Here is a 71,808-nt window from a genome sequence, read left to right as displayed (position 1 = left end):
CCTCCCCTGAAGGTACTGACTCTGGCTGGGTTCAGTTCTACACTCACTGGTTCCCCTCCCCTGAAGGTACTGACTGTGGCTGGGTTCAGTTTTACACTCACTGGTTCCCCTCCCCTGAAGGTACTGACTCTGGCTGGGTTCAGTTCTACACTCACTGTTCCCCTCCCCTGAAAGCACTGACTGTGGCTGGGTTCAGTTCTACACTCACTGGTTCCCCTGCCCTGAAGGTACTGATGCTGGCTGGGTTCAGTTCTACACTCACTGGTTCCCCTCCCCTGAAGGTACTGACTCTGGCTTTGTTCAGTTCGACACTCACTGGTTCCCCTCCCCTGAAAGCACTGGCTCTGGCTGGGTTCAGTTCTACACTCACTGGTTCCCCTCCCCTGAAAGCACTGATTCTGGCTGGGTTCAGTTCTACACTCACTGGTTCCCCTCCCCTGAAGGTACTGACTCTGGCTGGGTTCAGTTCTACACTCACTGGTTCCCCTCCCCTGAAGGTACTGACTCTGGCTTTGTTCAGTTCTACACTCACTGGTTCCCCTCCCCTGAAAGCAGAGACTCTGGCTGGGTTCAGTTCTACACTCACTGGTTCCCCTCTCCTGAAAGCACTGACTGTGGCTGGGTTCAGTTCTACACTCACTGGTTCCCCTCCCCTGAAAGCACTGACTCTGTCTGGTTTCAGTTCTGCACTCACTGGTTCCCCTCCCCTGAAGGTACTGACTGTGTCTGGGTTCAGTTCTACACTCACTGGTTCCCCTCCCCTGAAGGTACTGACTCTGGCTTTGTTCAGTTCGACACTCACTGGTTCCCCTCCCCTGAAAGCAGAGACTCTGGCTGGGTTCAGTTCTACACTCACTGGTTCCCCTCTCCTGAAAGCACTGACTGTGGCTGGGTTCAGTTCTACACTCACTGGTTCCCCTCCCCTGAAAGCACTGACTCTGTCTGGTTTCAGTTCTACACTCACTGGTTCCCCTCCCCTGAAAGCAGAGACTCTGGCTGGTTTCAGTTCTGCACTCACTGGTTCCCCTCTCCTGAAAGCACTGACTCTGGCTGGTTTCAGTTCTGCACTCACTGGTTCCCCTCCCCTGAAGGTACTGACTCTGTCTGGTTTCAGTTCTGCACTCACTGGTTCCCCTCCCCTGAAGGTACTGACTCTGTCTGGTTTCAGTTCTACACTCACTGGTTCCCCTCCCCTGAAGGTACTGACTCTGTCTGGTTTCAGTTCTACACTCACTGGTTCCCCTCCCCTGAAGGTACTGACTCTGTCTGGTTTCAGTTCTACACTCACTGGTTCCCCTCCCCTGAAGGTACTGACTCTGGCTGGTTTCAGTTCTGCACTCACTGGTTCCCCTCCCCTGAAGGTACTGACTCTGTCTGGTTTCAGTTCTGCACTCACTGGTTAACATACGATATCAGAGCAGCAGTCGGCCATGCGGCCCCTCGAACCTGCTCCGCCATTTAATACGATCGTGGCTGATCCGATCATGGACTCAAATCCCATTCCCTGCCCGCTCCCCATAACCCCTTATCGTTTGAGAAAGTGTCTATTTCTGTCTTAAATTTATACAATGTCCCAGCTTCCACAGCTCTCTGAGGCAGTGAATTCCACACATCCACAACCCTCAGAAGAATTTTCTCCTCATCTGAGTTTTAAATGGGGGCTGCTTATTCTAAGATTATGCCCTCTAGTTCTAGTCTCCCCCATCAGTGAAACATCCTCTCTGCATCCACCTTGTCACGCCCCCTCATAATCTTATATATTTCGATAAGATCACTTTTCTATCTTCTGAATTCCAATGAGTAGAGGCCCAACATATTCAACCCCCTCATCTCCGGAATAAACTTTGTGAACCTTTTCTGAACTGCTTCCAAAGCAAGTATATCCTTTCGTAAATACAGAAACCAAAACTGTACGCAGTATTCCAAGTGTGGCCTCAACAATACCCTGTACAACTGTAGCAAGACTTCCCAGCTTTTATACTCCATCCCCTTTGTAATAAAGGCCAAGATTCCATTGGCCTTCCTGATCACTTGCTGTACCTGCATACTGATCTTTTGTGTTTCATGCACAAGTCCCCCCAGGTCCCGCTGTACAGAAGCACTTGGTAATCTTTCTCCATTTAAATAATAACTTCTTCTGTGATTTTTTTTCTGCCAAAGTGCATGACCTCACACTTTCCAACATTATACTCCATCTGCCAAATTTTTGCCAACTCACGTAGCCTGTCAATGTCGTTTTGCATATTTTGTGTGTCCTCCTCACACATTGCATTTCCTCCCATCTTTGTATCATCAGCAAACTTGGCTACACTACACTCGGTCCCTTCTTCCAAGTCGCTAATATAGATTGTAAATAGTTGGGGTCCCAGCACTGAACCCTGCGGGAACCCACTAGTTACTGATTGCCAAACTGAGAATGAACCATTTATCCCGACTCAATATTTCCTTATAAGTCAACCCTCTCATCTCCGGAATCACCCTCATGAACCTTCTCTCAACTGTCTCTCCTTTCCTCCCCTGAAGATGCTGAATCTGTCTGGTTTCAGTTCTGCACTCACTGGTTCCCCTCTGTCCCCGCCCCTGAAGGTGCTGTCTCGGGCTGGAATCAGTTCTACACTCACTGGTTCCCCTCTCATCCCTTGAAGATGCTGACACTGGCTGGGTCCAGTTCTACACTCACTGGTTCCCCTCCATCTCCTCCCCTGATGGTACTGACTCTGGCTGGGTTCAGTTCTACACTCACTGGTTCCCCTCCCCTGAAGGTATTGACTCTGCCTGGGATCAGTTCTACATTCACTGGTTCCCCTCCCTCTCCTCACCTGATGGTGCTGACTCTGGCTGGGTTCAGTTCTACACTCACTGGTTCCCCTCCCCTGAAGGTATTGACTCTGGCATTTTCAGTTCTGCACTCACTGGTTCCCCTCCCCTGAAGGTACTGACTCTGGCTGGGTTCAGTTCTGCACTCACTGATTCCCCTCCCCTGAAGGTGCTGACTCTGCCTGGGTTCAGTTGTCTACTCAGTGGTTCCCCTCCCTCCCATCTGCCCCGTCCCTTAAGGCGCTAACTCTGGCTGTGTTCAATTCCACACTCACTGTTTCCCCTCCCTCCCCTCTCCAGCACGCAGATTTCAGGGAGTGAGGAGAGAGATTAAAAAGCAGGACCTCAAAGGTAGTAATCTCCGGATTCCTCCCAATGTCACGAGCTAGTGAGTACAGAAACAGGAGGATAGAGCAGATGAATGCCTGGCTGGAGAGATGGTGCAGGCGGGAGGGCGTTAGTTTCCTGAGGCACTGGGACCGCTTCTGGGGGAGGTGGGACATGGACAATCCGGACAGAGCTGGGACCAATATCCTCGTGGCGGGGGGGTTTGCTAGTGCTGTTGTGGAGAGTTTAAAACTAGCTTGGCAGGGGGATGGGAACCTGAAAATAGAGTCAGTAGGGAGGGGAGTAAAGCTGGAATTAGGAAGCAAAAAGAAAGAAAGTGAGTTTGGAGGAGAGAGGAAACAAGCAGGAAAAAAGTGTAAAAAAACAAGGCACTTTGTCTAAATGCACGTAGCATTTGTAACAAAATAGATGAGTTGACGGCACAAAGATACAAATGGGTATGATCTGATAGGCATTAGAGAGACGTGGTTGCAAGGTGAGCAATTAGGGAATTAAATATTCAGCGGTACTGGACAATCCGGAACACAGACAGAAAGGAAAAGGAGGTGGAGTAGCTCTATTGATAAAGGATGGAATCACTGCAATAGTACGAAACGATATTGGCTCAAATGATCAGGATGTTGAAACGGTTTGGGTGGAGATAAGGAACAATAAGAGGAAAAAGTCACTGGTGGGTGTAGTCTATAGGCCCCCTAACAATAGCTACTCTGTTGGTCAGCGCATAAACCAGGAAATAGTGGGGGCTTGTAAAAAGGGAACAGCAATAATCATGGGTGATTTTAACCTCCATATTGATTGGACAAACCAAATTGGTCAGGGTAGCCTTGAGGAGGAGTTCATAGAGTGCATAAGGGATGGGTTCCTTCAGCAGTATGTAACGGAACCAACCAGGGGGCAGGCTATCTTAGATCTGGTCCTGTGTAATGAGACAGGATTAATAAACAATCTCCTAGTAAAGGATCTCTTGGAATGAGTGATCATAGCATGATCTGAATTTGAAATTCAGATGGTGGGTGAGAAAGTTGGATCTCTAACCAGCGTACTAATCTTAAATAAAGGAGACTATGTAGGTATGAGGGCAGAGTTGGGTAAAGTGGACTGGGAAAATAGATTAAAGTGCAGGACGGTTGATGAACAGTGGTGTACATTTAAGGAGATATTGATTGCACAACTCTCAAGAAAAATATATTCCAGTGAGGAGGAAAGGGTGTAAAAGAAAAGATAGCCAGCCGTGGCTAACTAAAGAAATAAAGGACGGTATCCAATTAAAAACAAGGGCATACAAAGTGGCCAAAACTAGTGGGAGGACAGAAGACTGGGAAGCTTTTAAAAGCCAGCAAAGAATGACTAAAAAAAATTATTAAGAAAGGGAAGATAGACTATGAAAGTAAACTAGCACAAAATATAAAAACAGATAGCAAGAGTTTCTATAGGTACATAAAAAGGAAAAGAGTGGCTAAAGTAAATGTTGGTCCCTTATAGGACGAGATCAGGGAATTAGTAATGGGGAACATGGAGGTGGCAGAAACACTGAACAAATATATTCTATCAGTCTTTACGGCCGAGGACACTAACAATATCCCAACAGTGGACAGTCAAGGGGCTACAGGGAGGAGGAACTTAACACAATCACGAAGAAGGTGGTACTCAGTAAGATAATGCGACTAAAGGTGGATAAATCCCCTGGAGCTGATGGCTTGCATCCTCGGGTCTTAAGAGAAGTCGCAGCAGGGACAGTGGATGCATTGGTTGTAATTTACCAAAATTCCCTGGATTCTGGGGAGGTCCCAGCGATTGGAAAACTGCAAATGTAACGTCCTTATTTAACAAAGGAGGCAGAAAAAAAGCAGGAAACTCTGGACCAGTTAGCCTCACTTCTGTGGTTGGGAAAATGTTGGAGTCCATTATTAAAGAAGCAGTAGCAGGATATTTGGAAAAGCAAAATTCGGTCAGGCAGAGTCACCATGGGTTTATGAAGGGGAAGGCATGTCTGACAAATTTGCTGGAATTCTTTGAGGATGTAACAAACAGGGTGGATAAAGGGGAACCAGTGAGTGTGGTGTATTTGGACTTCCAGAAGGCATTTGACAAGGTGCCACGTAAAAGGTTACTGCACAAGATAAAAGTTCACAGGGTTGGTGGTAATATATCAGCAAGGATAGAGGATTGGCTAACTAACAGAAAACAGAGAGTCGGATAAATGGTTCATTCTCTGGTTGGCAACCAGTAACTAGTGGGTTGCTGCAGGGATCAGTGCTGGGACCCCAACTATTTACATTCTATATTAAAGAACTTGGAAGAAGGGACTGAATGTATGTTGCCGAGTTTGCTGACGATACAAAGGATGAGAGGAAAAGCAATGTGTGAGTACACATAAAATCTGCAAAAGGACATAGACAGGCTAAGTAAATGGGAAAAAAATTGGCAGATGGAGTATAATATTAGAAAGTGTGAGGTCATGCACTTTGACAGAAAAAAAATTAAAGAGCAAGTTATTATTTAAATGGAGAAAGATTGCAAAGTGCTGCAGTACAGCGGGACCTGGGGGTACTTGTGCATGAAACACAAAAGCACAGTATACAGGTACAGCAAGTGATCAGGAAGGCGAACGGAATCTTGGCCTTCCTGATCCATGTTTATGAAAGGATATACTTGCTTTGGAGGCAGTTCAGAGAAGGTTTCGGAGATGAGGGGGATGACTTATGAGGAAAGGTTGAGTAGTTTGGGCCTCTTCCCAGTGGAATTCAGAAGAATGAGAGGTGATCTTATCGAAACGTATAAGATTATGAGGGGGCGGGAAAAGGTGGATGCAGTGAGGATGTTCCCACTGATGGGGAGACTCGAACTAGAGGGCATAATCTTAGAATAAGGGGCCACCCATTTAAAATTGAGATGAGGAGGAATGTCTTCTCTCAAAGGGTTGTAAATCTGTGGAATTTGCTGCCTCAGGGAGCTGTGGAAGTTGGGTCATAGAAACATAGAAAATAGTTGCAGGAGTGGACCATTCAGTGTTTTTGTGACTGGAAGGCTGTTTCCAGTGGGGTTCTGCAGGGCTCAGTGCTGGGTCCCTTGTTTTTTGTGGTATATATCAATGACTTGGACTTCAATGTTGTTGGTATGATTAAGAAGTTTGAAGGTGACACTAAAATAGGCTGCGTGGTTGAGAATTAAGAAGAAAACTGCGGACTGCAGGAAGATATCAATGTACTGGTCAGGTGGGCAGTAAAGTGGCAAATGGAATTTAATCCGGATAAGTGTGAGGTAATACATTTGGGGAGGTCTAACAAGGCAAGGGATTACACATTAAATGCTACAACACTGAAAATTGTAGAGGAACAAAGGGACCTTGGAGTGTAGGTCCACAGATCCCTGAAAGTGGCAGGCCAGGTATATAAAGTGGTTAAGAAGGCATATGGAATACTTACCTTTATTAGTCGAGGCATGGAATACAAGAGCTAGGAGGTTATGCTTGAACTGGTTAGGCCGCAGTTGGAATACTGTGTGCAGTTCTGGTCACCACATTACAGGAAAGATGTGATTGTACTGGAAAGGGTACAGAGGAGATTTACAAGAATGTTACCTGGACTGGAGAATTTTGGCTATGAGGAAAGATTGGAGATGCAGAGTCCATTTTCTTTGGATCAGAGGACACTGAGGGGAGACCTGATGAAAGTGTATTAAATTATGAGGGGCCTGGATAGAGTGGATAGGAAGGACCTATTTCCCTTGGCAGAGGGATCAACAACAAGGAGGCACAGATTTAAAGTAATTGGTTTAGAGGAGATATGCAGGGAATTTTCTTCACCTGGAGGTTTGTGGGGGTCTGGACCTCACTGCCTGAAAGGGTGGTAGAGGCAGAAACACTCAGCACATTTGAAAAATACTCGGATGTGCACTTCAAGTGTCATCACCGACAGGGCTACGGACCGAGAGCTGGAGAGTGGGATTAGGCTGGATAGCTGTTTGTTGGCCGGCACGGACACGGTGGGCTGAAATGGTCTCCTGCCATGCTGTAAATTTCGATGATTTTATGATTAATGACCGAGATGAAGGGACCGAGTGTAATGTATCCAAATTTGTTTAGGATACAAAACTAGGTGGGACAGTAAGCTGTGAGAACACAAGAGTCTGCAAGATATACATAGATAGACTCTGTGAGTGGGCAGTAAGGTGGCAGATGGAGTATAATGTAGGGAAATGTGAGGTTATTCACTTTGGTAGGAACAACAGAAGAACAGAGTATCTTTTAAATTACGAGAAACTTTTAAACATTGGTGTTTAGAGAGATTCGGGGTGTCCTTGTGCAAGACACACAGAAAGTGAGCATGCAGATATGCAAGCAATAAGGAAGGGAAATGGTTTGTCCTTTATTGCAAGGGTTTGGAGTATAAGAGTAAGGAGGTCTTGCTACAATTGCACAGGGCCTTGGTGAGACCACACCTGGAGTATTGGGCACAGTTTTGTTTTCTTATCTCAGGACGGAAACACTTGCCTTGGAGACGGTGCAACAAAGGTTCACAAGATTCCTGGGATGAGAGGGCTGTCTTATGATGAGATAGTGTGTAGAATGGGCCTATACACTCTCGAGTTTAGAATAATGAGAGGTGATCTCATTGAAGCATACAAGGTTCTGAAGGGGACTGACAGGTTAGATGCTGAGAGGTTGATTCCCCTGGCTGGACTGTCAAGAACTAGGGGCACAGTCTCAGGATAAGGGGTAGGCCATTTAAGACAGAGATGAGGAGGAATTTCTTCACTCAGAGAGTTGTGAATCTTTGGCATTCTCTCCCCCAGAGGGCTGTGGATGCTCAGTCTATTCAAGGTTGAGATAGATAGATTTTTGTATATTAAGGGAATCAAGGGATCTGGAGATCAGGCGGGAAAGTGGAGTTGAGGGCGATGATCAGCCATGATCTCATTGAATGGCGGAGCAGGCTCGAGGGACATTATCGCCTCCTCCTGCCGCTATTTCTTATGTTGATATCCAGGGGACTCTAGATTTATTAGTCCCACCCTTTTTCTTTAAGGTAACATACTTCCTCTGAACCCTCATTATCTTCTCCTTGAATACCTCCCACTGCTCTGAGACTGATTTAACTTCAACATAAGAACATAAGATTTCAGAGCAGGAGTAAGCCATTCGGCCCCTCGAGCCTGCTCTGCCATTCAATGAGATCATGGCTGATCTTCTACCTCAACTTCACTTTCCTGCACTATTCCATATCCCTTGATTACCTTAATTTACAAAAATCTATCGATCTCTGTCTTAAATATGCTCAAAGACAGAGCCTCCACAGCCCTCTGGGGTAGAGAATTACAAAGATTAATGAGTGAATAAGTTTCTGCTCATCTCAGTCCTAAATGGCCAACCCCTTATTTTGAGACTGTGACCCCTGGTTCTAGACTCCTCAGCCAGAGGAAACATCCTCCCTGCATCTATCCTGTCACGCCTTGTAAGCACTTTTTATGTTTCAATGAGATCATCTCTCATTCTTCTAAACTCTAGAGAATACATGCCTAGTCTACTCAATCTCTCCTCATAGGACAATCCTCCCATCCCAGGAATTCAGTTTGGTGAACCTTCGTTGCCATCCTCAACAGCAAGTACATCCTTCCTTAGGTAAGCAGCCAAAACTGTACACAATACTCCAGCTGCAGTCTCACCAGGAACCTATATAATTGCAGTAAGACGTCTTTACTCTTGTACTCAAATCCTCTTGTAATAAAGGCCAACATACCATTTGCTTTCTTCATTGCTTGCTGTACCTACATATTAACTTTCAGTGATTCGTGTACAAGGACACCAAGGTCCCTCTGAACACCAACGTTTCCCAATCTCTCACCAATTCAAATAGCTGTTTCCAGTCCACTTTGGCTAAACCACATCTCAGCTTAGTAAAATTGGCTTTTCCCCAATTGAGAACTTTTATTCATGGTCTGTCTTTGTCCTTTTCCATAACTACCCTAAATAAAACTGAATTATGATCACTAGCACCAAAATGCTGTCCCATCGATACCCCTTCCACCTACCCCTTTTTGGGCTTGCTGCGTACTGGCTAAAAAGTTCTGCTGGTTGCTGACCACTCTGTGAAGGGAAATAGGTCCTTCCTCTCCACTCTATCTAGGCCGCTCATAATATTATACACCTCATTAAGATCTCCCTTCAGCCTCCTTTGTTCCAAAGAGGGTTGGTGGGCTGGAGGAGGTTACAGAGATAGGGAAGGGTGAGACCCTGGAGAGATTTGAACAAGAGAATGCGTATTTTAAAGGCTGATACCACCAGCCATCTCGCCCAGCACAGAATGTAATTCACTACCAACAGGAAGGATGTTACTTTAAATACTACAAATGCATAATGCGGGGAAATCAATCTCTGTCCCTTTAACTAACAGCGTCATGGAAAGAGGAAAATGAATGACATTTAAACACCTGATTAACTTGGCACTGAAGTGTCTGAAACTCATAATAGGAGCTCCAGGAAAACAAAAAACTGAGCAATGTTACATTGTTTTGTTAACAAAAGAAATCTTGATTTAACTTTTAAAAGATAAATTGTTTAACAGGGATTCACACAGACTCACCCGACAGGCCGACTCAGGATCCACCCCTCAAGCACCGCGATTGGTTGCAGAACTCGCTGCTCCCTGGGCACTCCGGCCTCTGACCTCTCTTCCTGTTGGTTTCCAGGGCAATCAATCACTACTCGCCAACATTACACTGCCAGATTAAGTTGAGGGGCTTGGAGGAAGAAATAAAACAAGACCGTGAACCTGAGTGAAGAAATAAAATTAGAGAAGCATGATGAAATAAACAAGGATAGACAATATAAACTGAAGGGTACAATCCGAAAGGGGGTGCATGAACAGTGAGACCTGCGGGTATATGTGCACAAATCACTGAAGGTGGCAGGACAGGTTGGGAAAGCAGTTAAAAAAGCTTACAGGTAGCTGGGCATCACAGAGTACAAAAGCAAGGAGGTTATGATGAACCTTTGTAAAACACTGGTTCGGCCTCAACTGGAGCATTGTGTCCTATTCTGGGCATCGCACATTAGGATGTAAAGGCCTGAGAGAGGGTGCAGAAAAGATTGACAAGAATGATTCACGAGATGAGGGACTTCAGTTCCGTGGATTGACTGGAGAAGCTGGGGTTGTTCTCCTTAGAGCAGAGAAGGTTGAGAGGAGAATTGATAGAAGTGTTCAAAATCATGAGGGGTGTGGACAGAGTAGATAGAGAGATACTGTTCCCACTGGCAGAAGGGTAGAGAATCAGAGGAGATGGATTTAAGGTGAATGGCAAAAGAACCAAAGGTGACATCAGAAAATCTATTTTACGCAGCGAGTGGTTAGGATCCGGAAAGCACGGCCTGAAAGGGTGGTGGAGGAAGACTCAATCACAGCTTTCAAAAAAAAAAGTTGGATAAGTATCTGAAAGAAAACATTTGCAGGACTGGGGGAAGGGCGGGTCAGTGGGACTAGCTGGGAGCAGGCAAGGGTTCGATGGGCCGAACGGCCTTCCGTGCTGTAACCATTCTCTGATTGTGTGAGCAGAACCACTCTGTTCCCTGACTCAATCTAAAGCCTTCCTGATTGTGAGCACCTGTTAAACCTGCCCTGCACCTTCACTGCTCCAAGGAGAACCACCCCAGATGCTGCAGCCATCATCTTATTGAATGGCGGCAGGCTCGAGGGGCCAAAGGGCCGACTCATCTCCTATTTCTGATGTTCTCATGTGTTCATGTCACTGGTCCCCATCCTGCACCTGCTCCCTGCAGTAAGATGGCCGCCGTGCATGCTCCCTGCCCTGCAGCGGGACAATGGAAAGTATTGTGACGTCGAGGAAGCCCCGCCCCCCGTGGTGAGCGGCCCCGTGCTGCCCAAAGATGGCGGCCGAACTCCCGGCAAACCCCGACAGTAACCAAGGCCCGTCCCCGCCCGAAGGTGCCCCACAGCCGCCACCCGCCGACTCGGCGGCAAATCTCACCGCCCGCACGTGTCCGTGAGAAGGTGAGTCCTCAGGGAGGCTGAGCGCGCTGCCCGGGCTGCTCATCCATCCTCCGCGTGGGGCAAAACATCGTCCGTACGCAGCTAATCTCCCACAATAGGCTGGGCCCGCGCCTGCGCACAACTCTGCCTCGCCTCACCTGGGCCCCGAGCTCAAAGGCTGCGAGCGGAGCCCACCAACAAACCCCCCAACCGCCCGCCCGCAACACTCAGCCCGCAGCCAATGGCGAGGGGGCGCGGGGCACCAGCTCACCCAGGGCGCTGCTCCGCGCCAATCAGTGGCGGGGGCGGGGCCGGGCACCAATCAATCACTGGTCCCTGAAGGTACTGACTCTGGCTGGGTTCAGTTCTACGCTCACTGGTTCCCCTCCCCTGAAGGTACTGACTCTGGCTGGGTTCAGTTCTACACTCACTGGTTCCCCTCCCCTGAAGGTACTGACTCTGGCTGGGTTCAGTCCTACACTCACTGGTTCCCCTCCCCTGAAGGTACTGACTCTGGCTGGGTTCAGTTCTACACTCACTGGTTCCCCTCCCCTGAAGGTACTGACTCTGGCTGGGTTCAGTTCTACACTCACTGGTTCCCCTCCCCTGAAGGTACTGACTCTGGCTGGGTTCAGTTCTACACTCACTGGTTCCCCTCCCCTGAAGGTACTGACTCTGGCTGGGTTCAGTTCTACACTCACTGGTTCCCCTCCCCTGAAGGTACTGACTCTGGCTGGGTTCAGTTCCAGACACTGACATCATTCACATTGTTCCTGCACCAAGATGCCGGCGCATGCGCGGTGCTACTCACTGAATCAAAATGGAGGAGCGCTGAACCTGCCTTCCTGTACGAAGATGGCCGCCGTTATCCTGGGCCTGTGACCGGAGAAAGCCCCGAAGCTGCAACCGCCGATATTCCGGTTATTATTCCGGGCTTGCGGCAGGCAGCGGTTGTTTATGAAGCCTCCCCGGCTCCCCGCTGGTCCATTTCTCCACTCTATCCCGATGAAAAGGAAACTTCTGAGGAGCCTATACAAAACGTGTCGCTGCCGCCAGGGCCCGCGCCTGCGCACTGAGCTCCTGTAGTCTGGATGCGGCACTTTCTTCTCCGCGGGGCACGCTGGGTACATAAGACCATGTTAAATCGGTGCAGGAGTGGGCCAGATGCTGCACGGTTATATACAGAGTAAAGCTCACTCTGTACTGTCCTAAACAATCCCAGGGCAGGTACAGCACGGGTTAGTTACAATTTAAAGCTTGCTGTACGCTGACTCATCAAACACTCCCAGGGCAGGTACAGCACATATTAAATACACAGTAAGGATCCAGTTACACTGTCCCACCAGGTATTCCCAGGGCATTTACAGCACGGGTTAGATACAGAATAAAGCTCACTCTGCACTGTCCCAAGAAACAATCCCAGGGCAGGTACAGCACAAGTATTTTGTTGTTAATCTGTAAATAAAAAGCCCCCTGATTAAAGGGGGAAGGAGACACAAAATAAACCAATTAAACTTTGGACGGTAAACTTAAATCAAATTAACAGTTGGTTGCTGCAGGCGATGATGCACTCCAGTCCGTCTGGTGCTGATCTCTTGCAGAAGGCCGCAAGCGTACTGGTGGCAGGTACAGCACATGTTAGATAGAGAGTAAAGCTCCCTCTACAGTGACCTATCAAACACTCCCAGGGCAGGTACAGCACGGGTTAGATCTGGAGTAAAGCTCCCTCTACATTCACCAATCCAACACTCCCAGGGCAGGTACAGCAGGGGTTAGATACAGAGTGAAGCTCCCTCTGCACTGTCCCATCAAACACTCCCAGTGCAAGCACAGCATGGGTTAGATACAGAGTGAATCTCCCTCTACACTGTCCCATCAAACACTCACAGGGCAAGTACAGCATAATTTAGATGCAGGGTAAATGTATTTTTAAACAGGCAATCCAAAATTGCACAGGACAGGCACAATACAGGTTAGGTACACATCATCATCATTATAGGCAGTCCCTCGAAATCGAGGAAGAGTTGCTTACACTCGAAAGGTGAGTTCTTAGGTGACTAAACAGTCGAATACGGGAATTACAGTCTTGGTCACAGGTAGGACAGCCAGTCGTTGAAAGAAAGGGTGCGTGGAACTGGTTTGCCGCATGCTCCTCTGCTTGGTTTCTGCATGCGCTCAGCGATGAGACTTGAGGTGCTCAGCGCCCTCCCCGGATGCATTTCCTCTACTTAGAGTGAACTTTGGCCAGGGACTCCCAGGTATCAGTGGGGATGTTGCATTTTATCAAGGAAGCTTTGACGGTGCACTTGAAATGGTTCGTCTGCCCACCTTGAGCTCGCTTGCCATGTAGAAGTTCTGAGCAGAGCGCTTGCTTTGGGAGTCTTGTGTGAACCATGTGAACAATGTGGCAAGCCAGATTAGGAAAAGGGGAGGTGTAACGAGACCTGGGTGTCATGGTACATCAGTCATTGGAGGTTGCATGCAGGTACAGCAGGCGGTTCAGAAAGCAAATTGCATGTTTGCCTTCATAGTGAGGGGATTTGAGTACAGGGACTAGGAGGTGTTGCTACAGTTGTACAGGTCCTTGGTGAGGCCAAACCTGGAGTATTGTGTACAGTTTTGGCCTCCTAACTTGAGGAAGGACATTCTTGCTATTGAGGGAGTGCAGCGAAGGTTCACCAGACTGATTCCCGGGATGGCGGGACTGACATATCAAGAAAGACTGGATCAACTGGGCTTGTATTCACTGGAGTTCAGAAGAATGAGAGGGGATCTCATAGAAACGTTTAAAATTCTGCTGGGTTTAGACAGGTTAGATGCAGGAATAATGTTCCAATGTTGGCGAAGTCCAGAACCAGGGGTCACAGTCGAAGGATAAGGGGAAAGCCATTTAGGACTGAGATGAGGAGAAACTTCTTCGCCCAGAGAGTGCTGAACCTGGGGATTCTCTACTACAGAAAGTTGTTGAGGCCAATTCACTAAATATATTCAAAAAGGAGTTAGATGAAGTCCTTACTACTAGGGGGATCAAAGGGTATGGCGCGAAAGCACGAATGGGGTACTGAAGTTGCATGTTCAGCCATGAACTCATTGAATGGCGGTGCAGGCTAGAAGGGTCGAATGGGCTACTTCTGCACCTATTTTCTATGTTTCTATGTTTCTATTTGTGTCCCTGGAGATGGAGCATGCGGTATCCACGAGAGATGGCCACCTCAGAGACTAGAGTGCATCATTTCAAGAGGGAACTGAATTTTAATTTTAATAAATTTGATTTAATTTGACAAAGCTTCCCTTAATGTTGAATTGTTAAGTTTTGTTTTTGGTGCCCTCAAAAATAATAAAGGGGCACTTTAATGAAAGTTTCTGGAGTGTGACGCCCCTCCCCACTTTAATCAGGGGACACTTGATTATTGTTTTACTTAAAATAGTTGTGAACAATTTGGCCCACCCAATGGAACTGGTCGAGTGTGGTCAGTGCTTTGATGCTGGTGATGTTGGTCTGATCGAGGAAACACCAGGACTGGTTTAATGAGAATGACGAGGAGATACAGGAGCTAATTGTTAGCAAGCACAGGTCATTTCTGAACCTAAAACAACAACCCAACTCGGGAGCAGCAAAGCAGCATTACAGACGGCTTAAGGCCGAGGTCCAAGAAAAAACCTGTGACCTAAAGCATAGATGGTGGGTCGAGAAATCACAGGAGGTTCAGCAGCTGGCCGACAGCCATGATGTGTGACGAGTCTTCATCGCAGTCAAGGCCACCTATTGCCCAAGCACCCAAGGCCCCACCCCACTGCTGGCCAAGAATGGGGAAACACTCATCAAGGACACTGAGGCAGTCAGGACCCGCTGGAAGGAGCACTTCGAAGATCTCTTTAACTGAGACTCTGCCTTTGACTCGAGTGTCCTCGACTCCAACCCACAGCATGCTACCCGCCAACATCTCCGCAAAACCCCAGCCCTGCACGAGATAGAGAAGGCCATCCACCAGCTCAAGAACAACAAGGCAATGGGAGCGGATGAAATTCCCACTGAGGCACGAAATTATAGCAGAGAGGCAATATTGGCAAAAATGCATGCCCTCATCTCTCTCATCTGGAAGGAGGAGAGCATGCCTGGAGATCTCAGAGATGCAGTAATCTTTAACAAAGGGGACAAGTCCAATTGCGGCAATTACAGATGGATCGCCCTGTTATCAGCCACTGGGAAAGCCATCACTAGAATCCTCCCAAACCGTCTTCTCCCTGTGGCTGAGGAGCTCCTCCCGGAGTCACAGTGTGATTTTTGTCCTCTACGGTGTATCACGGACATGAGTAGGTACACAGTAAGGATCTCAATACGCTGTCCCATCAGACACTTGCAGGGAAGGTACAGCATGGGTTAGATACAGAGTAAAGCTCCCTCCACACTGTCCCATCAAACATTCCCAGAGCAAGAACAACATGGGTTAAACAAAGATGATAGAGCTCCCTCTATACTGTTCCATCAGTCATTCCCAGGGCAAGTACAGCACAAGTTGGGTACAGACTACATCTCCATCTAACTTGTCCAGTCATTCCAGGGCAGATATAGCATCGGATAGATATAGAGAGAATCTCCCTCTACTCTGTTCTGCCAGACATTGCAAGGGTAGGTACAGCATGGGTTAAATACAGAGTAAAGCTCCCTCTACACTGTCCCATCAACCATTCGCAGGGCAGGTACCATCAAGCTCATGGCCTACAGGATTGTAGTAATACCCGCCCTCCTGTATGGCTCAGAGGCATGGACCATGTACAGTAGACGCTCAAGTCACTGGAGATATATCACCAACAATGTCTCTGCAAGAACCTACAAATCCCCTGGGAGGACTGGCACACCAACATCAGCGTCCTTGTCCAGGCTAACGTCCCCAGTATTGAAGCACTGACCACACTCGGTTAACTCCACTGGGCAGGCCACATAGTTCGCATGCCAGACACAAGACTCCCAAACCAAGTGCTCTATGTGGAGCTCCTTCATGGCAAATGAGCCAAAGGTGGGCAGCGGAAACGTTTCAAGGACACCCTCAAAGCCTCCCTGATAAAGTGCGACATCCCCACTGACAACTGGGATTCCCTGGCCAAAGACCACCTTAATTCGAGAAAGTGCATCCGGGAAGTTGCTGAGCACTTCGAGTCTCAATGCCGAGAGCATGAAGAAATCAAGCGCAGGCAGCGGAAAGAGCATGTGGCGAACCAATCACACCCACCCCTTCCCTCAATGATTATCTGTCCCACCTATGACAGAGTCTGTGGCTCTCATATTGGACTGTTCAGACATCAAATAACTCACTTCAGGAGTGGAAGCAAGTCTTCCTCGATTCCGAGGGACTGCCTATGATGATGATGATGATGATGAGGAGGACAAGTCAGGTTAGATGCAGAGTAAAGCTCCCTCTACACAGTCTCACTAGACATTCCCAGGTAGGCACAGCATGGGTTATTAAAGGATAAGTCTCCTTCTAGCCTGTCCCAGACACTCACAGGGTAGGTACAGCATAGGTTAGATACAGAGTTAATCCCACGCTACGCTGTCCCATCAAACACTCACACAACAGGCACAGCACGGGTCAGTCAGAGAGTAAAGCTCCCCATAGATTGCTCCATCAAACACTCTCATTGCAGGTACAGCACGGGTTAGATACAGAGTAAAACTCCCGCTAGTCTCATTAAACATTCCCAGGGCAGGAACAACACGGGTTAGATACTGAGTAAAGCTCACTCTACACTGTCCCATCAAACACTCGGAGGGAAGATACAGCACAGGTTAGATAAGAGAGAGAAGCTTGCTCTACACTATCCCATCAAGAACTGCCAGGGCAGGTACTGCACAGGTTAGACAGCAAGGTTTAGGCTGGGTTTTCCAGAACTTGGGGCCTGGGCAACAGAAGGCACAGCCACCAATTATAATCAGGGATGCTCAGGAAGACAGATATCTCATGGGTGGGTGGGTGTCAGCGGTGGTTGTGGGGCTGGAGGAATTTACAGTGCTAGGGAGGGGCAAGGTCACGGAGGGATTTGAAAATAAGTATAAGAATTTTGAAATCAAGGAGTTGCTCAACTAGAAGCCAATGTAGGTCAGTGAGCACTGCGGTGATGGGTGAGCTGGACTTGGTGCGAGTTAGGGCATGGGCAGCCGAATTTTGGATTAACACTAGTTTATGTGGAGTAGAATGTGGGAGAAGTGCATTGGAATAGTCAAGTCCAGAAGTCACACAGGCATGGATGAGGGCTTCAGCAGTGGATGAGCTGAGGCAAGAGCGGGGACGGATGATGTTGCAGAGGTGGAAATTGGCAGTCTTAATTATGCTGTTGATATCTGATCAAATAACCTACTTCAGGGTTAAGTATGAAACCAAGGTTACGAACAGTCTGGTTGAGGCTCAGACAGAAGTTGGGGAGAGGGATGCAGTTTGTCAGTCGGGAACGGAGTGTGTGGCAATGACAATTACAAATATCAGAATATTTCACAGGCTATCACGTGCAAAATGCATGGATGAGTTTTTAAAATTCAATCGGTTCCAAAAATGGATTACAGAAAGTAACAGATTTCAAACCTTATGCAAGATGGTTCAATAAAGGGCTGTTTGCAAGGATTTCAGCTGAGTTTAAGGTGAGACACTGCAGTTAATTCTACAACAACCACAACCCATGTACTCAAATGGAACAAGTTTGGGGTTTGATAGAAGGCGAACTAGGTGAGAAGTGATATATGTTAGATTAATAAAAAGTACTAAAATGGAAGAGTCAGTAACAGAACATCAAACAGTCTCCTCTGATCATGGAGGAATCAAATATTCGACACAATGTGTTTGAAACAAAGATAATGTATTCAACATTTATACACAATATTAATCTCCAGCTCAGGTATAGGGGTTATTAAGATGATCAGAAACAAACATGAGGTGCCAGAATGAACATGGTTCAGTGCCCAAAGCAATCACAGTAAATCCTGTTCGAGTCACAAATGCAGCCTTTTTGCTCAGCTCATTTAAAACTGAAATGAGGAGGAATTGCTTCTCTCAGAGTGTTGTAAATCTGTGCAATTCTCTGCCTCAGAGAGCAGTGGAGGCTGGGTCATTGAATATATTTAAGGTAGAGATAGCCAGATTTTTGAGCGATAAGGGAGTAAAGTGTTCCGGGGAGTGGGCAGGGAATCATAGAAACATAGAAACATAGAAACATAGAAAATAGGTGCAGGAGTAGGCCATTCGGCCCTTCGAGCATGCACCACCATTCAATAAGATCATGGCTGATCATTCCCTCAGTACCCCTTTCCTGCTTTCTCTCCATACCCCTTGATGCCCTTATCGTAACGAACACATCTAACTCCCTCTAGAATATATCCAATGAACTGGCATCAACAACTCTCTGCGGCAGGGAATTCCACAGGTTAACAACTCTCTGAGTGAAGAAGTTTCTCCTCATCTCAGTCCTAAGTGATCTACCCCTTATCCTAAGACTGTCCCCTGGTTCTGGACTCCCCCAACATCGGGAACATTCTTCCCGCATCTAACTTGTCCAGTCCCGTCAGAATCTTATATGTTTCTATAGATCCCCTCTCATCTTTCTAAACTCCAATGTATAAATTCCCAGTTGATCCAGTCTCTCCTCACATGTCAGTCCAGCCATCCCGGGAATCAGTCTGGTGCAGATTCAATAGTAACTTTCAAAAGGGAATTGGATATATACTTGAAATGGAAAAAATTGCAAGGCTATGGGGGGAAAGGGCAGGGTCGTGGGACTAATTTGGACAGCACTTTCAAAGAGCCGGCATGTGATTGGCTGAATGGCCTCCTTCTGTGCTATAAAATTTAATGAAATTTAAGTTGATGACCTAATGGTAGGATGTTAAAGTCCTTGGCTTTCCCTACAGATCAGTAACACTATCCTTGCAATAAAATGCAATGAGAAATTGAAATGATCTTTTAAACACAAGCAGCTTGGCACCTGTACCAACACTTCGGTACCTGTAACTCGACACAAACACAGATCACAAACATTCTGCTGGGATGGTATGAGCTTGCTTATTTTGCATGTTACTTCTTCAGCCTTGCAGTCCTACACATTTCAGGGCAATTAGGTCCTCTTGCTGAGGGCTGAAACCTATCTGAAAAAATTAATACATTATTTCGATGAGGTCTGCAGCATCAAATGGTCAAAGAGTGTTGATGAACCTTTGGCCACTGGAGACAAGAATAAGACTTTTTCTTTTCAATACAGGGTTAAGTTGGACAATTCCTTTCCAGGACACTGCTCAGCTGTCTACCTGCATCGAGGTGCCATTGAGTGGTTGGTTGTACATCAGTAGACTAGTATCGTCATAATCAGAGCTCGATTTTTTTTTGTTAGATTTCCTTTTCGTTATTGACTCTTTGAACTAGTCGACATATCCACGTGGGAACACTTGGCTAACAAGTCTTTTGGGGAAAACATAATAAATTAATCCAAGTGCCCCCCAATCTGGGGGACACTCCAAACACTTTTCACGTGCCCTTTTTTTTGTGATTTTTGTGGGGGTTTTTTGTTGTTTTTTTTGGGGTAGTAAAACGATCATTTACAAGTGCCCACTATAAAAGGGGAAAGGGACACTAAAACCCAGCAATTAAAACAAATTAAACTTTAAAACATATAAAATCAAATTAAAATTTGGTTGCCGGGGGTGACAATGCACTCCAGTCCCTCAGGTGCCCACCTCTCACGGAAGGCCGCGAGCGTACCGGTGGACACCGTGTGTTCCATCTCCAGGGACACCGTGGCCCGGATGTAAGCACGGAAGAGAGGCAGTCAGTCAGGCTGAACGACCCCCTCGACCGCCCGCTGCCTGGACCGGCTGATGGCACCCTTGGCAGTGCCCAGGAGCAGTCCTACAAGTAGGCCTTCGGACCTACCCGCTCCGCTCCGCACAGGGTGCCCAAAGATCAGGAGTGTGGGACTGAAGTGCAGCCAGAAATTGAGAAGCAACTCATTTAAATAATGGAACAGGGGCTGCAACCTCGTATATTCACTTAAAACGTGGAACACAGACTCTTCCAGACCGCAGAAATTGCAGGCGGCCGGGGAGCCCATGAACCGACTTAAAAATTTATTGCACGGGCCTGCTCCGTGCACCACCCTCCAGGCCAAGTTCCCGATAAATAGCGGGAGGACTCCTGCGTAGAGTGCACTCCATCGGGGACCCCCGCCTCCTCCGGATGGCAAGATAGTACGCCATGGCGTGTCCGGATGGCAGATGAGGATGGCAAGGTTGAGAGTGTGCAGGAGCAGCCCGTACAGGAAACCCCACCGCGCGGAACTGAAAGGCACGGAGGGGATTTCCTCGAGGTGGCTCAAGTTGTGAGGCACCGGCTCCCGAGGGAGGTTGCGGGGTTTGGCGCCAATGCGGAATTCCGTCCAGATGGGGGTCAGTTCGGACGGGATCTCCCCACGTGCTTGAGCCTCCTCGACACACCTAACAGAGTCAGGGCCCAGAGCTGCTTTTAGCGACTTGATGGCATCGGCCACGCAGTGGACGTCGGCCGAATTTAGGCACCATGCCAGCATGTCTGGCGCCATCCAGCCTGCTCCTCCACCATCCAGCAGGTCCTTGACCATGGTCACCTCGCCAGCCACAGCCCTCTCGTCCGACTGCCACCTAAAACCTTGATTGTGGAAGTCCGGATTCCTGAGCAGCAGCTCCTGCAGGACAGCCGCCACTCCAGCTGGTGGAGAGCTGCGCTTGGTGGAGACTTTGTTCCAACATTTGGCTAACGAGTCTGAAAAGAAAATGCCATCTGACTCAATCCTGACATTGGATCCTATTTTCCTTAAATGTAAAAGGCAATTTCTTCACTGTCCTGCCCTGTACCCTCAAGGCGCTAACTCGTGCTGGGGACAGTTTGACAGCACATGGGTGCCGTATGCTACTTTCCCAAGTGGCAATCCTTCAGTAAATGTCCGAAAAGAACTTGACCATGGGTATCACAACCGAGTCCAAATTTGACAAATTTTCTTGCAAGTAGGGATCAGTGGATCTGGCCGAAATTCTAGTTTCCTGAGTCCAGGGGCACCGAAACCAACTGTATCTCCAAACTGCTGTCTGAGACCAGCTAGCTCTGCGGAAAGCAATGATTGAACCTGGGACTATCTCACCTCTTGGGCTCAGCTGCACACTAGCTATACCAACTACACCATCAGTGGAAACAAATAAGACAACTGTAAGAAGTAGTGAGGTACTGATGTCTGATTCTGTAATCTGTACAGTGAGACACCAGGTCTATTCTTGAGCACCCTTCTGCGCTCATAGAAGTGTCAACATTTTGCTTGAGTAACTCATTGATTGTTCTGTCTCATTCTTCAGAATAGCAGCTTAGAAGTCTGGTGTGGCTTTATGGTTTACATGGGTCCAGGCTTTGGCCTGGAGAAGGTTCTGTCTGTTAAATGTCGACCCATACAATTGGACTGAAATTGCTGTCCAATCATGGTTGAACAACTCTCAAATTGCTTTGCTCTTAGACCTAAATCGGCAATCAGCATGTGACTGATTGATACCTGCCAGCAGCAATGCCACACCCATAGATTGGAGCGTTGCATTATTCTGCCCAGTGGTCAGAACATCTGTGCGAGTTCAGAAGCCCATAATAGTCAGAATACTGCAGGATATATTTCCACAAGGAACAGAACGGAGAGAAATGACAGTCCCTTTCCAACTAACAGATGATACTTCTAGTCTCCAAACCTGAGCTTCCTAAAAAGTAGAGCTAATTCCATGATCAGACCAGCCATGGCTTTATTGAATGGGGAGCAGGCTCGGGGTTCTGGGTGGCCCACTCCTGTTCCTCTTTCTAATGGTCATATGTACCCAGCATTCTCCGCGGGGGAGAATGTGCTGCACCCAGACTACAGGAGCTCAGTGCGCAGGCGCGGGTCCTGGCTGTGTTTGGAGCATGTGCGGAGGTGGAGGAGACATGTTTTGGACAGGCTCCTCAGAAGTGTCCTTTTCAGCGGGACGGAGCGGAATAATGGACCAGCAGGGAGCCGGGGAGGCTTCATAAACAACCGGTGTCCGCTGCAAGCCCGGAAGTGGGTGAGTTCGGGCAAGCAGGGGTGGCAGATGCTGCTTTGTCTTGTTTTTCCTATCTGTGCTGACACTAGAGCAGCTGATAAGGAGTGCGAGAGTAGGAGACAGAGGCCCAGAGACAAGCCCAACCAGTTGCAGACAAAGATAGAGGGTTTGAAATCGAGAGGTGACGTCGCAGCCAAGCTGGTAAGTGGTTGGCTGTTCGACTGGTAAGTATAACTCTCTTTTAGACTGACTTTTAGATTGGTTTAATTGGCAGCCAACCAATAAGTAGCTGTTTGGTGTTTAAGTAAATTTTAGTAAGTAAATTAATTTAAGGGTTAAGTCATGGCAGCAGAGCTCGGACATGTGTCATGCTCCTCCTGTGTTACATGGGAAGTCAGGGACGCTTCCAGTGTCCCTGACTACTATGTGTGTGGGAAGTGTGTCCAACTGCAGCTCCTGACTGACCGCATGACGGCACTGGGAAAAAGAGTGGGAGAGCTATAGTGATAGGGGACTCTACTGTAAAGGGAATAGATCGGAGTTTCTGCGGACGCAACCGAGACTCCAGGATAGTATGTTGCCTCCCTGGTGCAAGGGTCAAGATGTCTCGGAGCGGCTGCAGAGCATTCTGGAGAGGGAGGGTGAACAGCCAGTTGTCGTGGTACATGTAGGTACCAACGATATAGGTAAGAAGCGGGAAGAGGTCCTACAAGCTGAATTTAGGGAGCTAGGAGTTAAATTAAAAAGTAGAACCTCAAAGGTAGTAATCTCTGGATTGCTACCAGTGCCACGTGCTAATCAGAGTAGAGGGAGCAGGTTAGTTAGAATAAATACGTGGCTTGAGCAGTGGTGCAAGAGGGAGGGATTCAAATTCCTGGGACATTGGAACCAGTTCTGGGGGAAGTGGGACCTGAGCTGCAAGGAGGATGCTATCAGGCTGCAGATTGACTTGGATAGGTTAGGTGAGTGGACAAATGCATGGCAGATGAAGAATAATGTGGATTAATGTGAGGTTATCCACTTTGGTGGTAAAAACAGAGAGACAGACTATTACCTGAATGGTGACAGATTAGGAAACGGGGAGGTGCAACAAGACCTGGGTGTCATGGTACATCAGTCATTGACGGTTGGCATGCAGATACAGGAGGCGGTTAAGAAATCAAATGGCATGTTGGCCTTCATAGCGTGGGGATTTGAGTACAGGGGCAGGGAGGTGTTAGTACAGTTGTACAGAGCTTTGTTGAGGCCACACCTGGAGTATTGTGTACAGTTTTGGTCTCCTAACTTGGGGAACGACATTCTTGCTATAGAGGGAGTGCAGCGAAGGTTCACCAGACTGATTCCCGGGATGGTGGGACTGACATATCAAGAAAGACAGGATCAACTGGGCTTGCATTCACTGGACTTCAGAAGAATGAGAGGGGTTCTGATGGTTTTCGACAGGTTAGATGCAGGAAGAATGTTCCCAGAACCAGGGGTCAGAGTTTAAGGATAAGGTGTAAGCTATTTAGGATCGAGATGAGGAGAAACCTCTTCACCCAGAGAGTGGTGAACCTGTGGAATTTGCTACCACAGAAAGTTGTTGAGGTCAATTCACTAAATATATTCAAAAAGGAGTTCGATGTAGTCCTTACTACTAGGGGGATCAAGTGGTATGGCGAGAAAGCAGGAATGGGTTACTGAAGTTGCATGTTCAGCCATGAACTCATTGAATGGCGGTGCAGGCTCGAAGGGCCGAATGACCTACTCCTGCCCTATTTTCTATGTTTCTATAATAACCGGAATATCGGCGGTTACAGATTCGAGGCTTTCTCCCGGTCACAGGCCCAAGGCAACAGCGGCCATCTTGGTACAGGAAGCATGTTCAGCGTTCCGCCATCTTGATGCAGTTAGTAGCAGAGCGCATGCGCGGCCATCTTGGTGCTGGAATGTTCGTGTCTGGGACTGAACCCAGCCAGAGTCAGCACCTTCAGGGCAGGGGCACCAGTGAGTGCAGAACTGAACCCAACCAGAGTCAGGACCTTCAGGGCAGGGGCACCAGTGAGTGCAGAACTGAACCCAACCAGAGTCAGGACCTTCAGGGGAGGGGAACAAGTGAGTGTAGAACTGAGCCCAGCCAGAGTCAGTGCCTTCAGGGGAGGGGAACCAGTGAGTGTAGAACTAGACCCAGCCACAGTTAGCACCATTATTGGAGGAGAGGGAGAGGAAACAAGTGATTGTAGAACTGGACTCAGCCAGAGTCAGCACCATCAAAGGTGGAGGGGAACCAATGAGTGTCGAACTGTACGCAGCTAGAATTGGTGGGGAAAATTGGGAGTGGAGGTGAAGCAGTCTATAACATAAGAATATAAGAAATAGGAGCAGGAGTAGGCCATTTGGCCCCTCGAGCCTGCTCCCCATTCAATAAGATCATGGCTGATCTGATCATGGACTCGACTCCACATAGGTGCCCGCTCCCCATAACCCTTTACTCCCTTATCGCTGAAAATGTGTCTCTCTCCACCTTAAATATATTCAAAGACCCAGCTTGCACAGCTCTTTGGGGCAGCTAATTCCATGGATTTACAACCCTCAGAGAAGAAATCTCAGTTTTAAATGGGCGGCTCTTTATTCTGAGACTATTTCCGCTAATTTTAGTTTCCACTATGAATGGAAATATCCCCTCTGCATCCAGCTTGGCGAGCCCCCTCATTATCATTAAATTTCAATAAGATCACCTCTCATTCTTCTGAACTCCAATGTGTAGAGGCTAAACCTACTCAACCTATGCTCAGAAATCAACCCCCTCATCTCTGGAATCAACCTAGTAAACTTTCTCTGAACAGCCTCCAATGTAAGTATATCCTTCCTTACATACGGAGACCAAAACTGTACGCAGTACTCCAGGTGTGGCCTCACCATTACTCTGTACAGTTGTAGCAGGACTTCTCTGCTTTTATACTCTATCCCCCTTGCAATAAAGGCCAACATTCCATTTGCCTTCCTGATTACTTGCCGTACCTGCATACTAACTTTTTGTGTTTCATGCACAAGACCCCCTAGTCTCTCTGTAATGCAGCTCTTTGCAATTTTTCTCCATTTAAATTATAATTTGCGTTTCTATTATTTCTGCTAAAATGGATAACCTCACATTTTCCCACATTATACTTCATCTGCCAAATGTTTGCCCTCTGACTAAACCTGTCTGTATCCCTTTGCAGATTTTTTGTGTCTTCCACACAATTTTTGTAACAACTGCAAACTCGGTCCCTTCTTCCAAATCATGAATATGGATTGTAAATAGTTGAGGATCCAGCGCCAATCCCTGCGGCACCCCACTAGTCATGGTTGCCAACTGGAAAATGACCCATTTATCCCGACCCTCTGTTTTCTGTTAGTTAGCCAATCCCCTATCCACGTTAATATATTACCCCCAACCCAGTGAGCTTTTATATTGTGCAGTAACCTCTTAGGTGGCACCTTATCGAATGCCTTCTGGAAATCCAAATACATCACATCCACTGCTTACCCCTTATCCACCCTGCTCGTTACATCCTCAAAGAACTCCAGCGAATTTGTAAACTTGATTTCCCTTTCATAAAACCATGTTGAATCTGCTTGAATAAATGATGCTTTTCCAAATGTCCTGCTACTGCTTCCTTAATAATGGACTCCAGCATTTTCCCAACGACAGAAGTTAGGCTACCTGGTATATGGTTTCCTGCTTTTTGTCTGCCTCCTTTTTCAAATCGGCAAGTTACATTTGCACTTTCCAATCTGTTGGGACCGCACTAGAATCCAGGGAATTTAGGTAGATTACAACCAATGCTTCCACTATCTCTGCAGCCACTTCTCTTAAGACCCTAGGATGCAAGCCATCATGTTCAGGGGACTGTTCTGCCTTTGGTCCCATTATTTTACCTAATACTACGTCATTAGTGATTGTATTACGTAACTCCCTACCGATAGCCCCTCGCTTATCCACTGCTGGGATGTTTTTAGTGTCTTCTACCATGAAGGACTCTTACTGTATTCTGTATTCTGTGCTAGCTTACTTTCATAATCTATCTTCCCTCTCAATCATTTTTTAGTCGTTCTCTGCTGGCTTTTAAAAATGTCATAAACCTCTGGCCTCCCACTAGTCTTGGCCACACCGTATGCCTTTGTTTTCAATTTGATTCCTGCCTTATTTCCTTTCTTAGCCACGGATGGTTATCCCTTCTCTTAGTCTCTCCTTCTCATTGGGATATATTTTTGTTGCAGGTAATGAAATATCTCCTTAAATGTCTGCCACTGCTCATCAACCGTCCCATTCTTTAATCTATTTTCCCAGTCCATTTTAGCCAACTCTGCCCTCATACCTCTGCAGTCTCCTTTATTTAAGCTTGGGACCCTAGTTTGAGAACCAACTTTCTCACCCTCCAGCTGAATTTGAAATTCAACCATATTATGGTCACTTATTCCAAGAGGATCTTTTAGTACGAGATCATTTATTAATCCTGCCTCATTACACAGTACTAGATCTAAGATAGCCTGCTCCCTGGTTGGTTCCACAACGTACTGTTCAAGGAAACTATCCTGGATACACTCTATGGACTCCTCCTCAAGGCTACCCTGGCCAATTTGCTTTGTCCAATCAATATGAAGTTTAAAATTACCCATAAATATTGCCGTTCCTTTATTACAAGCCTCCATTATTTCTTGATTTATACTCCGTCCAACAGTGTAGCTACTGTTCGGGGGCCTATAGACTCTGCCCACCAGTGACTTTCCCTTTATTATTCCTCATCTCCACCCAAACTGATTCAATATCTTGATCCTCTGAGCAAATATTGTTTCTCACTAACGCACTGATCTCATCCTTTATTAACAGAGCTATCCCACCTCCTTTTTTTTCAGTCTGTCCTTCCGAATTGTCAAATATCCTTGAATATTTAGTTCCCAGTCCTCGTCACCTTGCAACCACGTCTCTGTAATGGCTATCAGATCATACCCATTTGTATCTATTTGTGCCGTCAACTCATCTATTTTGTTACGAATGTTATGTGCATTTAGACAAAGAACTTTTAAATTTGTTTTTTTTACCTGTTTTTCCTGCTTTTTTCTTCTTTCCTTCAAACTCACTTTCTATATTTTTGCTTTCTAATTCCAGCTTTACTTCCCTACCGACTGAATCTATTCTCAGGTTCCCATTCCCTTGCCAAGCAAGTTTAAATTCTCCCCAACAGCACTGGCAAACCCCCCCACCCCCGGCGAGGATATTGGTCCCAGCTCTGTTGAGGTGCAACCCGTCCGGCTTGTACTGGTCCCACCTCCCTCCAGAAGCGGTCCCAATGCATCAGAAATCTAAAGCCCTCCCTCCTGTACCATCTCTCCAGCCACGCATTCATCTGCTCTATCCTCCTATTTCTGTACTCACTAGCTCATGGCACCAGGAGTAATTTTAAATATTACCTTAGACCATGTCACTGTTTATAATTACACATGACCCAGTCTCGGTTTATATTACATTCGACCCTGCCTCTGTTTATATTACACTAGACCCTGTCCCTGTTTATTTTACACTAGACAGTATCACTGCTTATAAATAGAAGTATAGAGTACGAACGCGTGGATATTATGATGAACCTGTACAAAACACTGGTTCGGCCTCAACTGGAGTATTATGCCCAATTGTGTGCAACACACTTTGGGAATAATGTGAAGGCCTTGGAGAGGGTGCAGAAAAGATTTACGAGAATGATTCCAGGGATGAGGGACTTCAGTAACCTGGACAACTGGAGCAGCTGAGGTTGCAAGGGGGATAGAGTATAAAAGCAGAGAAGTCCTGCTACAACGGTACACGGTTTTAATGAGGCCACACCTGGAGTACTGCGTACAGTTTTGGTCTCTGTGTATTTAAGGAAGGATATACTTTCATTGGAGGCAGCTCAGAGAAGGTTCACTCGGTTGATTCCTAACATGAGGGGGTTGACTTATGAAGAAAGATTGAGTAGCTTGGGCCTATACTCATTCGAGTTCAGAAGACTGAGAGGTGATATAATTGAAACATATAAGATATTGAGGGGGCTTGACAAGGTGCATTCAGAGAGGATATTTCCACTCATAGGGGAATCTAGAGCTTAGGGGGCATAGTTTCAGAATAAGGGATTGCCCATTTAAAACTGAGATGAGGGGGAATTTCTTCTCTCAGGGTTCTAATTCTGTGGCATTCTTTGCCCCAGAGAGCTGTGGAGACCGGATCATTGAATATATTTAAGGCGAAGATAGATAGATTTTTTAGCGATTATGGGAGTAAAGGTTTATGGGGAGCGGGCGGGGAAGTGGAGCTGAGTCCATGATTAGTTCAGCCATGATTTTATTGAATGACAGAGCAGGCTCGAAGGGCAAATGGCTGACTCCCATTCTTATTTCTTATGTTCCCCTTAGAGCAGGGAAGATTGAGCGGAGATTTGATAGAGGTGTTCAAAATCATGAGTGGTCTTGCCAGAGTAGATCGTGAGATACTGTTCCCATTGGCAGAAGGATCGTGAACCAGAGGACACAAATTTGAGGTGATTGGCAAAAGAACCAAAGGCGACACAAGAAAAAACCTTTTTGCGTAGCGAGTGTTTAATATCTGGATTGCGCGGCCTGAAAGGGCGGTGGAGGCAGACTCAATCACGGCTTTCAAAAGGGAGTTGGATAAGTACCTGAAAGAAAAATATTTGCAGGGCTGTGGGGTAAGGGTGGGGGAGTGGGACTAGCTGAGGTGCTCTTGCAGAGAGCTGGCACGGGCTCGACGGGCCGAATGATCTTGTTCCGTGCTGTAACCATTCTCTGATTCTATGGTTCTAACTCTCTCATCATAAGCCTCCATTCCCTTCTCCCTCATATGCTGATCTTCAGTGTATCGATACTGGAAACACAGAGTGACCAATCCAGAGCCGCTCTGTATCAGGGTGGGTGCTGGATACTGAAGTCGCTCCCTGGCCTCCTGTGTGGGTCGGTTTGTTGCATCAGTTTGAGCTGGATTGGAGAGGGGGAGAAGCTGCTGGGTTTAACCCCCAGTACCTCTGGGCCCAGTCGGGACCAACACTTTACGATGAGAGACTATCAACGGCGGTGGATTCTAGGGGAGATTAGGTTGTGAAACAGACACTGCCCGCACAATGTAGAAGCGTATTGTTTTAGGAACAAGTATTTCTATAGAGGCTTTCAATATACAGATTTGTTTGAATCCATTCTTGGGATGTGGGTGTCGCTCGTAGGGCCAGAATATATTTCCAATTTCCATTTGCCCCTTGACAAGGTGATGGTGGGCCTTCTCGAACTGCTGCAGTCTGTGTGGTGAAGGCCCTCCCACAATGCTGTTAGGTGAGGAGTTCCAGGATTTTCACCTAATGACGATGTAGGAACGGCGATATATGCCCAAGTCAGGATGGTGTGAGACTTGGAGGGGAACTTGGAGGTGATGGATTTCCCATGCACCTGCTGCCCTGGTCCATCTAGGTGGGAGAGGTTGTGGGTTTGGGAGGTTCTGTCAAAGTTCTGGTCGAGTTGCAGATGTTTGAATTCCCTCCCCTTCACCCTGCCCACCTCTCCCTCCTCCCATAGAGGCCAGAGTCTTGTGTAGGCCCAGACCGGGTGGTGGGTTCCCTTCCCTGAAGGACATTGGTGATCAGTTGGGTTATTATGACAATCCGGCAGCTTTCGTGGTCACTTTTTTTCTGTTGGCGGCCGCACAAATAGCCAGGTTCATTCAGCTCAATTTCAGAACCTGCCTTTGTGTTTTTATGGGTTCTCTCTCACCCACCCTTTTTTCTGTTTGAAACTCACTTTACAGGTTATTAAAAGGAGAAGATTTGTCGACCAGAGGCTCAAACCAAACATCACATTAAGATATGACTGAGTCACTCAATTCATCGGGAATGGAATATCATTGGCCTTTGACCATGGAAGCAAAAAGCACTGTTCACAGTGGGGAGAAATGGTACACGTGCTCTGCATGTGGGCAAGGCTTCAGCCGATCAGCCAACCTGGAGAGACACAAGTGCAGTCATACTGGGGAGAAACTGTGTAAATATGGGGACTGTGGGAAATGTTTCAAGCTGGAAACACATTGGCGAGTTCACACTGGGGAGAGGCCATTCAGCTGGTCCGATTGTGGGAAGGGATTCACTTGGTCAGCCGACCTGCTGAGGCACCAGCGAGTTCACATTGGAGAGAGGCCGTTCACCAGCTCCGAGTGTGGGGAGGGATTCGCTCGGTCCTCCCACCTGCTGAGGCACCAGCGAGTTCACGCTGGGGAGAGGCCATTCACCAGCTCCGAGTGTGGGGAGGGATTCACTCAGTCATCCACCCTGATGAAACACCAGAGAGTTCACAAGTGACTGCAGGGGTGGCATTCTGCTGTTATTGCTGCTGTTAATCACATCCGGACTGAACCATATTCATTCTGACAGTTGAGGTTTGTTTCTGCTGATGCTAATAACTCCTGTAACTTGACTGGAGTTTAATATTTGCGATATAGACAAATAAATTAGTGTTGCTTTCAACATATTGCTGTGGATTTTTGTCTTCAGCACCCGAGTGTTTAGCATCACCTGGCTGGAGCTCAGTGAGGACAATCTGTGGGGAGGATTGTATGGGGGGAGAACTTCAGCATGGGCACAGTCCTTCAGGGTCACACTGAGAGGGGCAAATGGCACTTTGGTCTTTCTCATCACACTTCACTGTCAGCAAAGTCACCGAGCGGGGTAATCTTGATGGTGTAAGGTGCGGATGATATCCACCCAAGTGTGTTTAAAGAGATGGGATGGGTGCTCTGTTAGCCCCTTGCCCATATCTCCAACAGCTCAGTAGAATCATGGGTTGTTCCCTGAGATTGGAAGGTAACACACGTAGTTCCCATTTTTCAAATTGGGCACAAGTCAGAGCTCGGGAATTGAAGGCCCATCAACGTGACCTCAATCACTGGGAAGGTGCTTGAAGGGATCCTGAGAGATGCTGTTTTCCATCATGGGGAAAGGGAAGGGGCTATTAGAGATACTGAACATGGATTCCGGTAAACATGGTCACGTCTTACAAGCTAGCTTGAGTTTGTAAAGAAGTTGTTAGGTTGGTGGATGGGGGAATCTGGTTGACATTGTCTACCTCAAGGTGTCAAACTCATTTTCTATGGTGGGCCTGATCCAATATCCTGGCACTTGGCATAGGCCACATTCAGAAAAAGCTATTAAAATAGGAATACATGAAATAAACTACATCGGAATTTACATTTAGATTTGATTTACTGCCTCTGCTCCCGATCTCTGGCACCTCTTAGCTTGAGCATTCATGAACTGACCCTGCTCAAACCATAACCACAAGGATATCGGTGCATGGTTCTGCCTGTAACCACAAGGCTGTGTCACTGCCACACACAGATACCGTTTCTTTGTTTCACATCTCCATACAAACACCATCACCCCACACATCCCCTTTCTACACAATTGCAGCAGACATGAGCAAGGACATGAGGCTTATTAAAAGACACATTTCATTACAGCAAAGGTTACACTGGGAGACATGTTCAGTTATCTTCCATTACAGGCAAAATGCCGGGCAAACCAGCAGCACACTGACACCTGAGCAGTGTCTCATCGGCCTACAGGCTTTTCTTAAATATATTTTCTGCCTGGATATAAACTTAAACCAGCTTTGCAGACGTGATGCTCGATTCACACATAGAAGGTGAGAGAGGTGCAGTGGGGAACATACTAAGTCCAGTAGCTGAAAGTGATTCACAGACTGTGTTTTGTGTTTAGTGATCCCGGGCCTGTTACCAATACCAGCAAAGATGAAGCCCATGGTATAAAACGGACAGTGGATACTGTCTCACTGTAAGCGAGTCAGAATGAGAAGCTTTAACAACAGCTGATGTTTCACAAAGGGAGACCTCACCAGACCAAAGGACATTGGAGGCGTTTAATGGGCTGTTTGTGTCACTGGGCTACAGGAGGCTATTTGTGACAGAAGGAAAGCTGCTCACAGCAAACAAAGAGTTTACCTGCCAGTCCAGGCCCACTCTGACCCCCACCTTGTCTCTATCACTATTGATGGACACTGCTGCAGTAATACTCCTCTGACTTTTCCTCTCTTCTCCCTCCTTCACCCTTAATACATGACCCGACACAATCTCCCTCCCCCGACATCCTCACTGTGCTGGAGTCCACGCCAATCTCCCCATCTGCTCCTTGTTCTCTCCCTGGATCCTGAAACTACAGTCTGCATCCCAATGTACTTAAGGAAGTGGCCCGACAAATAGTGGATGCATTGCTCATCATTTTCCAACAGTCTATCGACTCGGTATCAGTTCCTATGAACTGGAGGGTAGCTAATGTAACACCACTTTTTTAAAAAGGGGGGAGAGGAAAACGGGTAATTATAGACTGGTTAGCCTGACATCGGTCGTGAGGAAAATGTTGGAATCAATTATTAAAGATGAAATAGCAGCGCATTTGGAAAGCAGTGACGGGATCGGTCCAAGTCAGCATGGATTTATGAAAGGGAAATCATGCTTGAAAAATCTTCGAGAATTGTTTGAGGATGTAACTAGTCGAGTGGACAAGGGAGAACCAGTGGATGTGGTGTATTTGGACATTCAAAAGTTTTTTGACAAGGTCCCACACAAGAGATTGGTGTGCAAAATTAAAGCACATGGTATTAGGGTTAAAGTATGGATGTGGATAGAGAACTGGTTGGCAGACAGGAAGCATAAAGTCTGGATAAACGGGTACTTTTCAGAATGGCAGGCAGTTACTCGTGAGGTGCCGCATGGCTCAGTGCTGGGACCCCAGCTATTTACAATATACATCAATGATTTAGATGAAGGAATGGAGTGTAATATCTCCAAGTTTGCAGATGATACTAAGCTGGATCGCGGTGTGAGCTGTGAGGAGGATGCTAAGAGGCTGCAGGGTGACTTGGAAAAGCAAATGCATGGCAGATGAAGTATAATGTGGATAAATGTGAGGTTATCCACTTGATGGCAAAAACATGAAGACAGAATATTATCTGAATGGCGACAGATTAAGAAAAGGGGAGTTGCAATGGGACAAGGGTGTCATAGTACATCAGTCATTGAAAGTTGGCTTGCAGGTACAGCAGGTGGTGAAAAAGGCAAATGGTATGTTGGCCTTCATTGCAAGAGGATTTGAGTATAGGAGCAGGGAGGTCTTACTGCAGTTGTGCAGAGCCTTCGTGAAGCCTGACCTGGAATATTGTGCTCAGTTTTGGTCTCTTAATCTGAAGAAGGACATTCTTGCTATTGAGGGAGTGCAGCAAAGGTTCACGTGTCTGATTCCCGGGACGGCAGGACTGACCTATGATGAGAGACTGGATCGACTGTGCCTGTATTCACTGGAGTTTAGAAGGATGAGAGGGGATCTCATATAAACATATAAGATTCTGACGGCACTGGACAGGTTCGATGCAGGAAGAATGTTCCCGATGTTGAGAAAGTCCAGAACCAGGGGACATAGTCTAAGGATAAGAGGTAAGCCATTTAGGACCGAGATGAGGAGAAACTTCTTCACTCAAAGTTGTTAACCTGTGGAATTCTCTGCCGCAGAGAGTTGTTGATGCCAGTTCGTTACATATATTCAAGAGTGGGTTAGATATGGCCCTTACCTCTAAAGGGATCACGTGGTATGGAGAGAAAGCAGTAAAGAGGTACTGAGGTGAATGATCAGCCCTGATCTTATTGAATGGTGGTGCAGGCTCGAAGGGCCGAATGGCCTATTCCTGCACCTATTTTCTATGTTTCTATATTTCTAACTAACTCTTCCCCCTCCTGAAGTCTACAAGCTCTAAAACTGAAGCTTGGTGACCCTCAGTCCCTACTCCTTGATTTACCTCCCCTTCTCTCCTCCTCTTTCCCCCTTGGTTGTGTTCCACACTCTGGGCCTTGGGCCTTCCCTGGGGATTCTCAGTATGAACAGGGTGTGTGTGTTGAGACAGGATGTCCCAGCTCTCCACCTTTAAAGGGATAAGGAGAGGACCAGCTTGGCTGAATGGCCCTGCTTAGTGACATCACTGCAGCGCCTAGCAACCACCCTCCCTGAGCCCTGCTCATTATGGGCTGGGTTGAGCTCAGTGCTGTCACAGGAAGGGCAACAGGAGCAGGATTCGAGCCATGTGGAGCCCAGGATTAATGGGGAGAGGTACAGGATCAATTTATACCATATTGAGTGAGAAATGTCAGTGTCCCAGACACTCCCTGTCCCTCAGTATCTGTGTCGAGGAGCGACCGATGGGTTCAATCTATATCTAACCCATGCTGTGCCCGACTGGAGAGTGTTTGATGCTGGCACGAGGTGCTCAGCTCAATGAACACAACATTTTACCCAAAGATGATCAGATAAACCCATCAGCTTCTCCCCTGGACACAGGCCCTGAAGGACCGGGAGTGTCTCTAATAATTTAGCTGGTGCCCTTGATTAAATTTAAGCACCTCACATCTCTTTTAAAAAATGTGTTCATGGGATGTGTGTCTCGTCTCTCACCTCTCATTCTTCTAAACGCTGGAGAACATAGGCCTGGTCTACTCAATCTCTCATAGGACAATCCCCCCATCCCAGCAATCAGTCTGGTGAATCTTCATTGCACTCCCTCTATAGTAAGTTTATCTTTCCTTCGGTAAGGAGACCAAAACTGCACACAATACTCCAGGTGTGGTCTCACCAGGGCCCTGTATAATTGCAGTAAGACGTAAATACTCAAATCCTCTTGTAATAAAGGCCAATAAACCTATTGCTTTCTTAATTGCTTGCTGCACCTGCATATTAATTTTTAGCGATTTGTGTACAAGAACACCCACGTCCCTCTGAACATAATGTTTCCCAAACTCTCACCATTTAAAAAAAATACTCCGCCTTTCTATTTTTACTATACGTGTCTAACTTAACATTTCTTCACATTATATTTCATTTGCCATGTTGTTGCCCACTCACTGAGCCTGTACATATCCGTTTGAAACCTCTTTTCATCCTCCTCACACTTACATCCCCAACTAGCTTTGTAGCCTCAGCAGACTTCGATATATTACATTTGGTCCCCTCATCCAAATTATTGATATAGATTGTGAATAGCTGGGGCCCAAGCACCGATCCTTGCAGCACCCCACCAGTTACAGCCTGCCAACCCGAAAATCACCCGTTTATTCGTACTCTCTGTTTTCTGTCAATTAACCAATCCTTAATCCTTGCTCGTATAATAATCCCTTGTGAGGCACCTCATCGAATGCCTTCTGTAAATCTAAATACACGTCTGTTCCAATGGGATTCTCACAGACTCTTTGTCTGACTGGCTCTCTCTTTCCCATCATTTCGGTCTGTCCCTGTCTTTGCCTGTCTCTGTTAGTCCCTGCCTGTAAGCTGAGAAGTATTTCCATCATTTTCTGTTTTAGTCTCTATCGCTCTCTCTCTATCTGTCTCTCTCCTTGTCACTGTCTTTATCATTGTCTTTCTCTCACTCTTTCCCTCTCTCTCTTAATAGATCACATGCACACATCTCTGTATATGTATATGTTTGAGTCATTTTCTCACTCAGTCTGCCTCTCCTTCTCAGTCTCACAATTTCTGTCTCACGTTGTCTCTATCTCGCTGTCTGTCTCTCCCTGTTTGTCGGTTTGTCTCTGTCTCTCAATGTGTCCGTCGACTTCTCATGGTGTCCAGTTCTGTTCACAGTGACTCGATTGCTGCTCTGACAGAACTGGTACCCGTCAATTCCTCGTTAGTATAGTGGTGAGTATCCTTGCCTGTCACGTCGGAGACGTGGGTTCAATTCCCCGACTGGGAGGCAGTTGTTTTAAAATGTCGAATTTTACTTCTGTTTCTTGGAAGAGATTCATATTAAAAAGTTCCAGAGCAATAAAGAACTGTGAAAATACAGGTAGATGAGATTGCCTCGTCCAGATTTTTAGCAAACGGTGAATTTTTCAGGAGTCTTTGGCCGTCTGCTGCACAGAGATGGATGACTGAGTTTTTTCTGAGTAACGTTTAAAAAGGCAGCGTCACAGTAGTCGTGGCCGAGTGGTTAAGGCGATGGACTAGAAATCTATTGGGTTATCCCGCGCAGGTTCGAATCCTGCCGACTACGATTCTCAGCATTTTTCATTCCATTTCACAATTTAACCGGTTCTCTGCCAAACTGATTCTGAGATAGATGGAATAACGTCCCACACCTTTCAACTTTGACATTTTTTTCTCATTTTTATTAATCTGCAATATTCACGATACATCCGTTTCAAAAATCGCAAACATCAGTCAAAGTTGCGACAGTGATTCAGCCTGTCAATCCCTCGAGATGTCGAAGGCATCTGTGCATGCCCGTTGGTGCGTGCAAATTTTTAGTTATGTGTGTGTGGGTCTCTGTGTCTGTCTATCTCTTTATATGTCTCTGTGTATGTGCAACTGTCTGTGGAAATCATCACCATGAATTTGGTATGTCCTGGAAAGTATAAAAACGACTTGGGGAAAATAATACGGTTGTGAACTTTTGTATCGGCTTTGGTTCAGTGGCCGCATTCTCGACTGAATCGGGAGTTTGCCTGTTCAAGTCGCACTCCTGAGACTTGAGCATATCATCTTGGCTAACACACTAGTGCAGCACTTGGGGAATTTTGCAATGTTGAAGCTGTTGACTTTCGGATGAAATGTTAAATTGAACCTCCGTCTGCGCCCTCGGGTGGATATGAAAGTTCCCAGTGCATTATTCGAAAAAGAATAGGAAAGTTGCCCCCGTGTCAATATTACTAAAAATGTTCGTAAATGCTCACTGAAAGCCGATGTGTATGTGTTTGTATGTGGGGTTGGGGTTGAAGCCCAGATTCTCACAGAGACAGAATCCAGGTTCTCACAGGACCAGAATAGCCGAGTGGTTGAGGCGTTGGCCTTAAAACTCAATGGGATTGTCCCGCGTGGGTTCGTCCCCCACTCCTGGTGTCTCTATAATTTAACACGGATTTCCTCCCATTCTGATCAGTGAGACCGGATTTTCATCGGTTGAATCAGCAATTTTCTGTAACAATGTGACACTCTGAACCGATAATGAAATGAAATTGTGAAATATATCTGTATCGCTCGGTTTGTGCCTCTCTCTCTCTCTTCAGAGAGTTTTGTATGTTTGAGTCTTTGTCTCTCTCAGTCTGACTCACTCTGTCTGTCCCTGTTTCTCTGTTTGTCTCTGTCTCTCAATCTGTCTCTTTCTCACGGTGCACGTCTGTTCCAATGGGATTCTCTCAGACTATTTGTCTGACTGGCTCTCTCTTTCCCATCATTTCGGTCTGTCCATGTCTTTGCCTGTCTCTGTTAGTCCCTGCCTGTAAGCTGAGAAGTATTTCCATCATTTTCTGTTTTAGTCTCTATCGCTCTCTCTCTATCTGTCTCTCTCCTTGTCACTGTGTTTATCATTGTCTTTCTGTCACTCTTTCCCTCTCTCTCTTAATAGATGTTTCCAGTAAAGTGGACAAAGGAGAACCAGTTGATGTGGTATATTTGGACTTTCAGAAGGCTTTCGACAAGGTCCCACACAAGAGATTAATGTGCAAAGTTAAAGCACATGGGATTGGGGGTAGTGTGCTGACGTGGATTGAGAACTGGTTGTCAGACAGGAAGCAAAGAGTAGGAGTAAACGGGTACTTTTCAGAATGGCAGGCAGTGACTAGTGGAGTGCCGCAAGGTTCTGTGCTGGGGCCCCAGCTGTTTACATTGTACATTAATGATTTAGACGAGGGGATTAAATGCAGTATCTCCAAATTTGCGGATGATACTAAGTTGGGTGGCAGTGTGAGCTGCGAGGAGGATGCTATTAGGCTGCAGAGTGACTTGGATAGGTTAGGTGAGTGGGCAAATGCATGGCAGATGAAGTATAATGTGGATAAATGTGAGGTTATCCACTTTGGTGGTAAAAACAGAGAGACAGACTATTATCTGAATGGTGACAGATTAGGAAAAGGGAAGGTGCAACGAGACCTGGGTGTCATGGTACATCAGTCATTGAAGGTTGGCATGCAGGTACAGCAGGCGGTTAAGAAAGCAAATGGCATGTTGGCCTTCATAGCGAGGGGATTTGAATACAGGGGCAGGGAGGTGTTGCTACAGTTGTACAGGGCCTTGGTGAGGCCACACCTGGAGTATTGTGTACAGTTTTGGTCTCCTAACTTGAGGAAGGACATTCTTGCTATTGAGGGAGTGCAGCGAAGGTTCACCAGACTGATTCCCGGGATGGCGGGACTGACCTATCAAGAAAGATTGGATCAATTGGGCTTGTATTCACTGGAGTTCAGAAGAATGAGAGGGGACCTCATAGAAACGTTTAAAATTCTGACGGGTTTAGACAGGTTAGATGCAGAAAGAATGTTCCCAATGTTGGGAAAGTCCAGAACCAGGGGTCACAGTCTGAGGATAAGGGGTAAGCCATTTAGGACCGAGATGAGGAGAAACTTCTTCACCCAGAGAGTGGTGAACCTGTGGAATTCTCTACCACAGAAAGTAGTTGAGGCCAATTCACTAAATATATTCAAAAGGGAGTTAGATGAAGTCCTTACTACTCGGGGGATCAAGGGTTATGGCGAGAAAGCAGGAAGGGGGTACTGAAGTTTCATGTTCAGCCATGAACTCATTGAATGGCGGTGCAGGCTAGAAGGGCTGAATGGCCTGCTCCTGCACCTATTTTCTATGTTTCTATGTTTCTATCTATGTTTCTATCACACACACACATCTCTGTATAAGTATATATTTGAGTCTTTTTCTCACTCAGTCTGCCTCTCCTTCTCAGTCTCACCCAAACTGTCTCTCGTTGTCTCGATCTCGCTGTCTGTCTCTCCCTGTTTGTCGGTTTGTCTCTGTCTCTCAATGTGTCTGTCGACTTCTCATGGTGTCCAGTTCTGTTCACAGTGACTTGATTCCTGCTCTGACCGAGCTGGTCCCCGTCATTTCCTCGTTAGTATAGTGGTGAGTATCCCCGCCTGTCACGCGGGAGACCGGGGTTCAATTCCCCGACGGGGAGGCAGTTGTTTCAAGATGTCAAATTTTACTTCTGTTTCTTGGAAGAGATGCATGTTAAAAAATTCCAGAGCAATATAGAACTGTAAAAATACAGGTAGATGAGATTGCCTCGTCCAGATTTTTAGCAAACGGAGAATTTTTCAGGAGTCGTTGACCGTCTGCTGCACAGACATGGATGACTGAGTTTCTTCTGAGTAACGTTTAAAAAGGCAGCGACGCAGTAGTCGTGGCCGAATGGTTAAGGCGATGGACTAGAAATCCATTGGGTTATCCCGCGCAGGTTCGAATCCTGCCGACTACGATTCTCAGCATTTTTCATTCCATTTCACAATTTAACCGATTCTCTGCCAAACTGATCCTGAGTTAGATGGAATAACGTCCCACATCGTTCAACTTTGACATTTTTTTCTCATTTTTATTAATCTGCAATATTCACTATACATCCATTTCAAAAATCGCAAACATCAGTCAAAGTTGGGACAGTGATTCAGCCTGTCGATCCCTCGAGATGTCTAAGGCATCTGTGCATGCCCGTTGGTGCGTGCAAATTTTTGGTTATGTGTGCGTGTGTCTCTGTGTCTGTCTATCTCTTTATATGTCTCTGTGTATGTGCAACTGTCTGTGGAAATCATCACTATGAATTTGGTATGTCCTGGAACTTATAAAAAAGACTTGGGGAAAATAATACGGTTGTGAACTTTTGTATCGGCTTTGGTTCAGTGGCCGCATTCTCGACTGAATCGGGAGTTTGTGTGTTCAAGTCGCCTGAGACTTGAGCATATCATCTTGGCGAACACTCAAGTGCAGCACTTGGGGAATTTTGCAATGTTGAAGCTGTTGACTTTCGGATGAAATGTTAAATTGAAGCTCCGTCTGCACCCTCGGGTGGATATGAAAGTTCCCAGTGCATTACTCGAAAAAGCATAGGATTGTTGACCCCGTGTCAATATTACTAAAAATGTTCGTAAATGCTCACTGAAAGCCGATGTGCATGTGTTTGTATGTGGGGTTGGGGTTGAAACCTAGATTCTCACAGAGACAGAATCCAGGTTCTCACAGGACCAGAATAGCCGAGTGGTTGAGGCGTTGGCCTTAAAACTCAATGGGTTTGTCCCGCGTGGGTTCGTCCCCCACTCCTGGTATCTCTTTAATTTAACACGGATTTCCTCCCATTCTGATCAGTGAGAGCGGATTTTCATCGGTTGAATCAGCAATTTTCTGTAACAACGTGACACTCTGAACCGATAATGAAATGAAATTGTGAAATGTATCGGTGTCGCTCGGTCTCTGCCTCTCTCTCTCTCTTCAGAGAGTTTTGTATGTTTGAGTCTTTGTCTCTCTCAGTCTGACTCACTCTGTCTGTCCCTGGTTCTCTGTTTGTCTCTGTCTCTCAATCTGTCTCTTTCTCACGGTGCCACGTCTGTTCCAATGGGATTCTCTCAGACCCTTTGTCTGACTGGCTCTCTCTTTCCCATCATTTCGGTCTGTCCATGTCTTTGCCTGTCTCTGTTAGTCCCTGCCTGTAAGCTGAGAAGTATTTCCATCATTTTCTGTTTTAGTCTCTATCGCTCTCTCTCTATCTGTCTCTCTCCTTGTCACTGTGTTTATCATTATCTTTCTCTCACTCTTTCCCTCTCTCTCTTAATAGATCACACACACACATCTCTGTATATGTACATATTTGAGTATTTTTCTCACTCAGTCTGCCTCTCCTTCTCAGTCTCACACTTACTGTCTCTCGTTGTCTCTATCTCGCTGTCTGTCTCTCCCTGTTTGTCGGTTTGTCTCTGTCTCTCAATGTGTCTGTCGACTTCTCATGGTGTCCAGTTCTGTGCACAGTGACTCGATTCCTGCTCTGACCGAAACGGTACCCGTCAGTTCCTCGTTAGTATAGTGGTGAGTATCCCCGCCTGTCACGCTGGACACCGGGGTTCAATTCCCCTGCGGGGAGGCAGTTGTTTCAAGATGTCGAATTTTACTTCTGTTTCTTGGAAGAGATGCATATTAACAAGTTCCAGAGCACTATAGAACTGTAAAAATACAGATAGATGAGATTGCCTCGTCCAGATTTTTAGCAAATGGAGAATTTTTCAGGAGTCTTTGGCCGTCTGCTGCACAGAGATGGATGACTGAGTTTTTTCTGAGTAACGTTTAAAAAGGCAGCGACACAGTAGTCGTGGCCGAGTGGTTAAGGCGATGGACTAGAAATCCATTGGGTTATCCCGCGCAGGTTCGAATCCTGCCGACTACGATTCTCAGCATTTTTCATTCCATTTCACAATTTAACCAGTTCTCTGCCAAACTGATCCTGAGATAGATGGAATAACGTATCACACCTTTCAACACTGACATTTTCTTCTCATTTTTATATTCACTATTTAATATTCACGATACATCCGTTTCAAAAATCGCAAACATCATTCACAGTTCCGACAGTGATTCAGCCTGTCTTTCCCTCGAGATGTCTGAGGCATCTGTACATGCCTGTTGGTGCGTGCAAATTTTTAGTTATGTGTGTTTGGGTCTCTGTGTCTGTCTATCTCTATATATGTCTCTGTGTATGTGCAACTGTCTGTGGAAATCATCACTATGAATTTGGTATGTCCTGGAACTTATAAAAACGACTTGGGGAAAATAATACGGTTGTGAACTTTTGTATCGGCTTTGGTTCAGTGGCCGCATTCTCGACTGAATCGGGAGGTTGTCTGTTCAAGTAGCACTCCTGAGACTTGAGCATATCATCTTGGCTAACACTCAAGTGCAGCACTTGGGGAATTTTGCAATGTTGAAGCTGTTGACTTTCGGATGAAATGTTAAATTGAAGCTCCGTCTGCACCCTCGGGTGGATATGAAAGTTCCCAGTGCATTACTCGAAAAAGAATAGGAGAGTTGCCCCCGTGTCAATATTACTAAAAATGTTCATAAATGCTCACTGAAAGCCGATGTGCATGTGTTTGTATGTGGGGTTGGGGTTGAAGCCCAGATTCTCACAGAGACAGAATCCAGATTCTCACAGGACCAGAATAACCGAGTGGTTGAGGCGTTGGCCTTAAAACTCAATGGGTTTGTCCCGCGTGGGTTCGTCCTCCACTCCTGGTATCTCTTTAATTTAACACGGATTTCCTCCCATTCTGATCAGTGAGAGCGGATTTTCATCGGTTGAATCAGCAATTTTCTGTAACAATGTGACACTCTGAACCGATAATGAAATGAAATTGTGAAATGTATCTGTGTCGCTCGGTTTCTGCCTCTCTCTCTTCAGAGAGTTTTGTATGTTTGAGTCTTTGTCTCTCTCAGTCTGACTCACTCTGTCTGTCCCTGTTTCTCTGTTTGTTTCTGTCTCTCAATCTGTCTCTTTCTCACGGTGCCACGTCTGTTCCAATGGGATTCTCTCAGACTCTTTGTCTGACTGGCTCTCTCTTTCCCATCATTTCGGTCTGTCCATGTCTTTGCCTGTCTCTGTTAGTCCCTGCCTGTAAGCTGAGAAGTATTTCCATCATTTTCTGTTTTAATCTCTATCACTCTCTCTCTATCTGTCTCTCTCCTTATCACTGTGTTTATCATTGTCTTTCTCTCACTCTTTCCCTCTCTCTCTTAATAGATCACGCACACACATCTCTGTATATGTACATATTTGTGTCTTTTTCTCACTCAGTCTGCCTCTCCTTCTCAGTCTCACACTTTCTGTCTCCCGTTGTCTCTATCTCGCTGTCTGTCTCTCCCTGTTTGTCGCTTTGTCTTTGTCTCTCAATGTGTCTGTCGACTTCTCATGGTGTCCAGTTCTGTTCACAGTGACTCGATTCCTGCTCTGACAAAACTGGTACCCTTCAGGTCTTCGTTAGTATAGTGGTGAGTATCCCCGCCTGTCACGCGGGAGACCGGGGTTCAATTCCCCGACAGAGAGGCAGTTGTTTCAAGATGTCGAATTTTACTTCTGTTTCTTGGAAGAGATGCATATTAAAAAGTTCCAGAGCAATATAGAACTGTAAAAATACAGGTAGATGAGATTGCCTCGTCCAGATTTTTAGCAAACGGAGAATTTTTCAGGAGTCTTTGGCCGTCTGCTGCAAAGACATGGATGACTAAGTTTTTTCTGAGTAACGTTTAAAAAGCTAGCGACGCAGTAGTCGTGGCCGAGTGGTTAAGGCGATGGACTAGAATTCCATTGGGTTATCCCGCGAAGGTTCGAATCCTGCCGACTACGATTCTCAGCATTTTTCATTCCATTTCACAATTTAACCGGTTCTCTGCCAAACTGATCCTGAGATAGATGGAATAACGTCCCACTCCTTTCAACTTTGACATTTTTTTCTCATTTTTATTAATCTGCAATAGTCACGATACATCCGTTTCAAAAATCGCAAACATCAGTCAAAGTTGCGACAGTGATTCAGCCTGTCTACCCCTCGAGATGTCTGAGGCATCTGTACATGCCCGTTGGTGCGTGCAAATTTTTGGTTATGTGTGTGTGTGTGTCTCTGTGTCTGTCTATCTCTTTTTTTGTCTCTGTGTATGTGCAACTGTCTGTGGAAATCATCACTATGAATTTGGTATGTCCTGGAACTTATAAAAAAGACTTGTGGAAAATAATACGATTGTGAACTTTTGTATCGGCTTTGGTTCAGTGGCCGCATTCTCGACTGAATCGGGAGTTTCTGTGTTCAAGTCGCCTGAGACTTGAGCATATCATCTTGGCGAACACTCAAGTGCAGCACTTGGGGAATTTTGCAATGTTGAAGCTGTTGACTTTCGGATGAAATGTTAAATTGAAGCTCCGTCTGCACCCTCGGGTGGATATGAAAGTTCCCAGTGCAGTACTCGAAAAAGAATAGGAGTGTTGCCCCTGTGTCAATATTACTAAAAATGTTCATAAATGCTCACTGAAAGCCGATGTGTATGTGTTTGTATGTGGGGTTGGGGTTGAAGCCCAGATTCTCACAGAGACAGAATCCAGGTTCTCACAGGACCAGAATAGCCGAGTGGTTGATGCGTTGGCCTTAAAACTCAATGGGTTTGTCCCGCGTGGGTTCGTCCCCCACTCCTGGTGTCTCTTTAATTTAACACGGATTTCCTCCCATTCTGATCAGTGAGAGCGGATTTTCATCGGTTGAATCAGCAATTTTCTGTAACAATGTGACACTCTGAACCGATAATGAAATGAAATTGTGAAATGTATCTGTGTCGCTCGGTTTCTGCCTCTCTCTCTTCAGAGAGTTTTGTATGTTTGAGTCTTTGTCTCTCTCAGTCTGACTCACTCTGTCTGTCCCTGTTTCTCTGTTTGTTTCTGTCTCTCAATCTGTCTCTTTCTCACGGTGCCACGTCTGTTCCAATGGGATTCTCTCAGACTCTTTGTCTGACTGGCTCTCTCTTTCCCATCATTTCGGTCTGTCCATGTCTTTGCCTGTCTCTGTTAGTCCCTGCCTGTAAGCTGAGAAGTATTTCCATCATTTTCTGTTTTAATCTCTATCACTCTCTCTCTATCTGTCTCTCTCCTTATCACTGTGTTTATCATTGTCTTTCTCTCACTCTTTCCCTCTCTCTCTTAATAGATCACGCACACACATCTCTGTATATGTACATATTTGTGTCTTTTTCTCACTCAGTCTGCCTCTCCTTCTCAGTCTCACACTTTCTGTCTCCCGTTGTCTCTATCTCGCTGTCTGTCTCTCCCTGTTTGTCGCTTTGTCTTTGTCTCTCAATGTGTCTGTCGACTTCTCATGGTGTCCAGTTCTGTTCACAGTGACTCGATTCCTGCTCTGACAAAACTGGTACCCTTCAGGTCTTCGTTAGTATAGTGGTGAGTATCCCCGCCTGTCACGCGGGAGACCGGGGTTCAATTCCCCGACAGAGAGGCAGTTGTTTCAAGATGTCGAATTTTACTTCTGTTTCTTGGAAGAGATGCATATTAAAAAGTTCCAGAGCAATATAGAACTGTAAAAATACAGGTAGATGAGATTGCCTCGTCCAGATTTTTAGCAAACGGAGAATTTTTCAGGAGTCTTTGGCCGTCTGCTGCAAAGACATGGATGACTAAGTTTTTTCTGAGTAACGTTTAAAAAGCTAGCGACGCAGTAGTCGTGGCCGAGTGGTTAAGGCGATGGACTAGAATTCCATTGGGTTATCCCGCGAAGGTTCGAATCCTGCCGACTACGATTCTCAGCATTTTTCATTCCATTTCACAATTTAACCGGTTCTCTGCCAAACTGATCCTGAGATAGATGGAATAACGTCCCACTCCTTTCAACTTTGACATTTTTTTCTCATTTTTATTAATCTGCAATAGTCACGATACATCCGTTTCAAAAATCGCAAACATCAGTCAAAGTTGCGACAGTGATTCAGCCTGTCTACCCCTCGAGATGTCTGAGGCATCTGTACATGCCCGTTGGTGCGTGCAAATTTTTGGTTATGTGTGTGTGTGTGTCTCTGTGTCTGTCTATCTCTTTTTTTGTCTCTGTGTATGTGCAACTGTCTGTGGAAATCATCACTATGAATTTGGTATGTCCTGGAACTTATAAAAAAGACTTGTGGAAAATAATACGATTGTGAACTTTTGTATCGGCTTTGGTTCAGTGGCCGCATTCTCGACTGAATCGGGAGTTTCTGTGTTCAAGTCGCCTGAGACTTGAGCATATCATCTTGGCGAACACTCAAGTGCAGCACTTGGGGAATTTTGCAATGTTGAAGCTGTTGACTTTCGGATGAAATGTTAAATTGAAGCTCCGTCTGCACCCTCGGGTGGATATGAAAGTTCCCAGTGCAGTACTCGAAAAAGAATAGGAGTGTTGCCCCTGTGTCAATATTACTAAAAATGTTCATAAATGCTCACTGAAAGCCGATGTGTATGTGTTTGTATGTGGGGTTGGGGTTGAAGCCCAGATTCTCACAGAGACAGAATCCAGGTTCTCACAGGACCAGAATAGCCGAGTGGTTGATGCGTTGGCCTTAAAACTCAATGGGTTTGTCCCGCGTGGGTTCGTCCCCCACTCCTGGTGTCTCTTTAATTTAACACGGATTTCCTCCCATTCTGATCAGTGAGACTGGATTTGCATCGGTTGAATCAGCAATTTTCTGCAAAAATGTGACACTCTGAACCGATAATGAAATGAAATTGTGAAATGTATCTGTGTCGCTCGGTTTCTGCCTCTCTCTATCTCTTCAGAGAGTTTTGTATGTTTGAGTCTTTGTCTCTCTCAGTCTGACTCATTCTGTCTGTCCCTGTTTCTCTGTTTGTCTCTGTCTCTCAATCTGTCTCTTTCTCACGGTGCCACGTCTGTTCCAATGGGATTCTCTCAGACTATTTGTCTGACTGGCTCTCTCTTTCCCATCATTTCGGTCTGTCCATGTCTTTGCCTGTCTCTGTTAGTCCTTGCCTGTAAGCTGAGAAGTATTTCCATCATTTTCTGTTTTAGTCTCTATCGCTCTCTCTCTATCTGTCTCTCTCCTTGTCACTGTCTTTATCATTGTCTTTCTCTCACTCTTTCCCTCTCTCTCTTAATAGATCACACACACACATCTCTGTATATGTATATATTTGATTCTTTTTCGCACTCAGTCTGCCTCTCCTTCTCAGTCTCACACAAACTGTCTCTCGTTGTCTCTATCTCGCTGTCTGTCTCTCCCTGTTTGTCGGTTTGTCTCTGTCTCTCAATGTGTCTGTCGACTTCTCATGGTGTCCAGTTCTGTTCACAGGGACTCGATTCCTGCTATGACAGTACTGGTACTCGTTAGTATAGTGGTGAGTATCCCTGCTTGTCATGCGCGAGACCGGGGTTCAATTCCCCAATGGGGAGGCAGTTATTTCAAGATGTCGAATTTTACTTCTGTTTCTTGGAAGAGATGCATATTAAAAAGTTCCAGAGCAATATCTTGTGTTGGGGCACTTTACGAACCGAGCTACCAATACCAGTCGCTCCCTTCTGTACTGTGCAATGATTGTAAAGCTAATTCAGTGACTTGAGCCATTCTAAAATGTCTCACTGTTTTTGATGATGCATTTCACTTGCTTGTCTAATTTGGAAAGCGTTCAGAATTGTGCATTGTGACGAAGTTTTCCTTCACAGGTGGAGTCAAATTTGTTTCAAAATATTATGTTCCCACCCTTCCCCAACCCGCCCCCCCGCAACCCCAACCCCCAATTTTTGGAACACTGCAGTACTGACTGGGACGGTCACAAGTTCGATCCTTGATCTGGGCTGTTCGTTGAGCTCAGCCAAGGCAGCAGTTCACAGGTTATAATTGTCCTCTGTACAACTGGGAAGTGTGTGGATGTCATTTGAGGGCAGGAGTTGGGGCTGTGATGCCTACCACAGTGGAAATCCTGCTGGCACTCACTGAATCGACTGAACGTGAGGCACTAGAGGTTAACTAATGTCTGTGTAATTGCACCGAACCAGATTCAGCACTTTCTGGAGATAATAAAGCTCTGGCGATGAAATGAATTTGATTTTAGACAGTAAATGTCTAGAATAAGGAATTTAGGAGGGACAGGAGGGGACAGAATGTTCCATAGAATCTAGAATTGTCTATTCTTAATTTATATCCTGTACTTAAAGTAACAACGTTTGTAACCACCATTTATTTGCAGGGTATTAGAAGGGGAGGATCTGCAACTGGGCAACGCAATCCAGACATCGCGTCAAGATTTGACAGATTCCCCAGATTGATCAGGATCATCTTATCATCAGCCTTTGTAAAAACACCAATCACAGCGGGGAGAAACAGGACACATGTTCTGTGTGTGGATGCTCCTCCAACCAATCGTTCAGCCTGTGAGACTCGTATACCCACCTGACTCAACACTGTAAATGTGGGGACAGCGGGAATGGATGCTGTTGTGCGTGGAAAGAGATTCAGTCGCTCATCTCACCAACTGACATTCGAGCAGATAGATAACAAACTTTCTCCTGTGAATATAGAGCTGGGTTATTAGTCCGTGATGTGTTCACTTATTCATCTTGGTGACTCTAAACCTTTGTCAATTATTTCATGTGATCAGTTTACATGTACATATTTTAAAAAATGCATTTGCTGAGTGGATTCAAATTTAAATTGAACCCAGGTTTGCAGGCGGGGTGCTCCATTCACACATCGAAGGTGAGAGAGATGCTGTGGGGCACACGCTAAGTCCAGTATCTGAAAGTGATTCACAGACTGGGAGCTTGTCCCGGAGAGTAACTGATGGTATGAGAACTTTAATAATCCAGAATTAGAAAGGAGAAAAGGCCCAAATTAGTGCAGTCAGTAAGGACATCAGTTAGTCCCCTCTGGTCTTGGAGATATCAAATATCGACACACTGTGTTATTTGAAACATGAAAACATTAAGCTCTAGCCCAGTTATAGGTTATTCACATCAACAGAAACAAACCCCAAGTGATACAACACACATGATTCAATCAGGATGCGATTAACAGCAGCAAAAACAATAGAATCCAACCCCTGCAGTCACTTGTGAACCCGCTGGTGTCTCAGCAGGTGGGATGACTGAGTGAATCCCTTCCCACACTCAGAACAGGAGAACGGCCTCTCCCCAGTGGGAATTCGCTGGTGTGTCAGCAGGTGGGATGACTGAGTGAATCCATTCCCACACTCAGAGCAGCTGAACGGGATCTCCCCAGTGTGACTGTGACAATGCATTTTCAGCTTACAAGGTTGGGTTCAGTTCTGCAACCGCTGTGCGCAGAGTGAGAATAAAATCAATGAGCTGCCGATTCTCTCCGTTGGACAATGGGTCTTTTGTGCTGGCCCAATAGGGTGAGACGGGCTGGCCGAATAGGGTGAGCCCAGGCTGGCCCAATAGGTGAGTCCATGCTGGCCCAATAGTGTGAGCCGGGCGGGCCCAATAGTGTGAGCCGGGCTGGCCTAGTAGGAAATGGCCAGGCTGGCCCAATAGGTGAGCCTGGGCTGGCCCAATGAGGTGAGCTTGTGATGGCCTGGGCCAGGTGAGCCTGGGCTAGCCCAATAGGGTGATCACAGGCTGGCCCAATAGGGTGAGCCAGTTTGGCCCAGAGTCACCAGACAACAATCACCAGAACAACAAGGTTCCCTTTCAGGGGCCACTGATCTGGGCACAAACATGATGTCCAATAAAACTGACAGACACCCTGAAGCCCCGCCCACCCAATGTCCCTGCCGTGTCGATACTCCGAATGGAGCACTTGCTTTAGGAGGCTTGTATTGGGAATATGGACAGCAGAAATTGTAGAGTACACTCCATAACGCCTCATGGTTGACCTTGTCAAAGGCCTTCGTCGAGAGAGGCGGGAGTCGAGAGAGGCAGCGGCCTATAAAAGACTCAGCAGTCCGGGGAGCGTCGAGAGAGGCGGGAGTCGAGAGAGGCAGCGGCCTATAAAAGGCTCAGCAGTCCGGGGAGCGTCGAGAGAGGCGGGAGTCGAGAGAGGCAGCGGCCTATAAAAGGCTCAGCAGTCCGGGGAGCATCGAGAGAGGCGGGAGTCCAGAGAGGCAGCAGCCTATAAAAGGCTCAGCAGTCCGGGGAGAGTCGAGAGAGGCAGCGGCCTATAAAAGACTCAGCAGTCCGGGGAGCGTTGAGAGAGGCGTACTTGTGCAGCTCCAGCTGAGAGAAGTCAAAAAAGAAGTAGAAAGAAATCAAAAGGTGACGTCACAGCCAACGTGGTAAGTGATTGGCTGCTGATTGGTGAGTAGTTTTTCTTTTTCTTTATTAGTCAGTAACTTTTAACATTGTTGTCGGCAATTTAAGTGTATCTAAGGGTTAAGTCATGGCAGGACAGCTCGGTCATGTGATATGCTCCTCCTGTACCATGTGGGAACACGGGGACAACACCAGTGTCCCTGACGACTACATGTGCGGGAAGTGTGTCCACCTCCGGCTACTGACGGTCCGCGTTGCTGAGAATGACGTGAGTATCACGTGTAGCGAGTTGGTCTTACCGCAGGAGAAGGGTCCACAGCCAGCGAGGGAATGGAAGACCAGCAGGAAGAGTAGTGCAAGGAAGGTAGTGCAGGGGACCCCTGTGGTCATCCCACTGCAAAACAGATACACTGCTTTGAGTGCTGTTGAGGGGGATGACTCATCAGGAGTGGGCAGCAGCAGCCAAGTTCATGGCACCGTGGCTGGCTCTGTTACACAGGAGGGCAGGAAAAAGAGTGGGCGAGCGATAGTGATAGGGGATTCAATTGTAAGGGGAATAGATAGGCGTTTCTGCAGCCGCAACCGAGACTCCAGGATGGTATGTTGCCTCCCTGGTGCAAGGGTCAAGGATGTCTCGGAGCGGGTGCAGGACATTCTAAAAAGGGAGGGAGAACAGCCAGTTGTCGTGGTGCACGTTGGTACCAATGACATAGGTAAAAGAAGGGATGAGTTCCTACGAAATGAATTTAAGGAGCTAGGAGCTAAATTAAAAAGTAGGACCTCAAAAGTAGTAATCTCGGGATTGCTACCAGTGCCACGTGCTAGACAGAGTAGGAATCGCAGGATAGCTCAGATGAATACGTGGCTTGAGCAATGGTGCAGCAGGGAGGGATACAAATTCCTGGGGCATTGGAACCGGTTCTGGGGGAGGTGGGACCAGTACAAACCGAACATTCTGCACCTGGGCAGGACCGGAACCAATGTCCTTGGGGGAGTGTTTGCTAGTGCTGTTGGGGAGGAGTTAATCTAATATGGCAGGGGGATGGGAACCAATGCAGGGAGATAGAGGGAAACAAAAAGTAGGCAAAAACAAAAGACAGAAAGGAGATGAGGAAAAGTGGAGGGCAGAGAAACCCAAGGCAAAGAACAAAAAGGGCCATTGTACAGCAAAATTCTAAAAGGACAGAGGGTGTTAAAAAAACAAGCCTAAAGGCTTTGTGTCTTAATGCAAGGAGTATCCGCAATAAGGTGGATGAATTAACTGTGCAAATAGATGTTAACAAATATGATGTGATTCGGATTACGGAGACGTGGCTCCAGGATGAGCAGGGCTGGGAACTCAACTTCCAGGGGTATTCAACATTCAGGAAGGATAGAATAAAAGGAAAAGGAGGTGGGGTAGCATTGCTGGTTAAGGAGGAGATTAAGGCAATAGTTAGGAAGGACATTAGCTTGGATGATGTGGAATCTATATGGGTAGAGCTGCAGAACACCAAAGGGCAAAAAACGTTAGTGGGAGTTGTGTACAGACCTCCAAACAGTAGTAGCGATGTTGGGGAGGGCATCAAACAGGAAATTAGGGCTGCGTGCAATAAAGGTGCAGCAGTTATAATGGGTGACTTTAATATGCACATAGATTGGGCTAACCAAATTGGAAGCAATACGGTGGAGGAGGATTTTCTGGAGTGCATAAGGGATGGTTTTTTAGACCAATATGTCGAGGAACCAACTAGGGGGGAGGCCATCTTAGACTGGGTGTTATGTAATGAGAGAGGATTAATTAGCAATCTCGTTGTGCGAGGCCCCTTGGGGAAGAGTGACCAAAATATGGTGGAATTCTGCACTGGGATGGAGAATGAAACAGTTAATTCAGAGACCATGGGTCAGAACTTAAAGAAGGCTAACTTTGAAGGTATGAGGCGTGAATTGGCTAGGATAGATTGGCGAATGATACTTAAGGGGTTGACTGTGGATGGGCAATGGCAGACATTTAGAGACCGCATGGATGAACTACAACAATTGTACATTCCTGTCTGGCATAGAAATAAAAAAGGGAAGGTGGCTCAACCGTGGCTATCAAGGGAAATCAGGGATAGTATTAAAGCCAAGGAAGTGGCATACAAATTGGCCAGAAATAGCAGCGAACCTGGGGACTGGGAGAAATTTAGAACTCAGCAGAGGAGGACAAAGGGTTTGATTAGGGCAGGGAAAATGGAATATGAGAAGAAGCTTGCAGGGAACATTAAGACGGATTGCAAAAGTTTTTATAGATATGTAAAGAGAAAAACGTTAGTAAAGACAAACGTAGGTCCCCTGCAGTCAGAATCAGGGGAAGTCATAACGGGGAACAAAGAAATGGCGGACCAATTGAACAAGTACTTTGGTTCGGTATTCACGAAGGAGGACACGAGCAACCTTCCGGTTATAAAAGGGGTCGGGGGGCCTAGTAAGCAGGAGGAACTGAGGGAAATCCTTATTAGCCGGGAAATTGTGTTGGGGAAATTGATGGGATTGAAGGCCGATAAAGGGGTATGGTGAGAAAGCAGGAATGGGGTACGGAAGTTGCATGTTCAGCCATGAACTCATTGAATGGCGGTGCAGGCTAGAAGGGCCGAATGGCCTACTCCTGCACCTATTTTCTATGTTTCTATGTTTCTAAATCCCCAGGGCCTGATGGACTGCATCCCAGAGTACTTAAGGAGGTGGCCTTGGAAATAGTGGATGCGTTGACAGTCATTTTCCAACATTCCATTGACTCTGGATCAGTTCCTATGGAGTGGAGGGTAGCCAATGTAACCCCACTTTTTAAAAAAGGAGGGAGAGAGAAAACAGGGAATTATAGACCGGTCAGCCTGACATCGGTAGTGGGTAAAATGATGGAATCAATTATTAAGGATGTCATAGCAGTGCATTTGGAAAGAGGTGACATGATAGGTCCAAGTCAGCATGGATTTGTGAAAGGGAAATCATGCTTGACAAATCTTCTGGAATTTTTTGAGGATGTTTCCAGTAGAGTGGATAAGGGTGAACCAGTTGATGTGGTATATTTGGACTTTCAGAAGGCGTTCGACAAGGTCCCACACAAGAGATTGATGTGCAAAGTTAGAGCACATGGGATTGTGGGTAGTGTACTGACATGGATTGAGAACTGGTTGTCAGACAGGAAGCAAAGAGTAGGAGTAAATGGGTACTTTTCAGAATGGCAGGCAGTGACTAGTGGGGTACCGCAAGGTTCTGTGCCGGGGCCCCAGCTGTTTACACTGTACATTAATGATTTAGATGAGGGGATTAAATGTAGTATCTCCAAATTTGCGGATGACACTAAGTTGGGTGGCAGTGTGAGCTGCGAGGAGGATGCTGTGAGGCTGCAGAGCGACTTGGATAGGTTAGGTGAGTGGGCAAATGCATGGCAGATGAAGTATAATGTGGATAAATGTGAGGTTATCCACTTTGGTGGTAAAAATAGAGAGACAGACTATTATCTGAATGGTGACAGATTAGGAAAAGGGGAGGTGCAAAGAGACCTGGGTGTCATGGTACATCAGTCATTGAAGGTTGGCATGCAGGTGCAGCAGGCGGTTAAGAAAGCAAATGGCATGTTGGCCTTCATAGCAAGGGGATTTGAGTACAGGGGCAGGGAGGTGTTGCTACAGTTGTACAGGGCATTGGTGAGGCCACACCTGGAGTATTGTGTACAGTTTTGGTCTCCTAACCTGAGGAAGGACATTCTTGCTATTGAGGGAGTGCAGCGAAGGTTCACCAGACTGATTCCCGGGATGGCGGGACTGACCTATCAAGAAAGACTGGATCAACTGGGCTTGTATTCACTGGAGTTCAGAAGAATGAGAGGGGACCTCATAGAAACATTTAAAATTCTGACGGGGTTAGACAGGTTAGATGCAGGAAGAATGTTCCCAATGTTGGGGAAGTCCAGAACCAGAGGTCACAGTCTAAGGATAAGGGGTAAGCCATTTAGGACCGAGATGCGGAGGAACTTCTTCACCCAGAGAGTGGTGAACCTGTGAAATTCTCTACCACAGAAAGTTGTTGAGGCCAATTCACTAAATATATTCAAAAAGGAGTTAGATGAGGTCCTTACTACTAGGGGGATCAAGGGGTATGGCGAGAAAGCAGGAATGGGGTACTGAAGTTGAATGTTCAGCCATGAACTCATTGAATGGCGGTGCAGGCTAGAAGGGCCGAATGGCCTACTCCTGCACCTATTTTCTATATTTCTATGTTTCTATGTTTCTATGTTATGTCAAAGAATGTTGAACCAAAGCCTCAGTCACTGACACCAAGTTCCTCCCATGTGATATAAACCAACCCTTGTCACTGACAACAAGTGGACTGGGAAAATATGTTAGAGGATAAGACTGTAGAAATGCAATGGCAAACATTTAAGGAGATATTTCATAACTCTCAACAAAGGTTTATTCAAGTGAGAAATAAAGATGCTAAGGGAAGGATGAACCATCCCTGCCTAACTAAGGAAGTAAAGGATGGTATCAAATTGAAAAAAGGCATATAATGTTGCGAACGACAGTGGAAGGCCTGAGGATTGGGAAATTTTTAGAAACCAGCAAAGGACGACGAAAAAATGATAAAGACAGTGAAGATAGCAGATGGAAGCAAATTAGCAAGGAATATGGAAACAGAAAATAAGAGCTTCTACACGGATATAAAACGGAAACGAGCAGCTGAGGTCCCTTAGAAGGTGAAACTGGAGAATTAATAATGGGAAACACGGAAATGGCAGAGACTTTAAAAAATAATTTTGAATCGGTCTTCATGGTAGAGGGCACCTAAAAACTTCCTAATAATTGATAACCAAGGAGCTATTGTGGGGGGCGGGGGAGCGGGGGAGCAATCACTGTCACTAGAGATCAAGTACTAATCAAACTAATGGGACTAAAGACGGACAAGTCCCCTGGACTTGATTACATGCATTCTAGGGTCTGAAAAAAGTGGCTGCTGAGATAGAGGGTGCATCGGTTGTAATCTAACAAAATTCTCTAAATTCTGGCAGGTACCAGTGGACAGGAATACCGCAAATGTAACACCCCTAATTAAAAAAGGAGTGAGACAGAGAGCAGGAACCTATAGACTAGTTAGCCTACAATCTGTCAGTGGGAAAATACTGGAGTCTATCATTAAGGAAAAGTAGCAAGACATTTAGAGAATCATATTGCAGTCAAGCAGAGTCAGCATAATTTTATGAAAGAGAAATCATGTTGACAAATTTCCTGGAGTTGTTCGAGGATGTAACGAGCGAAGTGGATACAGGAGATCCAGTTGATGCTGTATATTTGGATTTCCATAAAGCATTCCATATGGTGCTACACAAAAGGCTAATGCACAAGCTAAGAGCTCATGGGGTTGGGGTTAATGTATCACCGTGGATGGAGGATTGGCAAACTAACAGAAAACAGAGAGTCGGGATAAATGGATCATTTTCAGGTTGGCAAACTGTAACTAGTGGAGTGCCACAGGGATCAGTGCTGGGGCCTCAACTATTTACCATTTATATTAATGACTTGGATGAAGGGACCGAGTGTAACATAATCAAATTTGCTGATGATACAAAGATAGTTGGGAAAACAAGCTGTGAGGAGGACGCAAATAATCTACGAAAGGATATAGCCAGGCTCAGTGAGTGGGCAAAATCTGGCAGATGGACTGTAATGTTTAAAAATGTCAGCTTATCCCCTTTGGTAGTACAAATAAAAAAGCAAATTATTCTTTAAATGGGGACGATTACAAAATGCTGCAGCACGGAGGGATCTGGCGGTTCTTGTACATGAAATGCAAATATTTAGCATGCAGGTACAGCAATAATCAGGAAAGCAAATGGTATGTTGGCCTTTATTGCAAGGGAGATGGAGTATGAAAGTAGGGAAGTCCTGCTATAAATGTACAGGGCGTTGGTAAGACCACACCTGGAGCACTGCACACTGTTTTGGTTTGGACTTGACTCCATTGCCGTGCCAGGGGTTTTGCTACACCAGATGGGGCACACCATTTGGGGATACTGATTCCCCACCAATTCCCATTCCCCTTCTTTCTGGTGGATAATGGAGGGGCCGCTGTGTGTAATGTGCAAGTCAGTAAGAATTGTCAGCCAGCTCTATCTAATTGGAGATTATATTCAGTACAAACGTTTACATTATTGTAGATTGTGTACCAAAGATCAAGGTAGGATTAAAGTAAACGTTCATAATTTTATTTTTGAGAGTTGCTGAATTAAGGGGAAAGATAACACACAGAGTTTTTAAATGGACACTGCAGCCCCGAGAACACAATCAGCAATATATCCAGAATATTAAGGTCCAGCCCAGTTTCAGGGTTATTATCAGCAGAAACAAACCCCAACTGTGAGAATGAACATGGTTCAGTCGGAATGTGATTAACAGCAGCAATAACAGCAGATTCTAACCCCTTGTGTTACTTGTGAACTCGCTGGTGTGGCAGCAAGTCGGATGACTGAGTGAATCCCTTCCCACACTCAGAGCAGGTGAACAACCTCTCCCCAGTGTGAACTCACTGGTGTGTCAGCAGGTGGGATGGCCGAGTGAATCGCTTCCCACACTCAGAGCAGGTGAACTTGTTCTCCCATGTGTGAACTCGCTGGTATTTCAGCTGGTGGGATGATGCAGTGAATCCCTTTCCACACAGAGAGCAAGTGAATGGCCTCTCCCCAATGTGACTACGTCGATGAATTTCCAGTTCTGACGGCGATCTGAGTCCATTCCCACAGTCACCACATTTCCACGGTTTCTCCGTGGTGTGGGTGTCCTTGTGAATCTCCACGGTTGATCGATCAGTTGAAGCCTAACCCATATGCACAAAACGTTTACAGTTTCTCGGTGCTTTGTATGCTGCGATGTTTTCTTCAGGCTGTGTAACTGGTTAAAGCTCTTTCCACAGTCCGTGCACTGGAACACTCACTCGGGAGTGTGTGTCTCAGTGCCTTTCCAGTCAAACTGATGTTTGAAATCTTTTCCCACAGGCAAGACAGACAAACATTTCTCCTTTCACTTTCAAAGGCCGATGATATTCAGGTCCTGATGCATCGAGTGACTCTGTCAGATCTTAACATGATGTTTGGTTTGTGTTTCCTGTCTGAAAATCTCCCCTTCTAATACGCTGTAAAATGGGATAACAAAACTCATCGCTGTCAGTACAGGACAGAAATTCAGGATATACTCATCTAGTTTCCATGGAACATGCTTATCTCCCTTGTCCTTCCAAAGCTATAAATCCCTCTCCCACACGTTGGCCCACCTGCTGTGCTGAAATCGAAATCAACACAAATTTCGAGACAGTTTCTCCTCCGCTCCCAGTTTTCACTACCAATTTTGGTTGGGTTCAGGTTTACACTCACTGGTTCCCCTCCTTCTCCTTCCCAGAATGTGCTGACACTGGCTGGGTTCAGTTCTCCACTCACAGGTACACTTCCTTCTCCTAAAGGTGCTGAATCTGGCTGGGTTCAGTTCAACACTCACTGGTTCCCCTCGCCTGAATGTGCTGAATCTGGCTGGGTTCAGTTCTACACTCACTTGTTCCCCTCCCCTGAATGTGTTAAATGTGGCTGGGTTCAGTTCTACAATCACTGGTTCCCCTTCCCTGAAGTTGCTTACTCTTGCTGGGTTCAGTTCCAGACACTGATATCATTCACTTTGTACCTGCACCAAGATGGCCGCACATTGCACTGTGCGACTAACTGAAGCAAGATGGCGGAGCGCTGAACCTGCCTTCCTGCACCAAGATGCCCGCTGTTAGCCTGGGCCTGTGATTGGGAAAAAGACCCAAAGCTGCAATCGCCGATATTCTGGTTACTATTCCGGGCTTGCGGCGGGTACCGGTTGTTAATGAAGCCTCCCTTACTCCCTGGTGGTCCATTATTCCCCTTCGTCCCACTGAAAAGGATACTTCTGTAGAGCCTGCCCGAAATGTGTCTCCTCCACTATTACACGCACCGCGCATACTCCAAACACAGCCATGACCAGCACCGGCGCACTGAGCTCCTGGACTCTGCGTGCGGCACATTCTCCCCCACGGGGCATGCTGGGTACATAAGACCATGAGAAATAAGAGCAGCAGGGGGCCACCCGGCCCCCGGAGCCTGCTCCTTATTCAATAACATTGGACGGGACAGTCTAGGGGGGGGGGCTTTACTCCATATCTAACCCGTGCTGTACTTGCTGTGGGAGTATTTGACGCGACATTATCGAGGGAGCTTTACTCTGTATCTAACCCGTGCTGTACCTGCCCTGGGAGTGTTTGATGGGACAGTGTAGAAGAAGCTCTAATCTGTATCTAACCAATGCAGTATCTGCTCTGGAATGCTTGGGACAGGGTTGAGGAAGATATACTCTGTATCTAACCTGCTTTGTACCTGCCCTTGCAATGTCTGGTGGGAGAGTGTTGAGGGAGCTTCACTCTGTTTCTAAGCAAGGTAAATATATCCTTCCTTAGATAAGGCGACCAAAACTGTGCACAATTATAGAGAGATAAGAGAGAGAATTACACTGTATCTACATTGTGATGTAGCTGTCCTTGGAGTGTTTATTTCGACAGTGTAGAGGGAGCTTTACTTAGTGTATAACCAATGCAGTACCTGCTCTGGGAGTGTTTGATCGAACAGTGTAGAGGGAGATTTACTTTATATGTAACAAATGCTGTATCTGCAACGGAATGGCTGGGTCAGGGTGGAAGGAGATGTACTCCGTGTAACCTGTGCTGTACATGTCCTGGGAGTGTTTGATGGGGCAGTGTAGAGTGAGTTCTACTCCGTATCTGACGCTGCTGTACCTGCCCTGCGAGTGTTTGATGGGACAGTGTAGAGGGAGCTTTACTCTGTATCTAAACACGTGCTGTACCTGCACTGGGAGTGTTTGATCGGACAGTGTTGAGGGAGCTTTACTCTGCATCTAACCACGTGCTGTACCTGCCCTGGGAGTATTTGATGGGACAGGGCAGAGGGAGCTTTACTCTGTATCTAACCCGTGCTGTACCTGCCCTGAGAATGTTTTGTGGCAGGGTTGAGGAAGATATACTCCATGTCTAACCTATACTGCACCTGCCCTGGGACTGGTTAATGGCAAAGTGTAGAGGGAGCTTTACGCTGTATCTAAACCATGTTGTACGTGCCTTGGGAGCATTTGGGATATTGTAGTCTGAGATTTACTCTGTATCAAGCCTGATAGTGTTTGGGACAGGATGGAGTGAGATTTACTCTGTATCTAACCCGTGCAATACTGGTAGTTCTGATATCAGTAGCAGTGAAAATGCTGAAATCTATTATTAAGCACGTAGTAAGTAATAACACGATTGGGCAGAATGAACACGGATTTATGAGAGGGAAATTGTACTTGACAAATCTGTTAGCATTTCTTGAGTTTGTCACTCGCAGGATAGACAAGGGCGAACCACTTGATGTGGTTTATTTAGATTTACAAAAGGCATTCAATGAGGTGCCACAAAAGGGATTATTAAACAAAATTATCGCTCGTGAGATTAGGGGTAATATATGAACAAGGATTGGTTAACGGTCAGAAAACAGAGAGTAGGAATAAACGGGTAATTTTCGGGTTGGCAGGCTGTAACTGGTGGGGTGCTGCAAGGATCGGTGCTTGGGCCCCAGCTATTCACAATCTATATCAATAATTTGGATGAGGGGACCAAATGTAATATATCGAAGTTTGCTGAGGCTACAAAGCTAGTTGGGAATGTAAGTGTGAGGAGGATGAAAAGAGGTTTCAAAGGGATAGAAACAGGCTCAGTGAGTGGGCAAGAACATGATAAATGGAATATAATGTGAAGAAATGTTAAGTTAGATACTGATAGTAAAAATAGAAAGGCAGAGTATTTATTTTAAATGGTGAGTGATTGGGAAATGTTGGTGTTCAGAGGGACCTGGGTGTTCTTGTATACAAATCGCTAAAAGATTATATGCAAGCAATTAAGAAAGCAAATGGTATATCGGCCTTTATTACAAAAAAGATTTGAGTATAAGAGTAAAGACATCTTACTGCAATTATAAAGGGCTCTGGTGAGACCACACCTGGAGTATTGTGTGCAGTTTTCGTCTCCTTACGTAAGGAAAGATAAACTTGCTATAGAGGGAGTGCAATGAAGGTTCGCCAGACTGATTTCTGGGATGGGGGGATTGTCCTATGAGAGATTGAGTAGACTAGGCCTATATTCGCTCTCGTACAGAAGAATGAGAGATGAGAGGCGAGGCGCACATCCCATGAACGAATTTTTAAAAAGAGATGTGAGGTGTTGAAATTTGATCAAGGATACCAGCCAAATTATTAGAGACACTCCCTGTCCTTCAGGACCTGTGTCCAGGGGTGAAGCTAATCGGTTTATCTGATCATCTTTGGATTAAATATTGTGATCATTGAGCTGAGCACCTCGTGCTAGCATCAAACACTCTCCAGTCGGGCACAGCGCGGGTTAGATACAGAGTGAACCCATCGGTCGCTCCCCGACACAGATACTGAGGGACAGGTAGTGTCTGGGACAATGACATTTCGCACTCAATAAGGTATAAATTGATCCTGTACCTCTCCTCATTAATCCTGAGCTTCACACGGGTCAAATACTGCTCCGGCTTCCCTTCCTGTAACAACACTGAGCACAACACAGACCAAAATGATCAGGGCTCAGGGAGGTTGGTTGTTAGGCACTTTAGTGATGTCATAAAGCAGGGCCATCAGCCCAGCTAGTCCTCTCCATGTTCCTTTAAAGGAGGAGAACTGGGACATCCTGTCTCAACACACATCCCTCTGTTCATACTAAGAATCCCCGGGAAAGGCCCAAGGCCCATAGTGTGGAACACAACCAAGGGGGAAAGAGGAGGAGAGCTGGGATATCCTGTCTCAACACACATCCCCCTGTTCATACTGAGAATCCCCGGGAAAGGCCCAAGGCCCAGAGTGTGGAACACAACCAAGGGGGAAAGAGGAGGAGAAAAGGGGACGTAAATCAAGGAGTGGGGACTGAGGGCCACCAAGCTTCAGTTTTAGAGCCTGTAGACTTCAGGAGGGATCAGCGAGTTCTGTAGTTTCAGGATCCAGGGAGAGAACAAGGAGCAGATGGGGAGACTGGTGTGGATTCCAGCGCAGTGAGGATGCAGGGCGAGAGAGATTGTGTCGGGCCGTGTATTAGGGGTGTGGGAGGGACAAGAGAGGAAAGGTTCGAGGAGCAATTACTGCAGCAGTGTGCATCAATAGTGAGAGAGAGAAGGTGGGGCTCAGAGTGGGCCCTGGACAGGCCGGTAAACTGTTTGTTTGCTGTGACCAGCTTTCCTTCTGTCACAAATAGCCTCCTGTAGCCCACTGACAAAAACAGCCCATTAAACGCCCAATGTCCTTTGGTCTGGTGAGGTCTCCCTTTGTGAAACATGGGTTGTTGTTAAAGGTTCTCATTCTGACTCACTAGTGAGACAGTATCCGCTGTCCCTTTTCTTACATGGGCTTCATCTTTGCCGGTATTGGTAACACGCCCAGGATCACTAAACACAAAACCCAGTCTGTTAATCACATTCAGCTACTTGACTTATTGTGTGCTCCACAGCATCTCTCTCACCTTCAATGTGTGAATAGAGCATCACGCCCTCAAAGCTGGTTTAAGTTTATTTCCACGCAGCAAATCTATTTAAGAAAAGCCTGTCGACCGATGAGACACTGTTCAGGTGCCAGTGTGCTGCTGGTTTGTCCGGAATTTTGCCTGTAATGGAAAATAACTGAACATTTCTCCCAGTGTAACCATTGCTGTAATGAAATGTGTCTTTTAATCAGCCTCACGTCCTTGCTCATGTCTGCTGCAATTGTGCAGAAAGGGGATGTGTGAACAGATGATCTTTGTATTGAGATGTGAAACAAGGAAACGGTATCTGTGTGTGGCAATGACACAGCCTTTTGGTCAGAGGCAGAACCATGCGCCGATATCCTTGTGCTTATGGTTTGAGCAGGGTTAGTTCATGAATGCTCAAGCTAAGAGGTGCCAGGCATTGGGAGCAGCGGCAGTAAGTAAAATCTAAATGCAAATTCCGATATAGTTTATCTTCATTTATTCCTATTTTAATGGATTTTGCTGAATGTGTCCCATGCCAAGTGCCTGGATATTGGATCAGGCCCACCCGAGAAAATGAGTTTGACATCCTGAGGTAGACAATGTCAACCGGATTCCCCCATCCACATCCTGACAACTTCTTTACAAACTCAAGCTAGTTTGTAAGACATGACCTTGTTTTCCGGAATCCATGTTCAGTATCTCTAATGGCCCCTTCACTTTCCCCATGATGGAAAACAGCATCTCTCAGGATCTCTTCAAGCACCTTCCCAGTGATGGAGGTCACGTTGTTGGGCCTTCAGTTCCCGAGCTCTGACTTGTGCACAATTGAAAAATGGGATCTACATCGGCTACCTTCCAATCTCAGGGAACAACCCATGAATCTACTGAGCTGTTGGCGATATGGGCAAGTGGCTGGCAGAGCACCCATCCCATCTCTTTTAGTACCCTTGCGTGGATATCATCCACACCTTACACTGTCAAGATTAACCCGCACGGGTTGCTGTCAGTGAAGAGAGATGAGAAAGACCAAAGTGCCATTTACCCCTCTCAGTATGACCCTGAAGAGCTGTGTCCATGCTGAAGTTCTTCCCCCATATGATCCTCCCCCCAGCTTGTCCTCTCTGAGCTCCAGCCAGGTGATGCTAAACACTCGGGTAGGAAAGAGAAAAATCTACAGCAATGTGTTGAAAGCAACACGAATTTATTTGTCTCCATCCCAAATATTAAACTCCAGTCCAGTTACAGGAGTTTTCATCAGCGGAAAAAAACCCCAACTGTCAGAATGAACACGGTTCAGTCGGGTTGTGATTAACAGCAGCAATAACAGCATAATCCAACCCCGACAATCATTTGTGAACTCGCTGGTGCCTCAACAGGTGGGATGACTGAGTGAATCCTTTCCCACACTCAGAGCAGGTGAATGGCCTCTCCCCAGTGTGAGCTCGCTCGTGCTTCAACAGGTGGGATGACTGAATGAATCACTTCCTGCAATCAGAGCAGGTGAACGGCCTCTCCCCGGTGTGAATTCGCTGGTGTGTCAGCAGGGTGGATGACTGAGTGAATCGCTTCCCACACACGGAACAGGTGAACGGCCTCTCCCCAGTGTGATTTCGCTGATGTATCAGCGGGTTGGATGACTGAGTGAATCCCTCCTGACACTCGGAGCGGGTGAACGGCCTCTCCCCAGTGTGAACTCGCTGGTGTATTTCCAGCTGGGATGGGTAGTTGAAACGTTTCCCACAGTCCCCACATTTACACAGTTTCTCCCCAGTGTGACTGCGCTTGTGTCTCTCCAGGTTGGATGATCGGCTGAAGCCTTGTCCACACACAGAGCACGTGTACACTTTCTCCCCGCTATGAACAATGCTTTTTGTATCCATAGTTGCTGGATGATAATCCATTCCCGATGAATCGAGTGATTTCGTCAGATGTTAATCTGATGTTTGGTTTGAGCCTCCGGTCGATAAATCCTCCCATTTTAATACCCTGAAAAGTGAATTTCAGTCAAGAAAAAGGGTGGATGAGAGAGAATCCACAAAAACACAAAGGCACTTTGAGAAATTCAGCTTAATGAACTTGGTAATTTGTGGGGCCAGCACTCAAAATAGTAACCATGAAAACTGCCAGTTTGTGGTAAAACCCAACTGGTTTATCAATGTCCTTCAGGAAATGGAACCCACCTCCATTGACAGCCCCACATGGGGAAATGTTGGTCCCACTGGGCCCAGAAATACTGGGGTGAAACCCAGCAGCTTCTCCTCCATCTCCACTCCAGCTCAAACAAATGCAACAAACAGACCCACACAGGAGGCCAGGTATCCAAAGCGTCTTTCCAACATTTGCAGCATAGTTGAGAGGCGATTTATTCTAATTTGTCCGAGATTTGTAGACTTCAGATTCTAGATATTAAATAAGAACATAAAAACAGAAGAATTAGGAACAGGAGTAGGCCATCTAGCCCCTCGAGCCTGCTCCGCCATTGAATAAGATCATGGCTGATCCGGCCGTGGACTCAGCTCCACTTACCCACCCTCTCACCGTAACCCTTAATTCCCTTATTGGCTAAAAATCTATCTATCTGTGACTTGAATACATTCAATGAGCTAGCCTCAACTGCTTCCTTGGGCAGCGAATTCCATAGATTCACAACCCTCTGGGTGAAGAAATTCCTTCTCAACTCGGTTTTAAATTGGCTCCCCCGTATTTTGAGGCCTTGCCCCCGAGTTCTAGTCTCCCCTACCAGTGGAAACAACCCCTCTGCCTCTATGTTGTCTATCCCTTCCTTGATTTTAAATGTTTCTATAAGATCACCCCTCATCATTCTGAACTCCAACGAGTAAAGACCCAGTCTACTTAATCTATCATCACAAGGTAACCTCCTCGTCTCCGGAATCAGCCGAGTGAATCGTCTCTGTACCCCCTTCAAAGCCAGTATATCCTTCCTTAAGTAAGGTGACCAAAACTGCACGCAGTACTCCAGGTGCAGCCTTACCAATACCCTATACAGTTGCAGCAGGACCTCCCTGCTTTTGTACTCCATCCCTCTCGCAATGAAGGCCAACATTCCATTCGCCTTCCTGATTACCTGCTGCACCTGCAAACTAACTTTTTGGGATTCATGCACAAGGATCCCCAGGACCCTCTGCACCTCAGCATGTTGTAATTTCTCCCCATTCAAATAATATTCCCCTTTGCTGTTTTTTTTCCCAAGGTGGATGACCTCACACTTTCCGACATTGTATTCCATCTGCCAAACCTTAGCCCATTCGCTTAACCTATCCAAATCTCTTTGCAGCCTCTCTGTGTCCTCTACACAACCCGCTTTCCCACTAATCTTAGTGTCATCTGCAAATTTTGTTACACTACACTCTGTCCCCTCTTCCAGGTCATCTATGTATATTGTAAACAGTTGTGGTCCCAGCACCGATCCCTGTGGCACACCACTAACCACCGATTTCCAACCCGAAAAGGACCCATTTATCCTGACTCTCTGCGTTCTGTTCGCCAGCCAATTCTCTATTCATGCTAATACATTTCCTTTGACGCCACATACCTCTATATTGTGCAGTAACCTTTTGTGTGGCACCTTATCGAATGCCATTTGGAAATCTAAATACACCACATCCATCGGTACACCTCTATCCACCATGCTGGTTATATCCTCAAAGAATTCCAGTAAATTAGTTAAACATGATTTCCCCTTCATGAATCCATGCTGCGTCTGCTTGATTGCACTATTCCTGTCGAGATATCCCGCTTATTTCTTCCTCAATGATTTTGCTTTGTACTGGAATCCAGGTCAGCGATTGGAGCATGGGCAGGACCATCGGAACGGCCCAGGTACAGCAGGCGATGCGGCAAGCAGCAGAGGAGTGGTGAAGTCGGGGTGGAGTAGCGCCGGGAGATCGGGCCTGAGAGACTGCGGCCTACAAGAGGCGAGAGTTCGGGGCTGAGAGTTTGGGGCCAAGGAGAGGCAAGAGTTCGGAATGGAGAGATTGGGGCCAAGGAGACGCGAGAATTTGGGGAGGAGAGATTGGAGCCAAGGAGAGGCGACAGTTCAGGGCATAGAGATTGGCGCCCACAAGCGGCGAGAGTTCTGGGTGGCGACATTGGGCCCCATGAGAGGCGAGACTTCGGGCGGAGAGATTGGGGCCCACGAAAGGCGAGAGTTCGGGGCGGAGAGATTGGGCCCCACGAGAGATGAGAGTTTGGGGTGGAGAGATTGGAGCCACAAGAGTTGTGAGTTCGGGGCCCAGAATCGGCAAGGGTCCAGGGACAGCATGGGCCAGACCGCACTGTGATCTATGGGCATTGCAAATATGTGCACCAGGTCTGTGCAGCAGAGCTTGGTCGCCAGTCATCTTGGTTAACCTTTGCCACTGGACCAAGACCTCACTTTGTTCAGCCCGTGTGGTGGCTGGTGTGCAACGGTTACCCACGTTAAAAGAATCCACACACAAGCTTCTTCCACACTTTAATATGTAGTTCTGGACCTGGAATATCAGGTCTCATCGTGAAACATCTGTGAACTCATCCGTTTTGGTGTGGAAGTGGGTCATCATCGATTCAAGGGACTGCCTAATTCTATACTGTACAGGAGGCCAGGGAGTGACTTCCGCATTCAGTGCCCACCCTGATACGGAGCAGCTGGGAATTGCTGGAATGCTGTATAAACGCAAGTATTTGTTTTCGTGGTGTGGCGGAGGCACTGCCCCCGGGGTTTGCTGGTGCCGGGCCTGGAGGTTTTGACACACAGGCTGAGAGCCGCATTCGGTGTTGCCCGGGAGCTGAGAGCCACACTCGGTGTTGCCTGGGGCCTGAGAGCCACTTTCGGTGTTGACCGGGGCCTGAGAGCCGCACTCAGTGATGCATGGGGCCTGGTGCATGGGGCCTGGGAGCCACACTCGGTGCTGCCCGGGACTGAGTGTCACACTCGGTGTTGCCTGCCGCCTAAGAGCCACACTTGGTGATGCTAATGCCGTGCTCGCTCCAATCAGTTCCCGGGAGCCTCTCCGCACAGGGGCGTGCTCTCCAGGGACCAGCTCTACCCAAGTTGCCCCCCTGCTGATGGAGATAGGGCGTATTCCGACGGGCGGAGCACTCTGGGTAAGATCCTCCGCCATTGTCCCCGAGAGGACGGCACAGGAGGCCATGCAGCCCATCCTGTTGTACCGGCTCTTTGCTGGGCTGTTCAATGAGTCTCACTCCTCTGCTCTTTACCCATTGCTAGATATATTTTTCCCAGCAAGTATTTATACAATTCCCTTTTAAAAGTTACAATTCAATCTGCTTCCACCACCATTTCAGACAGTGCAATCTAGATCATAACAATTCACTGAGTAACAAATGATCCCACATCTCACCTCTCGTTATTTTGCCAATCATCGGAAGTCTGACTCCTTTGGTTACCTACCCTAATGCCACTGGAAACACCTTCTCCATATTTACTCTATCTAAATCGTTCATAATTTTGTACATCTCCATCAAATCTCCTTTTACCATTTCCTGCTCTCTGGAGAAAACTTCACCAGGCTTTCCACATCACGGAAGTCTCTTCTCCCTGGCACAATTCTTTCTGCACCTTCTCTAAAAGCTTGCCATCATTACGAAAGTTTGGAGCCCAAACTTGAACACAATTCTCCAGCTGAGGCTTAACCAGTGATTTATAAAGGTTTAGCAAATTAAATATCAAATGCTGATATTTCTCTGATGGGGTTTAAAGGGCGAGGTCCATCTCGTCTCTTGTATGTGTCAATGAGACTGTGAACCTAAAGAAGTGCATTTAGAGTGGAGAGCCAGGACATGCTGTGTAACCAGGCACAAACACTCCTGCACAGCCCACACATCACTTGTTTCCCATTTGGCATGAAAGTAATGTGTTAATTGCAACAATTCATTTGATTTGATTTCAAATAGTTTAGGATAGAAATTGAATCATGTTTCTATGATTTTTCCCCAACTCAGATTCAAGGCCTCAATCTCAAAACCTGAGACTGTACATTGGGATTCCAATCCTGGGACTGTACATGGGGATTCTAACCCTGGGAGAGTACTTGGGCATTCTAACACTGGGAGAGTACATGGGGATTCTAACCCCGGGACCATACATGGAGGTTCTAACCTAGGCACTGTAATGGGGATTCTAACCCTGGGACTGTACATGGGGATTTTATCCCTGGGTGAGTATGTGGGCATTCTAACCCTGGGAGAGTACATGGGGAATCTAACCCTGGGACTGTACATGGGGATTCTAACGCTGGCATTGTACATGCGGATTCTGACACTGCGAATGTACAGAGGGATTCTAACCCTGGGATTGTACATGGGGATTCTGACCCTGGGAATGTACATGGCGTCCAGGCTTTCGGGCCCCCTTCAGAGATGACTGAGCCTCTACTTCCCCGCAGTGCTCCAAGTGTGGTCTAGCCAGGGCTTTGTGCAGCTGCAGTGGGATGGCAGCACCCATGGAACAGTACGAAGGCAGGTAGGTTACTAGTAACTTTCATTTTAAACTTTTAATCAACTTGGGAAAACTTTTAAAACTTCAAGAGAAACTTTTAAACAACTTGGGGAAACTTTTAAAAACTCTGGAGAAAATTTAAAATAATTTGGGAAACCTTTTTTAAAACTCCTGGAGAAACTTTTAAAACTTCTGAAGAAACTTTTAAACAACGTGGAGGAACTTTTAAGAATAATTTTCTTTTAAAAATGTTTTATTAAGCAATTGAATACTGTACCCCAATCTAAATAGAAAATAGTTTGGTGTGTTTTATTAGCATCATTTTCAGCCGTTTGAAAGCAGGTTACTCACGACGACGCCCAGCAAGCAGGTGTGCCTCCGACCCGGCGACCGCGACATCACCCGGCCCCTCCTGCGGCGGGCCTACATCCCTCGAGCGGCGGGTTTTCGTCCGTCCAGCAGCGGGCCTATATGTCTCTCCTCGTCGATGGCTGGACCTCCCCTTCCCCACTGGTGGCCTGGCTATGATTCTTTCACCCTCCTACTCCTTGCTGACCTCCCACTTGGAACTCCAGCAGATAACTGACTTCCTAATGCCTGCCCCCAACTAAGCCTCGGACCACTTACCAACAAGGGTGCTCCTCAACGCCGAGATTGCAGTCAACATTTCGCCTTAGGCAATTCGGCTCATACAGAAGTGCCTGGTCTCCAGTCGTCTTGGATCCCTTGCCACTGGACCAAGACCTTGCTCAGCTATGCCGCCCCACGTTAAAAGAACTCATACACAGGCATCTTCCACTCCGTTAACATGAAGTTCGGGACCTGAAACGACAGGACTCCCATTGGACAGGCCAGAATGCCGCACCACCATAGTTGCCCAGGAACTTAGAAGCTTTGACATCGACATCGCCACCCTAAGCGAGATCCGGCAGGCAGGGGAAGGCTAGCTCAAGGAACAAGATGGAGGTTACACCTTTTTCTGGAAAAGAAAACCAGAGGAAGAACGCCACCTTCATTAAGTCGGATTCGCCATCAAAATGAGCTGGTCGACAGCCGCAAAGACACCCCTGTGTGGTTAACTAACGCCTCTTGATGCTTCAACTCACCCTATCCCGGAACCAATGCGCCACAGTCATCGGTGCGTATGCCCCAACACTGGATGCAATGGATGAGACCAAAGAGGGTTTTTATTCCAACCTCGAAACATCCCTGTCCTGTGTCCCCGCAGGTGACAAACTGATCCTCCTCGGTGACTTCAATGCCAGGGTCGGCAAAGATACAGCCCTCTGGGGATGCGTGATTGGCAGTGAGGGGGTAGGGAAAGCCAACTCCAGCAGTATCCTACTCCTGACAAAATATCTAGAACATGAACTTCTCATCACCAACACCTTGTTCCGCCAGAAGGAAAAATACAAGGCATCGTGGCAACACCCTTGCTCCAAATGCTGTCACCTGCTCGACTATGTCATCGTCCGAGCCAGTGATCGCAAGGGTGTGCGCATCATCCACGTAATGACAGGAGCTGACGACTGTTGGCCGGACGACCGCCTGACTCATCATCGACATTAACCCCAAAGTGGAGGGGACAGCAGAAGCAGTGCCACAAGAAAGTCAATGCCGGGGCACTTAAAGACCCAGCTAAAACAGCCCTATACAGCCAACGCTTCACAGCTAACCTGACGTGCCTTGATGACACTGAGATGCTGAATACCCACAGTTCTTGGTCTGCCCTCAAGGCCTCATAACCAGTGCCTGTGAAGAGACACTTGGTCAGTCAACCAGAACACACGAGAACTGGTTTGATGAGAATGATCAGAGATCCAAGAATTTATATTTCTGAGGCTCAAGCAAAAACCCAACTCAGGAGCAGCAAAGCAACACTACAGGCGGCTCAAAGCTGAGGTCCAACAAAAAACCTGGCACCTAAAGAACAGGTAGTGGATGGAGAAAGCACAGGAGATACAATAACTGGCCAACAGCCATGATGTGCGAGGATTCTTCATATCAGTCAAGGCCACCTACGGTCGAAACTCCCAAGGCCCCACCCGACTGCTGGCCAAGAATGGGGAAACACTCATCAAGGACACCGAGGTTGTCAAGGCCTGCTGGAAGGAGCACTTCGAAGATCTCCTCAATCGACATTCTGACTTTGACTTGAGTGTTCTCGACTCCATCCCACAGCATGCGTCCCACCCCCACTTCAGTGAAACAACAACGTTGCATGAGGTAGGAAAATCCATAAGACAGCTCAAGAACAACAAGGCTACGGGAGGGATGGAATCCCTACTGAGGCGCTAAAGCATGGCGGAGATGTGCTGTTGGCATGGATACATGACCTCATCGCTCTCATCTGGAGGGAGGAGAGCATGACGGGAGATCACAGAGAGGCAGTGATCGTGACCATCTTTAAAAAAAGGGGGGCAATGCCAACTGCAGCAACTACAGAGGGATCTCACTGCTAATCAGGCACTGGGAAAGTTTTTGCTCGAGCCCTCTTCAACCGTCTTCTCCCTGTGGCCGAGGAGCTCCTCCTGGAATCACAGTGCCCCACGGGGCACTTCGGACATGATCTTTGCAGCGCGACAGCTGCAGGAAAAATGCAGGGACCAGCGCCAGCTGTAATACATGGGCTTTTTCAACCGTACAAAGGGATTTGACACTGTGAACCATGAGGCTCTATGGAGCGTCCTCCTCCATTTTGGATGCCCTCAAAAATGTGTCAACATCCTTCACCTGCTCCATGATGACATGCAGGTATTAATCCTTACCAACGGATCCATTACAGATCCAATCCACGTCCGGACCAGTGTCAAACAGGGCTGCGTCATTGCTCCCACCCTCTTCTCAATCTTCCTCGTTACCATGCTCTACCTCACAGTCAACAAATTCCCTGCTGGAGTGGAACCAAACTACAGAACCAGCAGGAAGCTGTTTAATCTTCGCTGCCTCCGGGACAAAGTCCAAGATAACCCCAACCTCTGTCGTTGAGCTACAGTACGTGGACAACGCCTGTGTCTGCGCACATTCTGAGGCTGAACTCCAGGATATAGTCGACGTATTTACTGAGGAACACGAAAGCATGGGCCTTACGCTAAATATCCGTAAGACAAAGATCCTCCACCAGCCAGTACTCAACGTACAACACTGCCACCCAGTCATCAAGATCCACGGCGCAGCCCTCGACAACATGGACCATTTCCCATACCACGGGAGCGTCTTATCAACAAAAGCAGACATTGATGAGGAGATTCAACACCGCCTCCAGTGCGGCAGTGCAGCCTTCAGCCGGCGGAGGAAAAGAGTGCTCAAAGACCAGGCCTTCAAAGCTACCACCAAGCTTATGGTCTATAGGGCTGTAGTAATACCCACCATCCTTAATGGCTCAGAGGCACGGACCATGTACAGCAGACACCTCAAGTCGTTGGAGATATATCACCAATGATGTCTCCACAAGATCCTACAAATCTCCTGGAATGACAGGCGCATCAACATCAGTGTGCTCGTCTAGGATAACATCCCCAGCATTAAAGCACTGACCACACTCGATCAGCTCCGCTGGGCAGGCCACACAGTTTGCATGCCAGACATGAGACTACTGAAACAAATGCTCTTTGTGGAGGTCCTTCATGGCAAACAAGCCAAACGTGGGCAGCAGAAAGGTTACAAGGACACCCTCAAAGCCTCCCTGATAAAGTGCGACATCCCCACTGACACCTGGGAGTCCCTGGCCAAAGACCGCACTAAGCGGAGGAAGTGCATCCGGGAGGGTGCTTGAGTCTCAATGCAGAGAGCATTCAGAAATCAAGCGCAGGCAGCGGAAAGAACGTGCGGCAAACCAGTCCCACCCACCCCTTTCCTCAACGACGATCTGTCCCACCTGTGACAGAATCTGTGGCTCTCGTATTCGACTGTACAGCCGCCAATAAAC

At 46.8% G+C, this 71,808-nt stretch overlaps 8 non-coding genes across 8 annotated transcripts; all 8 read left to right on the top strand.

Annotated features, from left to right (window-relative positions):
- Nucleotides 1-36,234: 36,234 nt before the first annotated feature.
- On the top strand, nucleotides 36,235-36,315 carry trnas-aga (transfer RNA serine (anticodon AGA)). The gene has a single exon. It is a non-coding gene; the product is annotated as a tRNA-Ser (tRNA).
- Nucleotides 36,316-39,153: 2,838 nt separating this feature from the next.
- trnad-guc (transfer RNA aspartic acid (anticodon GUC)) lies at nucleotides 39,154-39,225 on the top strand. The gene has a single exon. It is a non-coding gene; the product is annotated as a tRNA-Asp (tRNA).
- Nucleotides 39,226-39,444: 219 nt separating this feature from the next.
- trnas-aga (transfer RNA serine (anticodon AGA)) lies at nucleotides 39,445-39,525 on the top strand. Its single transcript has one exon. It is a non-coding gene; the product is annotated as a tRNA-Ser (tRNA).
- A 1,869-nt stretch (nucleotides 39,526-41,394) lies between these two features.
- Nucleotides 41,395-41,475, top strand: trnas-aga (transfer RNA serine (anticodon AGA)). Its single transcript has one exon. It is a non-coding gene; the product is annotated as a tRNA-Ser (tRNA).
- Nucleotides 41,476-43,056: 1,581 nt separating this feature from the next.
- trnad-guc (transfer RNA aspartic acid (anticodon GUC)) lies at nucleotides 43,057-43,128 on the top strand. The gene has a single exon. It is a non-coding gene; the product is annotated as a tRNA-Asp (tRNA).
- Nucleotides 43,129-43,347: 219 nt separating this feature from the next.
- Nucleotides 43,348-43,428, top strand: trnas-aga (transfer RNA serine (anticodon AGA)). Its single transcript has one exon. It is a non-coding gene; the product is annotated as a tRNA-Ser (tRNA).
- A 1,576-nt stretch (nucleotides 43,429-45,004) lies between these two features.
- trnad-guc (transfer RNA aspartic acid (anticodon GUC)) lies at nucleotides 45,005-45,076 on the top strand. The gene has a single exon. It is a non-coding gene; the product is annotated as a tRNA-Asp (tRNA).
- Nucleotides 45,077-45,295: 219 nt separating this feature from the next.
- trnas-aga (transfer RNA serine (anticodon AGA)) lies at nucleotides 45,296-45,376 on the top strand. The gene has a single exon. It is a non-coding gene; the product is annotated as a tRNA-Ser (tRNA).
- Nucleotides 45,377-71,808: the final 26,432 nt, after the last annotated feature.

This window comes from Pristiophorus japonicus, unplaced genomic scaffold, assembly GCF_044704955.1.
Source record: "Pristiophorus japonicus isolate sPriJap1 unplaced genomic scaffold, sPriJap1.hap1 HAP1_SCAFFOLD_334, whole genome shotgun sequence".
Lineage (NCBI taxonomy): Eukaryota > Metazoa > Chordata > Chondrichthyes > Pristiophoridae > Pristiophorus > Pristiophorus japonicus.
This window is presented reverse-complemented; position numbering and strand designations above follow the sequence as displayed.